Raw genomic sequence first — 71,201 nt, 5'->3', positions numbered from 1 at the left:
ATAAAAGTGAGCGTAAACGGTATTGCAATGCTAGGAAACAAGGCCTAGGGTTCATACTTTCACTAGTGCAAGTTCTCTCAACAATAATAACATAACTGGATCATATAACTATCCCTCAACATGCAACAAAGAGTCACTCCAAAGTCACTAATAGCGAGAACAAACGAAGAGATTATGGTAGGGTACGAAACCACCTCAAAGTTATCCTTTTTGCTCTATCTATTCAAGAGTCCGTAGTAACATAACACGAAGCTATTCTTTCCGTTCAATCTATCATAGAGTTCATACTAGAATAACACCTTAAGACACAAATCAACCAAAACCCTAATGTCACCTAGATACTCCAATGTCACCTCAAGACTCCGTGGGCATGATTATACGATATGCATCACACAATCTCAGATACATCTATTCAACCAACACAAAGTACTTCAAAGAGTGCCCCAAAGTTTCTACCGGAGAGTCAAGACGAAAACGTGTGCCAACCCCTATGCATAGGTTCATGGGCGGAACCCGCAAGTTGATCACCAAAACATACATCAAGTGGATCACGCGAATATCCCATTGTCACCACAGATAAGCACGACAAGACATACATCAAGTATTCTCAAATCCTTAAAGACTCAATCCGACAAGATAACTTCAAGGGAAAACTCAATTCATTACAAGAGAGTAGAGGGGGAGAAACATCATAAGATCCAACTATAATAGCAAAGCTCGCGATACATCAAGATCGTGCCATAGAGAGAACACGAGAGAGAGAGAGAGATCAAACACATAGCTACTAGTACATACCCTTAGCCCCGGGGGTGAACTATTCCCTCCTCGTCATGGATAGCGTCGGGATGATGAATATGGCCACCGGTGAGGGATTCCCCCTCCGGCAGGGTGCCGGAATGGGCTCTCGAGAGGTTTTTGGTGGCTACAGAGGCTTGCGGCGGCGGAACTCCCGATCTATTGTGTTCTCTGAAGGTTTTAGGGTATATGGACTTATATAGGCGAAAGAAGTCGGTCGGGGGAGCCACGAGGGGCCCACGATGGTGGAGGGTGCGCCCAGGGGGGTGGGCGCGCCCCCCTGCCTCGTGGCCTCCTCGAAGCTTCCCTGACTTCAGCTCCACGTCTCCTGGATCACGTTCGTTCCAAAAATCACGCTCCCGAAGGTTTCATTCCATTTGGACTCCGTTTGATATTCCTTTTCTTCGAAACACTAAAATAGGCAAGAAAACAGCAATTTGGGCTGGGCCTCCGGTTAATAGGTTAGTCCCAAAAATAATATAAAAGTGCTTAGTAAAGCCCATAAACATTCAAAACAGATAATATAATAGCATGAATGCTTCATAAATTATAGATACATTGGAGACGTATCAGCATCCCCAAGCTTAATTCCTGCTCGTCCTCGAGTAGGTAAATGATAAAAGAAATAGTTTATGAAGTGTGAATGCTAGTAGGTGCATAAGTTTGATCAATGATAATTCCAATCACCTTTTCTAGCATGATTATATGTCATAACAGTAGTTCATCTCATAAAACTTCTCAAGATCAAGTAACAAGCTATTCACATGTTAAAGCATAGACCATAAACTTTCTTGAAAACTAGCAAACTTCATTCTCAGTCATCAAACAATTACAATTCATCTTATTTTCAGGAAGGGTCTATGTTAGAGCTTTGATTTAGCAAACTCCACATACTCAACTATTATATAGTCTTCCATTATTGCTACCACTCAAAGCATATTCTCAGAACAAATAGCATCCATCAAACACAAAGAAAGATAGGGGCTTAGTGTTTCGCCTCCCAACTCACTTATCATATAGATAATTGTCAACAATAATAATTCATGATCAAATATATTTGCATGGCCATATATGCTTAGATCTTTCCCCAACACACGATGCTTGCCAACTAAAGAGTAGGTAGGAATGAGAAGGAATACTACTGACTCTTGCATAAAAGTAAAAGATAGGCCCTTGCAGAGGGAAGCAGGGATTTGCAGAGGTGCCAGAGCTCGATTTTGAAATAGAGATGAAATAATTTTGAGAGGTATGCTTTCATTGTCAACATAACAACCAAGAGTTCCCAATATCTTCCATACTACATACATTATAGGCGGTTCCCAAACAGAATGGTAAAGTTTTTACTTCCCCCTCCACCAACAATCATCAATCCATGGCTTGCCCGAAACAACGGGTGCCTCCAACTAACATCAATCCTGGGGGAGTTTTGTTTGCAATTATTTTTGATTTGATTTTGATCTTTTGATCATGGGACTGGGCATCCCAGTTACCAGCCATTTTTCTCGTGAATGATGAGCGGAGTCCACTCATCGTGAGAATAACCCACCTAGCATGGAAGATACTGACAGCCCCTAGTCGCTACATGAGCGATTCGGGCATACAAAACAGATTATTATTTGAAGTTTAGAGTTTGGCACATGCAAATTTACTTGGAACGGCAGGTAAATACCGCATATAGGTAGGTATGGTGGACACTCATGGAAGAAACTTGGTTCAAGGATTTGGATGCACAAGCAGTATTCCCGCTTAGTACAGATATTTTGGCTAGCAAAGGATTCTAAAAAGCAAGCACCACATGTTGGAGGATCTATAACAATATAACTTCTATACAAATATACCCAAGCATAACTCATTATGTTGTCTTCCTTGTCCCACTTCAACTAATTTGCTCAGGTTTGGAAATAATTAATGGGGCTCACAATCATAGAAGATGTCTAAGATAGTATATTTATATGTGAAATTTCTCTTCCTTCAATATTCTTTCATGAATTATTTAAGTGACCAATACAATGCTTGCTAACCTTCAATAAATTTACTACCTCTACTTCTTAGATGTGAAGTCATTACTCCCAACGGGTTAAGCATATGAAACATATATAATTTCAGATTTATGACATTCAACTCATTCAACCATTTACTCATAGGATATAAGTGAAGCACACGAGTAAATGACAAACTACTCCAAAAAGATATAAGTGAAGATCAATGAGTAGCTAAATAATTATGTAGCTATGTGAAGACTCACTCTCATAAATAAAATTTCAGATCTTAAGTACTTTATTCAAACAGCAAGCAAAACAAAATAAAATGACATTGCAAGGATAGCACAACTCATGTGAAGAAGCAAAAATTAGGCTCAACCGATACTAACTGATAGTTGTTGAAGAAAGGTGGGATGCCTAACGGGGCATCCCCAAGCTTAGATGCTTGAGACTTCTTGAAATATTATCTTGAGGTACCTTGGGCATCCCCAAGCTTGAACTTTTGTGTCTCCTTAATTCCTCCCATATCATGGTTTCTCTATTTCTCAAAAACTTCATCCACATAAAACTCAACAAGAACTCGTGAGATAAGTTAGTTTAAACCAATGCAAAACCTTATCATTCTCTACTGTAGCAAATCATTAAAATCATTATTCAACATTGCATACTAAATGTCTCTGCATATTTAATACTCCTATCCTCAAATAGAATCATTAAACAAGCAAACATATGCAAACAATGCAAACATAACAGCAATCTGCCAAAACAGAACAGTCTGTAAAGAATGCAAGAGTATCAATACTTCCCTAACTCCAAAAATTATTCCAATTTACCACACTTTAAACTATTTACCATAGATCAATATGCAAAAAGTTTCATCATTTTATCATTTTCTGACTTTTCTAGGGAATTTTTGCAACAGAGGTAAACTTTCTGTTTTGAAACAGCAACATGTATACTTGCAAAATAAGCATGGTAAAGGCTATCCTTGACTTCTTTATTGAAAATAAATATGCAAAACATTATTATAAATAACAGCAAGCAAATACTAACAAAATAAAATGATGCTCCACGCAAAACACATATCATGTGGTGAATAAAAATATAGCTCCAAGTAAAGTTACCGATGGACGAAGACGAAAGAGGGGATGCCATCCGGGGCATCCCCAAGCTTAGGCTCTTGGTTGTCCTTGAATATTACCTTGGGGTGCCTTGGGAATCCCCAAGCTTAGACTCTTTCCACTCCCTATTCCATAGTCCATCGAATCTTTACCCAAAACTTGAAAACTTCACAACACAAAACTCAACAGAAAACTCGTAAGCTCAATTAGTATAAGAAAATAAAACCACCACTTAGCTACTGTAATGAACTAATTCTAAATTCATATTGGTGTAATATCTACTGTATTCCAAATTCTCTATGGTTCATACCCTCCGATACTACTCATAGATTGATCAAAATAAGCAAAGAACACATAGAAAACAGAATCTGTCAAAAACAGAATAGTTTGTAGTAATCTGTATCAAATGTATACTCAACTCCAAGAATCCTACCAAATTAGGAAGTCCTAAGAAATTTGTGTACCAATCCAGAGCCAAATGAATCAGATCAAAATCACGTTTCTGTGAATTATCAAAACTAATTTACTGGGTGCAAAAGTTTCTGATTTTCAGCAGGATCAACACAACTATCACCATAAGCTATCCTAAAGGTCTTACTTGGCACTTTATTAAAACAAAATCTATAAAACATGATTACTACAGTAGCATAATCATGTGTACACACAAAAACAGTAGGGTAAATATTGGGTTGTGTCCCAACTTTTCTTTAATGCATTTTTAGCTAGGCATGATGATGTCAATGATGCTCACATAAAAGATAAGAATTGAAACATAACGGGAGCATCATGAAGCATATGACTAGCACATTTATGTCTAACCCACTTCCTATGCATAGGGATTTTGTGAGCAAACAACTTATGGGAACAATAATCAACTAGCATAGGAAGGCAAAACAAGCATAACTTCAAGATTTTAAGCACATAGAGAGGAAACTTGATATTATTGCAATTCCTAAAAGCATATGTTCCTCCCTCATAATAACTTTTAGTAGCATCATGAATGAATTCAACAATATAACCAGCACATAAAGCATTCTTTTCATGATCTACAAGCATAGAAAATTTACTACTCTCCACATAAGCAAAGTTCTTCTCATTCGGAATGGTGGGAGTATCCTAAGAGACTTGAATACTATAGATTGTTTCCACATTAAAAGAGTAATGTTCAGAAAAAGGGTAATCATAATCATGAAAAGTTTTATAAATATAATTGTCACTATTTTTTATAGCATAAGTTTCATCACAATAATCATCATAAGTAGCAACTTTGTTCTCATCATAATGGATTGAAACCTCTTTCAAGATAGTGGAATCATCACTAAATAAAGTCATGACCTCTCCAAATCCACTTTCATCAATATTATCATCATAGGTAAGAGGCATGCTATCATCATAACAACTTTGCATGTCAAAACTTGGGAGGCTAAAAATATCATCTTCATTAAACGTAGCATCCCCAAGCTTGGGAAAAACATTAATTGCAGCAAATATATTCTCAAATATGTCATCCTCATCAAACATAGCTTCCCCAATCTTGGGTCTTTTCATATCATAAGCATAATCACTCTCATCATTAATAGTATGGATAGCACCAATAGTATAGCAATTATCATCATCACAATGAGTAGTAGGAGCAACATCATTTGGGAGGGATATCCTTTTACCTTTGTTGCTCCTTCTTTTCTTTTTCTTCTTCACATTATGTGTGGGTTCATCCCTCTTTTTGAGCTCCTTATTGATGAGATTGGTTGAATAGAAAGCTCCTCCTCGTTACCTGATTCATCATAAGAAATAATAGGAGGATATTGGGAAGTCTCTTCCCTTACATTAGTATTCTCTTCATCTTCTATTTGCTTTCTTTTCTTTATGTAATTGGCAATATAAGGATTTTCAATGCAATTCACTACACAATACATATAAATCTCCTCTAGATCAATATCAAGGAATTTCTTAAGGTTAAATTCTGGAATAAGCTTAGTTGCACGTTTCAATTCTTCATAACCCAAAAGCAAACTAAGTTCATTATGATGCGCAAGGGAAATCAAGTCATCCCAATTTTTGGACACGATTCGATCATGAAACAATTTGCATCGGAGGTTTAAATGACCATGTTCATTGCAAAGTTCACAAGTACGGCGGAGATATTTTAAATTTTTAGCACTAACATTAAGCCTTTCTTGCAACCATTTAGTTTCTAAATGCTTATGCCTCTTGCAATATCTATTTTCCCTATTTGGTGTGTACTTGCAAACTCAATGTACTCCACAAAAATTGACATGCTTATAGGAGACATTTTCATCATAACTAGTGTAATCATCATTAAAAGTGAAATCATCATTAGTACTATGGATATTCAAAGAGATCATACTAACAACATTGCAATCATGCTCATCATTCAAAAATTTAGTACCAAGCATTTTAATGCATTCTTCTTCTAGCAATTGAGCACAATTTTCCTTTCCATCATTCTCACGAAAGATATTAAAAAGTTGAAGCGTATGAGATAAACTCAATTCCATTTTTTGTAGTTTTCTTTTATAAACTAAACTAGTGATAAAACAAGGAACAAAAATATTCGATAGCAAGATCTAAAGATATACCTTCAAGCACTCACCTCCCCGGCAACGGTGCCAGAAAAGAGCTTGATGTCTACTACACAACCTTCTTCTTGTAGATGTTGTTGGGCCTCCAAGTGCAGAGGTTTGTAGGACAGTAGCAAATTTCCCTCAAGTGGATGACCTAAGGTTTATCAATCAGTAGGAGGCGTAGGATGAAGATGGTCTCTCTCAAACAACCCTGCAACCAAATAACAAAGAGTCTCTTGTGTCCCCAACACACCCAATACAATGGTAAATTGTATAAGTGCACTAGTTCGGCGAAGAGATGGTGATACAAGTGCAATATGGATGGTAGATATAGGTTTTTGTAATCTGAAAATATAAAAACAGCAAGGTAACTAATGATAAAAGTGAGTGTAAATGGTATTGCGATGCTAGGAAACAAGGTCTAGGGTTCATACTTTCACTAGTGCAAGTTCTCTCAACAGTAATAACATAACTGGATCATATAACTATCCCTCAACATGCAACAAAGAGTCACTCCAAAGTCACTAATAGCAGAGAACAAACGAAGAGATTATGGTAGGGTACGAAACCACCTCAAAGTTATCCTTTCTGCTCTATCTATTCAAGAGTCCGTAGTAACATAACACAAAGCTATTATTTCCGTTCAATCTATCATAGAGTTCATACTAGAATAACACCTTAAGACACATCTCTTATTCTCGAGTTCATCATTTTGCTTCTCCCTTGTGGTCATATATTACTATCAAACAAGCTACTATCTCACTACAAACGCTTGCACAAGATTTAATATAAGACAAGCAAAGTTTGATATTTAAAAAATGATCATTAAACTTGCTCCCACCATGTGGACTTAAAATGTTAGCAGCCACCATCTGAATGGCAGAGCAAGTCCCTGATAAATTAAAATTTTGAGTTTACACGTGAACATGTATTTTACTATCCAAGTTATATCTCACATGTGTGAGATATACATTCACTCTTGTATTTCCATTTTCATTTCCCGTAGCTTAATGAATAGGCAGAGTGCCTGCCATTTTCGTCAAAAAAACATACCAGCCATATCCTTCCACAAGAAAATTAAGTTATGAATGAATATTAACTTCACATATGTTTCTTTCATTCAAACTTCCTTTTGACTGGAGTGGTATGCTAGGTATATTCCACTCAACCCTTATAAATGCTACAACAATCTCCCTTAATGTTTTCCCCTCTTATTTGCAGATAAAATAGCAAGAACATCGAGCGTAGTTCTAATATTGTTTGCATGTTTGTTGGTCTATAAGAAATATAATTCTGTAGTTTTGGGGAGTCGTCTTCCGTTCTCCTTTCATGAGCCTGTTGAGGTTTCCTTGAGCCTCTTGACAAGTCACACCGGATCTAGCTCATCTAGAGGTGATGCAGAGTTACCACGTGACGACGGTGATCTTCTCCGATGATATTTTGGCTTGTAGGCTTCGTAAATGGATAATTTGGCCCCTAATTTGGTTTGGTGTAAATGACAAGTGATTAGAGGGAATAATGTTTACAAGATGTATGGCCAGATATTAGTCTCATAGTCGAACAATAAATGTGGTCGACCCACCCCACCCTTTCCTCCCAATCGACAAAGCAAGAAGAGGTAAAGATCTCAACTAGTTTTAACTGCTATATTTATCTTATGTTTGAGTCATAGGGAAGATTGACAGTTAAGTAGGATTCGAACCATCTTGCAAAAAATCTAGTGGATAATTTTGAGTGGGACATATATAGTATCACCCTTCTTCAATGAAGGCGGAAGCGTTGGACCATAAAGAGCATAGACACTCTCTCTCCCATCAATGTTTTTTTAAGCAAGGCAAAAGATTTGCCCTTTTTGTTGATTAAGGAAGAAGGTTTTAGACAAATAGCCGCAAAGCGGGGAACAAAGAACTACTCTCGCAGCATTACAATACTCAAGTGCGTGGCACCTGCCATAGCCCAAAGATGGGCCTCCTCTTTGATCTTCGCGACGACCATCATCATTGTAGCGGTAAGGTTGCAAAAGACCCTTGTGTTACGCTCTTTCCAAATCTCCAAGACATAAGCATGAACAAGGAGGCGATCGCCTTTCTCTGGTTTCCGCGCTCAATCACATTTTTAATCCACCAATCTCGAACTGAAGCCTCAACTCTCCAGTTCCTCACCACATCACCATGTAGGCCAATCCACGCAGCAACCTCAACCCAAACACGCTGGGAGAACCTACATTGGAAGAGAAGATGCGCCGCCGCGTCCTGGACTTGCTTGCAAAGCGAGCAAAGGTTGCAGTTCGGCCAGCCACAGCGGAGGAATCGATCGGCCGTCCATACTCTGTTTTGAATTATCAACCAAGCAAAAAACTTGAATTTCGGAGGGGTCCAAACCTTCCAAATAGCAGCAGGCATGATGCTAGTCATGTGTCCTGCTAACTGCGCCAGATGGGCAGTCGACGTCGAGTATTTTCCTTGAGAGGTGAACTTCCAGTGGATAATATCTTGCACACTGTTGTTGAGAGTAACATAGGATAGTTTCTCCCAAAGTGTGGTGAACTCCTGTAGGTGCTCAAGGGTGATCCCATGATGGGTATCAATTTGATTAACCCAAAAATTGTTGAGGAGAGTAGTTTGGACTGAGCAAGATTTCTTTTTTGAGAGCTCAAAGATCCTAGGAGCAATATCTTTAGGTCTCATGCCTTGGAGACGGGGTGATTCCCAGAACTTCGCCTTACCTCCATCTCCATTGTGAACCGTGGTGGCCGCCGCAAAAAATGTCCCTATCATTGTCATTGCATGGCATTCTGATGTCTACTACACAACCTTCTTCTTGTAAAAGTTGTTGGGCCTCCAAGTGCAGAGGTTTGTAGGACAGTAGCAAATTTCCCTCAAGTGGATGACCTAAGATTTATCAATCCGTAGGAGGCGTAGGATGAAGATGGTATCTCTCAAACAACCCTGCAACCAAATAACAAAGAGTCTCTTGTGTCCCCAACACACCCAATACAATGGTAAATTGTATAGGTGCACTAGTTCGGCGAAGAGATGGTGATACAAGTGCAATATGGATGGTAGATATAGGTTTTTGTAATCTGAAAATATAAAAATAACAAGGTAACTAATGATAAAAGTGAGCGTAAACGGTAGTGCAATGCTAGGAAACAAGGCCTAGGGTTCATACTTTCACTAGTTCAAGTTCTCTCAACAATAATAACATAACTGGATCATATAACTATCCCTCAACATGCAACAAAGAGTCACTCCAAAGTCACTAATAGCGGAGAACAAACAAAGAGATTATAGTAGGGTACGAAACCACCTCAAAGTTATCCTTTCTGCTCTATCTATTCAAGAGTCCGTAGTAACATAACACGAAGCTATTCTTTCCGTTCAATCTATCATAGAGTTCATACTAGAATAACACCTTAAGACACAAATCAACCAAAACCCTAATGTCACCTAGATACTCCAATGTCACCTCAAGTATCCGTGGGCATGATTATACGATATGCATCACACAATCTGAGATTCATCTATTCAACCAACACATAGTACTTCAAAGAGTGCCCCAAAGTTTCTACCGGAGAATCAAGACGAAAACATGTGCCAACCCCTATGCATAGGTTCATGGACGGAACCCGCAAGTTGATCACCAAAACATGCATCAAGTGGATCACGTGAATATCCCATTGTCACCACAGATAAGCACGGCAAGACATACATCAAGTGTTCTCAAATCCTTAAAGACTCAATCCAACAAGATAACTTCAAGTGGAAAACTCAATTCATCACAAGAGAGTAGAGGGGGAGAAACATCATAAGATCCAACTATAATAGCAAAGCTCGCAATACATCAAGATCGTGCCATAGAGAGAACACGAGAGAGAGAGAGAGAGAGAGATCAAACACATAGCTACTGGTACATACCCTCAGCCCCGAGGGTGAACTATTCCCTTCTCATCATGGATAGTGCCGGGATGATGAAGATGGCCACCGGTGAGGGATTCCCCCTCCGGCAGGGTGCCGGAACAGGCTCCCGAGAGGTTTTTGGTGACTACAGAGGCTTGCGGCGGCGGAACTCCCGATCTATTGTGTTCTTCGAAGGTTTTAGGGTATATGGACTTATATAGGCGAAAGAAGTCGGTCGGGGGAGCCACGAGGGGCGCACGAGGGTGGAGGGCGCACCCCCTGCCTCGTGGCCTCCTTGAAGCTTCCCTGACTTCAGCTTCACGTCTCCTGGATCACGTTCGTTCCAAAAATCACGCTCCCGAAGGTTTCATTCCGTTTGGACTCCGTTTGATATTCCTTTTCTTCGAAACACTGAAATGGGCAAGGAAACAACAATTCTGGTTGGGCCTCCGGTTAATAGGTTAGTCCCAAAAATAATATAAAAGTGCTTAGTAAAGCCCATAAACATTCAAAACAGATAATATATAGCATGAATGCTTCATAAATTATAGATACGTTGGAGACGTATCACGTTCCTATCCCAACCCAAGTCTTGTGTGGGTCAGCCCATTCATACCAAAGCCATCGCAATCGAAGGGCAGTAGCAAACTTCTCTAGGTTGAGGATGCCCAAACCACCGAAGATCTTGGACTTACAGACAAGTTCCTAGTTGACCTTGCATTTTCCACCAGTCACCTTGTCACATCCCACCCATAGGTAGGCGTGCCGCAAACTATCAATCTTCCTCCTCACTTCCACTGGCAACTCCAGAGGCATAATATGATATATATATATAGCAATGGCGGTAAGCACAACCTTGACCAAAATGACGCGGCCCAGGGTAGCCACGTGCCTCGCGATCCAAGGCGGTAGATTCCCAACAACTTTATCTTCTAAGAACTGAAAGTGTATCCTCTTCAACCTTGTAAATGAAAGAGGCAGTCCCAAATATCTCACTAGGAAGGTGGAGCGAATTGTCGAGAAGGCTTGAAGAACGTCATCAAGATCAATGTTACCGCAACAAATTGGCGCAACAAGACTCTTGGCACAATTGGTGACTAATGCAATAACATCACCAAAAGAGGCAAGTGTTGAAGCCAAAAACTGAATTTTTTATTGGGGACACAAATATGGCAGCATCATCAGCATAAAGCGACGCACGAATGGGTCTACCTCTGAGCGGTTTAAGATGACCTTGGGAAGTCTCCGCGACAAGGATGTGGTGCAACCGGTCAATGGCAAGAACAAAAAGCAATGGGGAGAGAGGATCCCCTTGACGAAGGCCCCGTCCATGTTTATATAGGGTCGGATGCAGTACCATTCAACAACACACGCGAAGATGCCGACGAGAGAAGGGCGGTGATCCAATCTCGAAAACGGCTTGGGAAGCCTTTGTGGCGAAGCAAATCAATCAAGTAATCCCAACGCACAAAATCAAAGGCCTTCTTAATGCCGAGCTTGTTAAGGGAACACGGTAATTTCAAAAAAAATCCTACGCACACGCAAGATCCATCTAGGTGATGCATAGCAAAGAGAGGGGAGAGTGTTGTCTATGTACCCTCGTAGACCGTAAGCAGAAGCGTTATGACAACGTGGTTGATGTAGTCGTACGTCTTCATGATCCGACCGATCCTGGCACCGAAGATACGACACCTCCGCCATCTGCACACGTTCAGCTCGGTGACGTCCCACGAACTCTAGATCCAGCTGAGGTCGAGGGAGAGTGTCGTCAGCACGACGGTGTGATGACGGTGATGATGAAGCTACTAGCGCAGGGCTTCACCTAAGCACTGCAACGATATGACCGAGGTGAAAATCAGTGGAGGGGGGCACCGCACACGGCTAAACAATCAACTTGTGTGTCTATGGGGTGCCCCCTCCCCCGTATATAAAGGATTGGAGGAGGGGAGGGGTCGGCCCTCTCTATGGCACGCCCAAGGGGAGTCCTACTCCCACCAAGAGTAGGATTCCCCCCTTCCCTAGTTGAAGTAGGAGAGGAAGGAAGGAGGAGAGAGGGAGAAGGAAAGGGGGGCGACCCCCACCCAATTCAGATTGGGCTTGGGGGGCGCGCCCTCCACCTGGACGCCTCCTCCTCTCTCTCCCACTAAGGCCCAATAAGGCCCATACACTCCCCGGGGGGTTCCGGTAACCCCCTGGTACTCTGGTAAATTCCCGAACTCACCCGGAACCATTCCGATGTCCAAACATAGTCATCCAATATATTGATCTTTATGTCTCGACCATTTCGAGACTCCTCGTCATGTCCGTGATCATATCCTAGACTCTGAACTACCTTCGGTACATCAAAACACATAAACTCATAATACTGATCCTCACCGAACATTAAGCATGCGGACCCTACGGGTTCGAGAACTATGTAGACATGACTAAGACTCATCTCCGGTCAATAACTAATAGCGGAACCTGGATGCTCATATTGGTTCCTACATATTCTACGAAGATCTTTATCGGTCAAACCGCATAACAACATGCGTTGTTCCCTTTGTCATCGGTATGTTACTTGCCCGAGATTCGATCGTCGGTATCTTAATACCTAGTTCAATCTCGTTACCGGCAAGTCTCTTTACTCGTTCCGTAATGCATCATCCCGCAACTAACTCATTAGTTACATTGCTTGCAAGGCTTATAGTGATGTGCATTACTGAGAGGGCCTAGAGATACCTCTCCGACAATTGGAGTGACAAATCCTAATCTCAATCTATGCCAACTCAAGAAACACCATCGAAGACACCTGTAGAGCATCTTTATAGTCACCCAGTTACGTTGTGACGTTTGATAGCACACTAAGTGTTCTTCCGGTATTCGGGAGTTGCATAATCTCATAGTCATAGGAACATGTATAAGTTATGGAGAAAGCAATAGCGATAAACTAAACGATCATAGTGCTAAGCTAACGGATGGGTCTAGTCAATCACATCATTCTCTAATGATGTTATCCCGTTTATCAAATGACAACTCTTTGTCCATGCCTAGGAAACTTAACTATCTTTGATTAACGAGCTAGTCAAGTAGAGGCATACTAGTGACACTCTATTTGTCTATGTTCTCACATGTACTAATTTCCGGTTAATACAATTCTAGCATGAATAATAAACATTTATCATGATAAAAGGAAATATAAATAACAACTTTATTATTGCCTCTAGGGCATATTTCCTTCAGTCTCCCACTTGCACTAGAGTCAATAATCTAGATTACATTGTAATGATTCTAACACCCATGGAGTCTTGGTGCTGATCATGTTTTGCTCGTGAGAGAGGCTTAGTTAACGGGTCTGCAACATTCAGATCCGTATGTATCTTGCAAATCTCTATGTCTCCCTCCTTGACTTGGTCGCGGATGGAATTGAAGCATCTCTTGATGTGCTTGGTTCTCTTGTGAAATATGGATTCCTTTGCCAAGGCAATTGCACCAGTATTGTCACAAAAGATTTTCATTGGACCCGATGCACTAGGTATGACACCTAGATTGGATATGAACTCCTTCATCCAGACTCCTTCATTTGCTGCTTCCGAAGCAGCTATGTACTCCGCTTCACACGTAGATCCCACCACGACGCTCTGCTTGGAACTGCACCAACTGACAGATCCACCATTAACAAAAATATATATCCGATTTGTGACTTAGAGTCATCCGGATCAGTGTCAAAACTTGCATCGACATAACTGTTTACGACGAGCTCTTTGTCACCTCCATAAACGAGAAACATATCCTTAGTCCTTTTCAGGTATTTCAGGATGTTCTTGACCGTTGTCCAGAGATCCACTCCTGGATTACTTTGGTACCTCCCTGCTAAACAAATAGAAAGGCACACATCAGGTCTGGTACACAGCATTGCATACATGATAGAACCTATGGCTGAAGCATAGGGAATGACCTTCATTTTCTCTCTATCTTCTGCAGTGGTCGGGCATTGAGTCTGACTCAATTTCACAACTTGTAACACAGGCAAGAACCCCTTCTTTGCTTGATCCATTTTGAACTTCTTCAAAACTTTATCAAGGTATGTGCTTTGTGAAAGTCCAATTAAGCATCTTGATCTATCTCTATAGATCTTGATGCCCAATATATAAGCAGCTTCTCTAAGGTCTTTCATTTAAAAATTCTTATTCAAGTATCCTTTTATGCTATTCAGAAATTTAGTATTATTTTCGATCAACAATATGTCATCCACATATAATATCAGAAATGCTACAGAGCTCCCACTCACTTTCTTGTAAATACAGGCTTCTCCAAAAGTCTGTATAAAACCATATGCTTTGATCACACTATCAAAGTGTATATTCCAACTCCAAGAGGCTTGCACCAGTCCATAAATGGATCGCTGGAGCTTGCACACTTTGTTAGCACCTTTTGGATCGATAAATCCTTCTGGTTGCATCATATACAACTCTTCTTTAAGATATTCGTTAAGGAATGCAGTTTTGACATCCATTTGCCAAATTTTATAATCATAAAATGCGGTAATTGCTAACATGATTCAAATGGACTTAAGCATCACTGCGGGTGAGAAGGTCTCATCGTAGTCAACTCCTTGAACTTGTCGAAAACCTTTCGCGGCAAGTCGAGCTTTGTAGACAGTAACATTACCGCCAGCGTCAGTCTTCTTCTTGAAGATCCATTTATTTTCTATGGCTTGTCGATCATCGGGCAAGTCAACCAAAGTCAACACTTTGTTCTCATACATGGATCCCATCTCATATTTCATGGCCTCAAGCCATTTTGCGGAATTTGGGCTCATCATCGCTTCCTCATAGTTCGTAGGTTCATCATGGTCAAGTAACATGACCTCCAGAACAGGATTACCGTACCATTCTGGTGTGGATCTTACTTTGGTTGGCCTACGAGGTGGTAGTAACTTGATCAGAAGTTTCATGATCATCAACATTAGCTTCCTCACTTGCTGGTGTAGGAATCACTGGAACTGATTTCTGTGATGAACTACCTTCCAATAAGGGAGAAGGTACAATTACGTTGTCAAGTTCTACTTTCCTCCCACTCACTTCTTTCGAGAGAAACTCCTTCTCTAGAAAGGATCCATTCTTAGCAACGAATATCTTGCCTTCGGATCTGTGATAGAAGGTGTACCTAACAGTCTCCTTTGGGTATCCTATGAAGACACGTTTCTCTGATTTGGGTTCGAGCTTATTAGGTTGAAGCTTTTTCACATAAGCATCACAGCCCCAAACTTTAGGAAATGACAACTTGGGTTTCTTACCAAACCACAGTTCATAAGGTGTCATCTCGACGGATTTAGATGGTGCCCTATTTAATGTGAATGCAGTCGTCTCTAAAGCATAACCCCAAAATGATAGCGGTAAATCAGTGAGAGACATCATAGATCGCACCATATCAAGTAAAGTATGATTACGACGTTCAAACACACCATTACGTTGTGGTGTTCCGGGTGGCGTGAGTTGCGAAACTATTTTGCATTGTTTCAAATGAAGACCAAACTCTTAACTCAAATATTCTCCTCCACGATCAGATCACAGAAACTTTATTTTCTTGTTACGATGATTTTCCACTTCACTCTGAAATTCTTTGAACTTTTCAAATGTTTCAGACTTACGTTTCATCAAGTAGATATATCCATATCTTCTCAAATCATCTGTGAAGGTAGGAAAATAACGATACCTGCCGCGAGCATCAACACTCATCAGACCGCATACATCAGTATGTATTATTTCCAACAAGTCTGTTGCTCGCTCCATTGTTCCGGAGAATGGAGTCTTAGTCATCTTACCCATGAGGCATGGTTCGCAAGCATCAAGTAATTCATAATTAAGTGATTCCAAAAGCCCATTAGTATGGAGTTTCTTCATGCGCTTTACACCAATATGACCTAAAAGGCAGTGCCACAAATAAGTTGCACTATCATTATTAAACTTATATCTTTTGGCTTCAATACTATGAACATGTCTATCACTACTATCAAGTTTAGTAAAAACAGACCACTCATCAAGGGTGCATGACCATAAAAGATATTGTTCATATAAATAGAACAACCATATTCTCTGATTTAAATGAATAACCGTCTCGTATCAAACAAGATCCAGATATAATGTTCATGCTTAACGCTGGCACCAAATAACAATTATTCATGTCTAAAACTAATCCCGAAGGTAGATGTAGAGGTAGCATGCTGACCGCGATCACATCGACTTTGGAACCATTTCCCACGCACATCGTCACCTCGTACTTAGCCAATCTTCGCTCAATCCGTAGCCCATGTTTCGAGTTGCAAATATTAGCAACAGAACCAATATCAAATACCCAGGTGCTACTACGAGCATTAGTAAGGTACACATCAATAACATGTATATCAAATATACCTTTCACTTTGCCATCCTTCTTCTCCGCCAAATACTTGGGGCAATTCCGCTTACAGTGACCAGTCCCTTTGTAGTAGAAGCACTCAGTCTCAGGCATAGGTCCAGACTTGGGCTTCTTTACTTGAGCAGCAACTTGCTTGTTGTTCTTCTTGAAGTTCCCATTCTTCCCTTTACCCTTTTTCTTGAAACTGGTGGTCTTGTTGACCATCAACACTTGATGCTCCTTCTTGATTTCTACCTCCGCAACCTTTAGCATTGCGAAGAGCTCGGGAATCGGATTATCCATCCCTTGCATATTATAGTTCATCATGAAGCTCTTGTAGCTTGGTGGTAGTGATTGAAGAACTTTGTCAATGACACTATCATCAGGAGGATTAACTCCTAGTTGAGTCAAGTGGTTGTGGTACCCAGACATTCTGAGTATATGTTCACTGACAGAACTATTCTCCTCCATCTTGCAGCTATAGAACTTATTGGATACTTCATATCTCTCAATCCGGGCATTTGCTTGAAATATGAACTTCAAGTCTTGCAACATCTCATATGCTCCATGACGTTCAAAACGTCGTTGGAGTCCCGATTCTAAGCCGTAAAGCATGGCACACTGAACTATCGAGTAGTCATCAACTTTGCTCTGCCAGATGTTCATAACATCTGGTGTTTCTCCTGCATCGGGCTTTGCACCTAGCGGTGCTTCCAGGATGTAATTCTTCTGTGCAGCAATGAGGATAATCCTCAAGTTACGGACCCAGTCCGTGTAATTGCTACCATCATCTTTCAACTTAGCTTTCTCTAGGAACGCGTTAAAATTCAGCGGAACAACAGCATGGACCATTTATCTACAACAACATAGACATGCAAAATACTATCAGGTACTAAGTTCATGATAAATTAAAGTTCAATTAATCATATTACTTAAGAACTCCCACATAGATAGACATCCCTCTAATCATCTAAGTGATTACGTGATCCATATCAACTAAACCATGTCCGATCATCACATGAGATGGAGTAGTTTTCAATGGTGAACATCACTATATTGATCATATCTACTATACGATTCACGCTCGACCTTTGGGCCTGAGTGTTCCGAGGCCATATCTGCATGTGCTAGGCTTGTCAAATTTAACCTGAGTATTCTACGTGTGCAAAATTGGCTTGCACCCATTGTATGTGAACATAGAGCTTATCACACCCGATCATCACGTGGTGTCTCGGCACGACGAACTGTAGCAATGGTGCATACTCAGGGAGAACACTTATACCTTGAAATTTAGTGAGAGATTATCTTATAATGCTACCGCCGAACTAAGCAAAATAAGATGCATAAAGGATAAACATCACATGCAATCAATATAAGTGATATGATATGGCCATCATCATGTTGTGCCTTTGATCTCCATCTCCAAAGCACCGTCATGATCACCATCGTCACCGGCTTGACACCTTGATCTCCATCGAAGCATCGTTGTCGTCTCACCAACCATTGCTACTACGACTATCGCTACCGCTTAGTGATAAAGTAAAGCAATTACATGGCGATTGCATGTCATACAATAAAGCGACAACCATATGGCTCCTGCTAGTTGCCGATAACTATGTTACAAAACATGATCATCTCATACAACAATTTATATAATCACGTCATGACCATATCACATCACAACATGCCCTGCAAAAAAAATAGACGTCCTCTACTTTGTTGTTGCAAGTTTTACGTGGCTGCTACGGGCTTAGCAAGAACCGTTCTTACCTACGCATCAAAACCACAACGATTTTTCGTCAAGTTTGCTGTTTTAACCTTCAACAAGGATCGAGCGTAGTCACACTCGATTCAACTAAAGTTGGAGAAACAGACACCCACTAGCCACCTGTGTGCGAAGCACGTCGGTAGAACCAATCTCGCGCAAGCGTACGCGTAATGTCGGTCTGAGCCGCTTCATCCAACAATACCGTCGAATCAAAGTATGACATGTTGGTGAGCAGTATGACTATTATCGCCCATAACTCTTTGTGTTCTACTCGTGCATATAACATCTACGCATAGACCTGGCTCTGATACCACTGTTAGGGAACACAATAATTTCAAAAAAATTCCTAAGCACACGCAAGATCCATCTAGGTGATGCAATAGCAACGAGAGGGGAGAGTGTTGTCTATGTACCCTAGTAGACTGTAGGTAGAAGCATTATGACAACGTGGTTGATGTAGTCGTACGTCTTCATGATCCGACCGATCCTAGCACCGAAGATACAGCACCTCCGCGATCTGCACACATTCAGCTCGGTAACGTCCCATGAACTCTAGATCCAACTGAGGTCGAGGGAGAGTTTCATTAGCACGACGGCGTGATGACGGTGATGATGAAGCTACCGGCGCAGGGCTTCGCCTAAGCACTGCAACGATATGACCAAGGTGGAAATCTGTGGAGGGGGGCACCGCACATGGCTAAACAATCAACTTGTGTGTCTATGGGGTGCCCCTTCCCCATATATAAAGGAGTGGAGGAGGGGAGAGGTCGGCCCTCTCCATGGCGCGCCCAAGGGGAGTCCTACTCCCACCGGGAGTAGGATTCCCCCCTTCCCTAGTTGGAGTAGGAGAGGAAGGAAGGAGGAGAGAGGGAGAAGGAAAGGGGGGGCGCCCCCCCGCCCAATTTGGATTGGGCTTGGGGGGCGCGCCCTCCACCTGGTCGCCTCCTCCTCTCTCCCACTAAGGCCCAATAAGGCCCATACACTCCCCGGGGGGTTCCGGTAACCCCCCCCCCCGGTACTCTAGTAAATGCCCGAACTCACTCAGAACCATTCCAGTGTCCAAACATAGTCATCCAATATATCGATATTTATGTCTCGGCCATTTTGAGACTCCTCGGCATGTCCGTGATCATATTCGGGACTCTGAACTACCTTCGGTGCATCAACACACATAAACTCATAATACCGATCGTCACCGAATGTTAAGCGTGCGGAACCTACGGGTTCGAGAACTATGTAGACATGACCGAGACTCATCTCCGGTTAATAACCAACAGCGGAACCTGGATGCTCATATTGGTTCCTACATATTCTACGAAGATCTTTATCGGTCAAACCGCATAACAACATACGTGCTCATATTGGGTCTAGTCAATCACATCATTCTCTAATGATGTTATCCCGTTTATCAAATGACAACTCTTTGTCCATGCCTAGGAAACTTAACTATCTTTGATTAACGAGCTAGTCAAGTAGAGGCATACTAGTGACACTCTATTTGTCTATGTATTCACACATGTACTAAGTTTCTGGTTAATACAATTCTAGCATGAATATTATTACCTCTAGGGCATATTTCCATCAGATCTTTAATAACAAAGTTGGTGTATTCGTGTGTTGGAAGCGCCGAGCCAAGTTGCGCACATACATGAAAATGTCATGGATACTCCTCTTTTTTATTAACGAGCTCTGCGTGTTGGAGACAAGGGTCTGCATATGAGGAGCTAGCCGTGTGGCCATCATTTTTGCGATGATATTGGCAATGGCATGGATGAGACTAATTGGCCGAAAATCTAAGATGTCGTCGGCACCATCTTTTTTTAGGATGAGAGCAATGTTTGCTGAGTTTAACCAATGAAAGTTGGAGACTTGAAGGTTGGAGAAGTTGTTGATGACATCCATGATTTCTGGTTTGACAATTTCCCAACACTCTTTGAAGAAGGCTCTGGTAAATCCGTCAGGGCCCGGGTCTTTGTCACTTGGGAGGGTAAAGATGGCAGCCTTGACCTCCTCCACTCAGAAAGGCATCCCCAAATCTGCGAGGTTGCAATTCAAAGTGGGGATGAAGTCCCAATTGAGGTCCTTAGCACGGGGCGCTCCTTTTTTTGATGACATTGCCAAAGTGTTCTTGCATAATCACCTTCTTATCATCATGGTTTGTGACCCATCCATTGTCATGCTTTAGTCGATGAATAAATTTTTTTCTTCTTCTGTGATTGACACGAATGTGGAAGAAACGAATGTTGGCGTCACCCTCTTTTAGCAAAGTAACCCTAGAGCTCTGTCTCTTTCTGGCTCTCTCTAGAACAGCAAGGGCCACTATCTTTTTTTAGCTTACTCCGAAGATCTCTTTCCTCACTGCTCAAAGTTCGACTTTCTTGGGCCAAATCCAATCTAACGATGATCTCAAGAGCCATGTGGAGCTGGACTTTATAATTTGAGAAGATCTTTTTGCTCCAAGTGTGTAGGCATTGACTAGCTCTCTTTAGCTTGTGAAAGAGGATTTGGCATGGCTCATCATGGGGGACTCTCTCATCCCAAGCATCTTGAACAACCTTCTTGAAGTTAGGCATCTTGATCCATAAGTTTTCGAACCGGAAGCACTTCGGCCGAGAGGGCCCCGAATCACTAGCGAGGAGGAGAGGACAATGGTCGGACAGTGAAGATGACAACACGTGTAGGAGGTGTGAGCCGAATTGGATGTCCCAATCTTCATTACAAAAAAAGCTATCAAGTTTGCTCATGGTCAGATTGGCTCGTTCGTTGCTCCATGTGAATTTCCTATTCTGCAAGTGTATTTCCTTGTGCTCACAAGCATTGAGAGCGTTGTGGAACCGGATAATGCGGCTGCAATCAACATTGGAACGGTTCTTATCTCGGGCACGATAGACTTGGTTGAAATCTCCGGTGATAAGCCATCTCGTGCCATCAGTAGGTTTCTGCCCAACCATCTCAAGGAAAAACACATCCTTCAAATTGCTTCTAGTAGGGCCATAAACAGTTGTGAGCTGGAAGGAGGTGGCTGAGCCGATGATCGTCTCCATGGCCGAGAGGAAGAAGGTCCCAAAGCGCACATTATCAATCTTGATGAGGTCTTCATTCCACAAGAGAAGGATGCCCCTACGGGTGCCATTCGCAGGGCGCTCGGCGAAGCTTTTCAAACAGTGGCCGCCCAGAAAAGCAGCAACAAAAGGATTCACAACAGCAAGTTTGGTTTCCTGAATACATACAATGTTGCATGGGGTGAAGGCAATGGTTTCTTTTACAGCTGCATAGCGGTCTGGGAAGTTCAAACCACGTACATTCCAATTCAAAATGCATAAGTTGTTATCATCCATCAGATACTAGCATTACATCTATCATCGGGACCAAACAACATCAAGCCATTGCCGTGGCTTCCTCGCTTCCCATCGGCTGTTCTGGGACCGTGTATCCACCATGCTCAACTAGAGCGTCTTCAACGGCAGTGGCCAGGTTGCAGTCAAGCTTGAACAGAGCACGCAATGCCGCCACCGCAATGTCAGGTAGTTGACCATTGAACAATGCGACATACTTGTTGATCGCCTCCTCGGTGATCATCTCTCCTTCCTCGACAATGCCCAGCCTTTAGCAGAGTAGTTCTTTGCTAACTGCACAATGGGCATTGATCTATTCTTGGCGCGAAGCCGCGGGCTACTGCGTCCCATCTGGAAACTAGAGATTCCAGCAAGGGTCTTCCTTCTTCTCATCGGCCGCCTAAGCGGTGTGGATCTTGGCGTTGGTGATGGCAGTAGGGCCGGCTGACAAGGCACGAAGATGGGAGTGCACTGTTCTGGCTGCTAAAAATGTCTTGCTGGGAGCTTGGACGAGCAGACGCCTCCCCCATTGGCGAATTTGGGAGGGGAGGTGTCCTGGTCAAACTAGGCGATCCCTGAGGATAAGGCAAAGATTGCGATGCCGGTTGGTCCTGCCTAGCACAGGATGTTCTTCTCCTGGCAGTAGGCAGCCTCGACAGAGTGGAGGTGGGTGTCAAGAGTAGTGTCAGCGACCGCGGCATGAATATAGGTGTGCACGTCGAGCTATTAGAGGATGGGGTCGCGTCTGGGGTGTCCTGGTTAAAATACATGATTGCTTGTTAGTATGCTTGAGTATTTATATTTTCATGTCAAACTATAGGATATTGCTTTGAATCATTCAAGTCCAAGTGTCCATGCTACAAAGAAAAGAATATATGATGAATATGTTAGGTAGCATTCCACATCAAAAATTCTGTTTTTATCATTTACCTACTCGAGGATGAGCATGAATTAATCTTTGGGATGTTTGATACGTCTCCAACATATCTATAATTTTTTATTGTTCCATGCTATTATAGTATCAATCTTGGATGTTTTATATACATTTAGAAGCAACTTTATATCCTTTTTTCGGACTAGCAAACTCACGGAACAGCTGGAGAGGACGCCCAAGAAGCACCGGGAGGGATCTCGGGATAGAGGGTGGAGGGGGGCACCCACGACAGTTGAATGAGCTCGTGGCGACAAGCCTAGAGCAACGGGGAGGGACCGGATCTGGCCGCTCAGCAAAGCTTGGGTGCATCGCAGCCTCACCGGAGGTGGCAGCCGCCGTCGGGGGGGGGGGCAAGGGGGCGCGATGCAGAGTGAGGCGGGGAATGGGAGCGCGGGCAGGAGGGTTGGGGAGCGCGACAGGCCAAATCCGCCCCGCCGCCACCTTCCTGGGGCCTGGCGCCTCCATCATTCGGGGGGAGGGGGATGGAGAATGGAGAATTGCTAAAACATAAATTAAATGATTATCCATACCACTTAATCATTTAATTTGTTCATTTATTAGTATTGTCACCGTGGCAACACACGAGCATTTAACTAGTTACATTTGAAATAGAAATTTTGTTAAATATATATAGTATAGTCAAATAGCACCCTTTAAACTGAATTCAACGTTTCTCGCCCCAATTCTACGAATACCTTTCAAAAAAACTGCATTGTCGAGACACCATAAGTTGGTCCCTGTCGGTCTCAAAACCGGCGGATCTCGGGTAGGGGGTCCCGAACTGTGCGTCTAAGGCTAATGGTAATAGGAGGCGGGGGACACAATGTTTACCCAGGTTCGGGCCCTCTTGATGGAGGTAATACCCTACTTCCTGCTTGATTGATCTTGATGATATGAGTATTACAATAGTTGATCTACCACGAGATCGTAGAGGCTAAACCCTAGAAGCTAGCCTATGATTATGATTGTCCTTGTCCTATGGACTAAACCCTCCGGTTTATATAGACATCGGAGGGGGCTAGGGTTACACAGAGTCGGTTACAGAGAGGGAGATCTACATATCCGAATTGCCAAGTTTGCCTTCCATGCAAAGGAGAGTCCCACTCGGACACGAGACGAAGTCCTCAATCTTGTATCTTCATAGTCCAACAGTCCGGCACAAGTACATAGTCCGGCCATCCGAGGACCCCCTAATCCAGGACTCCCTCAGTAGCCCCTGAACCAGGCTTCAATGACGATGAGTCCGGCGCGCAGATTGTCTTCGGCATTGCAAGGCGGGTTCTTCTCTAAATCTAGAGTACTTGTTGTAATGATTAGTGTCCGCCTTCCCATTAATGTTGCACTCCTCGGCTTCTGTACTTTAATAATGGCAATCTCCACTTGTCGAGCGAATGCGAGAAGTCGGGGCATTTTTACATTTGCCACCCTGACCATGTTAGTAGATCGTCTATTAATGCGATGGGGATCCTCAGATCCAAATCACACCATCTTCCCCAAGCAAGGATTCATCAGAGCGCACCCGAAAAAGGTCATCTCATCATGGCCGGTCACCGCATCTCCTCCTCTCGCTCCCATAGTGCTAAGCTAGGTGATTGGGAGAAGTTTCTGTATCTCATGGCCTATTGGTAGAGTTGCAGACCCAGGGGTTCCTCCCGCCTGCATATATGGTCCCCGTCCGAGCCGGACTAGCCACTTACGATGGCGGGGAGCAAGCAGAGAGTTTCCCCAACCCATCCAGGGGGAGCGAGTATGCCTCATCCCTTTCTTGCTGAGGGGCCTCGGATTTCCAATCCATCCGTTCCTCCGCGGGCTCCTGGAGCACTACGGCCTCCTACTGCATAACATCACTCATGCTTCCCTACTGCACATCGCAGGTTATGTCGCCCTTTGCGAGCTATTTCTGGGCTGCGAAGCTCATTTCAAGCTATGGAAGAGGCTATTCTGCCTCGTCCCTCGCAATCAGGAGGGATCAGTATACCAAGTTGGTGGAGCCGAAGTATGGTGCATCTCCGGAACCGGATACCTATCCGGCACCCTGAAGAAGACATCCAAAGACCGGCCTTCAGAGTGGTTTTATATAGAGGACGTCCCCCTTCCGGACCTTATCCGGGTAGGCCTTCCCGAGTTTGCCAATGCCCCACTGAAGAAATGCCGTAGCTGGCATCCTCGGAGCCCCTAGGAGGAAGATAACAAAGAGGTCCTTTATCTGATGGGCCAGATAAAAACGCTGGCCAAATCAGGATTGACAATAATCGAGGTTATGTCAATATGCATAATGTGGGGGGTGCAGCCACTTCAGTATCGGGGGAAACCCATGTGGCACTTCAATGGAGAAGACGATGCCACCCGCTGCGGTCGTAAAGGTCCGGACTCCGCCACCGCTCTGGCTAAAATACTGTCCTATTTGTATAAAGGAGAAGAAGAGGAGTTTCTCCGCATTAAGCCGCGGGATGGATTTTCCATGTACAACCCCCCAAGATGGGTGAGCTGCTATGTTTTTCTTAACTCCATCCATTCCTGCATTCTTCATCACAAATATTTACCTCGCTAATCCATAGCAGGAACTACAAAAAGCTGTGAGTGAGGTGCACAGCCCGTCTCCACAGCCAGAGGACCCTGACCGGGCCCTCGACCCCAGACTCGAAGAAGATCCGGACATATTTGTGGAGCTCATCGACAGGACGTTTTACCAGTTAAGCTGTGATGGTGCCTTAGTGGCCATCATAGCTGATTATCCCGGCCTAATCCTTGCATCACGTGTAAGTAAAACCGGAGTCCTAACCTCCGAGATGGATCTCTTCTTTGTGCCTTACCCACCACACATGTATTGTGTTTTACAGGGAAGGCCGTCAGGGCGCCATGCCGAACCTGTGGTGACTCATCAACAGGGGGCACTGAAGCCAGGTAGGCTTAAAAGGAAGGCGGTCAGGACTGAGACGCCATCGCAGAGTTATGATTAAAAACCTGCTCCGTGATTGTCATTTTTAAAATATAATAATGTTCATGGTCTCTGGCAGAAAAAACGCTCGCCGGACTGTGTCTAGAGAGCCTGCCGGCCACGCCTCCACCAGTCAGACTCCAGAGCTGGACTCAGGGGCGAAGGCTAATGCGGGGACAACGCCGGATGGTCCTCCTATAGAGGATGCAGATAGAATGTATGCTACGAATTCTGAAGTGGAGAGCGCCATGAATCACAGGCGTCGACGGGCCGTACTCCGCGACCCTAATTTCTTCGAAGAGGCGTTCAATGCCTTCAATTCAGGGGATGCGTACATCCGAGCTGCTCAAGGTGGCCTCGCTAGAGCCACGGACCAATATGTAAAGGATATACGGGTAAGAAAATCTGATAATTATGTATATCAGTAGCCCTTGAGACTTGAAACAGTTGACACAACTGATTTAAGGATCATTGTATGCATAGGTTCTTATGGAGAAGAATACCCAGTTGTCTCAAGAGCTGGAGGAGTGCAAAGCCCAGCTACGGGCCGCAGTTGCCAGAATGGAGGAGTCCAAGAAGGCCTCATCTGGTAATACTTGTCTTGATCGAAAAGAATGTAATGACATGTACCAGTTAGTATTCGGCAAGCATTCAAATCTAATAATAGATTCTGCAGACAATCCCGGAGGTAATCTGAAGATCATACCGGGGGATGAGAAACATGCTCAACGACAGCTAGAGGCTGGTGAGCGCGTGCTTACATGGGTTATTTGAGAGAGAAATGATCTCCAGGATGCCCCTACCCAGCTGGGCGTTGAACTGGGAGATGTTCGGGCCCAGCTTGCAGACTCCATGAAGGAGAACAAGAGGCTTCGATGCGGCATTTTTAGTATGTGCTCAATTGAACCTTTATACAGTTCGGCGAAGAAACGGGCTAACAGACTTATGTCTGTAGGTATGCTGATAGGTCGCCCCGAAGAGGAGATGCCCGGATCCGCAGGCGATCTTCTGCAAGAGCTTTCACAACTACACGAGCGAGCTCGGCAGGTGATGCAGGTATTGCCCAGGCCTTGTGGCCATCCACCTCCCTGCTAGGAGGCATGGAGGAGCTTGTAGAGATGCTCAAGGGAGCGCGACGGCGCTTCCGATTATGGAAGATATCGGCCTTCCGACAAGGTGCGAGGGAAGCCTGGGCCATGGTGAAAATGCGGTACACCAAGGTTGACCCGAATCACATGGCCGAGGTCGGACCTATAGGGCCAAATGGGAAAGAGATCCCCGTTAGTCTGGTATATGACCAGGTAGGTTTAGCCACAAAGTATTCCCAATAGGATTGTAGGCTAGACAACCTATTGGATGGTATAGAAGAAGAATTTAGTCACTCTAAGTGACTGTGTACTTCAAATGACATATTTCGTCTCTAGCCGGATTGTAAATCATTTGTCATGGTGGACCTTTTCGCTTCAACCTCTGGACCCGACAGTCCGGAGTGTATCCGAATACCCACTCAGTTATGTAAAAACCGGGGTACACGTGGAAACCAAGCGTAGGGGTCATAAGTGCTTGAACAGACAAGTACCCAACTAGCTATGTTATCTTATATGGATAGTAAGAAACATCTTCCAGGGAGAATAGTTCCCTTAAGGGTTCCTTTCCCTGGGCATGCATGCATTAATGTGCATGTTCGAACTGCGAAAAGAGACGCAGGATATAAACATCTGGGGGCATGTATTGTAATAGATAAGAAACATCTTTTGTTCACCGACAGAATATTCCCTTAAGAATGCTAGCTTTCGGCTTCACCCAGTCTGAGGTACACATCCGGCTGATCCGGCAGTAACAATAGCAGAGGTGCTCCCCTTATGCCCTAGCCGAACTAACGGGAACGTAGGGCATAAACACAGGAGCCTGGCAACCCAGCTTGGCCAAAACTTAAGTCATATCGATGCATATAATGGCGAAAAAAGGTACATATGGAGAAGCGACACATATGTAATGGGCATAAAGCCTGGGAGATAATTATATTAAGCTTCTGTATAAGAAGCCCCCAGGTATAATGAGCGCGCAGGGCGCATCAAGATTGTGTAGTCAAGACACACTTTAAGCTTTTAAGGCCATAAAGAAAAAGGAAGAAAGAAAGAAAGAAAGCATATATAACTTAAAAAGGCAGAGGTAAGGAGACGAACACAGAGTCCGGCACTAGGCGTAGAATCTTCAGAGTCTGGCCGCGTTCCATGGGTTTGGCTTGAGTCAATTATCAGATGCATCACGCAGACGGTACGCTCCTCCGGTGAGAACTTTATCAATGATGAAGGGACCCTCCCATTTGGGCTTGAGCTTGTCCTTTTTCTTCTCCAGTAGGCGTAGAACGAGTTCGCCAATGTTATAAGTTTTGGCCCGTACTTCTCTGCTTTGATACCTTCGAGCCTGTTGCTGATAGAATGCGGAGCGGGCTTTTGCGACATCACGCTCCTCCTCCTGGGCATCTAAACTGTCCTGCCGATCAAGCTCGGCTTCTCCCTCTTCGTACATGCGCACTCGAGGTGAGTCATGAATGATGTCGCAGGGCAATACCGCCTCTGCGCCGTACACCATAAAAAATGGTGTGTATCCGGTAGTGCGATTCGGCATGGTCCACAGCCCCCATAGTACGGAGTCGAGCTCCTCAACCCAGTGCGTATCTGATTCCTTCAAGGATTGCACTAGTCTGGGTTTGATGCCGCTCATAATAAGACCATTTGCTCATTTGACTTGACCGTTTGTTTGGAGGTGATAGACGGAGGCGTAATCGAGCTTGATGCCCATGTTGCCGCACCAAGTTTTCACCTCGTCGGCTGTGAAGTTGGATCCATTATCGGTGATGATGCTATGGGGGACACCATGGTGTACGACCCCTGATATGAAGTCTATCACTGGTCCGGATTCGGCCGTTTTAACTGGTTTGGCTTCTATCCATTTGGTGAATTTATCCACCATGACCAACAAATATATTTTCTTATGGCTTCCTCCTTTAAGGGGTCCAACCATATCGAGGCTCCAGACCGCAAAGGGCCAAGTTATGGGGATTGTTTGGAGAGCGGTAGGTGGCATATGGCTTTGATTTGCAAAAGGCTGGCAACCGACGCAATGTTGGACGAGGTCCTGTGCGTCTGCTCGGGCTGTCGGCCAGTAGAAACCTGTACAGAAGGCCTTGCTTACAAGGGCCTGAGCTGCGTCGTGGTGGCCGCCGAGTCTAGCATGAATTTCAGCCAAAATCCGTCGTCCTTCCTCTTCGGAGATGCACCTTTGGGGTACTCCGGTAGCGCTTTTCTTATAAAGATCTCCCTTGTGAACCTTGTAGGCTTTAGAGCGCCGCACAATGCAACGTGCCTCATTTTGGTCCTCAGGGAGTTCTTGCCTATTTAGGTAGGCTAATAAGAGTTCTGTCCACGGGGCGATGACAGCCATAATCATGTGGGTCGAAGGTGTTATTTCGGTGGCGGAGCCTCCGATTACGTCAGAGTGTTCAGGATCTGGGGTTGTGGTCGGATCCGGACTATTATTGCCGGTCTCCCCTTCCCACATGACGGATGGCTTGAACAGCCTTTCCAAGAAGATATTAGGTGGGACGGGGTCGCGCTTAGCACCGATGCGGGCGAGGATATCCGCCGCTTGATTGTTTTCTCGGACCACATGGTGGAATTCGAGCCCCTCGAACCGAGCTGACATTTTGAGGACGACATTGTGGTAAGCCGCCATTTTTGGGTCCTTAGCGTCAAAGTCTCCATTTATTTGAGATATTGTGAGGTTCGAATCCCCACGCACTTCTAGGCGTTGAATGCCCATGGAGACTGCCATCCGAAGACCATGCAACAAAGCCTCGTACTCGGCTACATTGTTGGAGTCTGTGTATAATATTTGGAGTACGTATTGGACTGTGTCTCCGGTGGGGGATGTCAGGACAATGCTTGCTCCCAGACCAGTCGGCATCTTAGAGCCGTCAAAGTGCATGATCCAATTGGAGTACGCGTCGTACTCTTTAGGGAGTTCGGCTTCTGTCCATTCGGCGACGAAGTCAGCCAGTACTTGCGACTTAATGGCTCGCCGTGGTTTGTATATTATGTCAAACGGGAGGAGCCCAATAGCCCACTTAGCAATCCGGCCCGTGGCATCGCGGTTATTTATTATATCGTTGAGTGGTACTTTAGAGGCCACCGTGATTGAACACTCTTGAAAGTAGTGTCATAGTTTTCGGGATGCCATGAAGACCGCGTATGCTATCTTCTGATAATGTGGGTACCATGACTTGCATGGAGTGAGGACAGTGGATACGTAGTATACCAGCTTTTGAAGCGGGAACTTATGTCTGTCCATCTCTCGATCGACGACGAGCACTGCGCTTACAACCTGGTGTGTTGCAGCTATATATAACAGCATGGGTTCGCGATATTTGGCGCGGCCAGGATTGGATTGCTGGCCAAGAGGGCCTTTATTTCTTCCAGTCCGGCCGTAGCCGCATCCGTCCACTCAAAGTGTTCGGCGCGTCGAAGAAGGCGATAAAGAGGTAGTGCCTTTTCTCCCAATCGGAAGATAAAGCGGCTTAGGGCAACCACACATCCAGTTAATTTCTTAATTTGCTTGAGGTCTGTTGGGGTAGCCAACTGTGACAGAGCTCGGATTTTAGCCGGATTTGCTTCAATTCCTCTATTGGAAACGATGACGGCCAAGAGCTTTCCGGCAGGCATGCCGAAAACGCATTTTTCCGGATTGAGCTTGATGTCATATGTTCGGAGATTGTCGAACGTAAGCCTCAAGTCGTCTATTAAAGATTCGACGTGTCTGGTTTTGATGACCACATCGTCTATGTATGCCTCCACTGTCTTGCCGATTTGTTTTTCCAGGCATGTCTGAATCATGCGTTGATAGGTTGCACTGGCCCTTTTGAGCCCGAAAGGCATGGTGTTAAAATAGAAGGGGGCTTATGGTGTGATGAATGTCGTTGCGGCTTGATCGGACTCCGCCATCTTGATTTGATGGTATCCAGAGTATGCGTCGAGGAAGCACAATGAGTCGTGTCCTGCGGTAGCGTCGATGATTTGATCGATGCGGGGGAGGGGGAAGGGATCCTTGGGGAAAGCCTTATTGAGGTCCTTGAAATCGACACATAGGCGCCAGGATTTGTCCTTCTTTGGTACCATCACCAGGTTTGCTAGCCAGTCCGGATGTTTTATTTCTCTGATGAATCCTGCCTCGAGTAACTTGGCTAGCTCCTCCCCCATGGCTTGTCGCTTAGGTTCTGAAAATCGCCGAAGAGTCTGCTTGACCGGTTTGTATCCCTTTAGTATGTTTAGGCTATGCTCGGCCAGCCTATGTGGGATACCTGGCATGTCTGAAGGATGCCAAGCGAAGATGTCCCAATTCTCGCGCAAGAACTCTCGCAGTGGGCGTCTATTGTGGGGTTCAGCTGTGCCCCGATGGATGATGTTTTTGTAGGGTCCGTTGGGTGGACCTGGAATTTTACTATTTCATCCGCTGGTTTGAAAGAGGTGGACTTGGGTCGTTTGTCGGGTATCACGTCGTCCCTGTCCACTGTGGAGCACAGCACAGTTAGTTCTTCGGCCGCGAGGGCTTCGGATAATGCCTCAAGGGCCAGTGCGGTGATTTTATTTCCGGTGTGGAGTGCTACATCCGGATCACTAGCTAGAGTGATGATTCCATTGGGCCCGGGCACCTTGAGCTTCATGTACCCGTAACGGGGTATAGCTTGGAAGCTCGTGAATGCATCCCGCCCTAAAAGGGCGTGGTATCCGCTACTGAACGGGGCCACTTGGAATGTGATTTCTTCGGACCTATAATTCTCCAGCGTGCCGAATACCACATCTAGTGTGATTTTTCCCGCACATCGTGCCTCCCGACTAGGGATGATTCCTCTGAAGGTCGTGCTGCTTTGCTCAATGCGGCTCTTGTCTATTTCCATTTTGTTGAGAGTTTCCTCATAAATGAGGTTTAATCCACCGCCGCCGTCCATGAGTACTTTAGTAAGCCGGAAGCCGTCCACAATTGGACTAAGGACCAAAGCGGCTGCTGCTCGGACTGTTCGGAATGGAGGTTCGTCACTGGCATGGAAGGTTATGGCCATGTCGTTCCATGGATTTATTGCGACGACGTGGCAGACTTCAGCGAGGCTGCGGAGTGCTCGCTTGCGCTTATTATTTGAGGCGAAAGTCTCGAAGACTGTCAATACTGTATTGTTATTTTCCGCGGGATGATGCTCTGTGGTATTGTTGATGAGGAGATTCTCGCCGCTCTTGGCCACCTGCCGGAGTATCCAACATGCTCTAAGGCTGTGTGTTGGTATGGTATCCGGTGTACTGTGAATTTTGCATGGCTCATTGAGCCATCCCTCCAAAACGGTTCCCCACCCTGTAGTGGGCTTTGGTTTCTTTGTAATTGGATCAGGTGACTCGCGAGAGTGCACCCTTTTAGTTCGGACAAGGGGTTTAGTGAGAGCCGGAGGATCCCAGAATTTTGTTTGGGTTTTCCGGGCGCTTCCCATCGCAGAGTACTTCTATACTATGGCCGCCAAGTCAGCGAAGTGTGCTATGTCACGGCGAATTATGGCATTGAGGATTCCCTTGTCCGTGCAATTTTTGCAAAAGAATGAGATTGCGTCTTCCTCGTAACAGTCCTTGACCTTGCTCATTACAAGGAGGAATCTGGCCCAGAAATGATGTACTGTCTCTTGGGGCTCTTGTCTAATGTGGGAAAGATCACTTGTATCTGGGTGGGTGGGATGATTTAAGTCCAAACCCTGACCTGATCTGAGACCCAAGGGCAGAGGAGCTTCCGAGCTTGGCAGTTCAGGCTCTGGGATGTTGCCCAATTTTTCTGGCCCGCTGTCCGATTCTAGGTTCGGAGCTTGTGCCATGTCCTCCCATAGACGGGTATCCGGCTCGGAGAACTCGGGAATCCGGACATAGTTCGTCCTCAAAATAGAGGAAGAATTGTTGCATTGCTCCTCCACCACCGCTATCTGATGGGTGACCGGCGGAGAGTTAATCTTCCTTTGGTCGGGTTTAAGCCCGATCCGATCATAGTCTGTAGCGACTCCCAGGGCGGCGATGCGATCCAAGAGCTCGTTCAGGGAGGAGAGCTCCATTGAATCCATCTGATCGGTGAATTCCGAGTTGACGTGGAGGCTGTTTTTGATGACCTGAGAAGTCATCGTCGGCGCGGCGGCCGAACGGGCGGTCATGACGAAGCTGCCTAGTCGGAGAGTTTGGCCTACAACCAGGGCTCCCCCAGAGGTGACGTTGTCCTTGACAACAAGGCGAGACATCAAGCCTTACCGTGACGGTACAGTGGAACTCTCAATGAAAGCACCAATGTCGATGTCAAAACCGGCGGATCTCGGGCAGGGGGTCCCGAACTGTGCGTCTAAGGCTAATGGTGACAGGAGGCGGGGGACACAATATTTACCCAAGTTTGGGCCCTCTCGATGGAGGTAATACCCTACTTCCTACTTGATTGATCTTGATGATATGAGTATTACAAGAGTTGATCTACCACGAGATCGTAGAGGCTAAACCCTAGAAGCTAGCCTATGATTATGATTGTCCTTGTCCTACGGACTAAACCCTCTGGTTTATATAGACACCGGAGGGGGCTAGGGTTACACAGAGTCGGTTACAGAGAGGGATATCTACATATCTGAATTGCCAAGCTTGCCTTCCACGCAAAGGAGAGTCCCACCCAGACACATGACGAAGTCTTCAATCTTGTATCTTCATAGTCCAACAGTCCGTCACAAGTACATAGTCCGGCCGTCCGAGGACCCCCTAATCTAAGACTCCCTCAGTCCCCTAATTCCATGTCAAAATTAACACCTGGATAGAAAACAAGACGTTTCATTTAGGCAGAAAATAAAGCTAAAATTAGCAAGGTGTCCGAACAGTGATAACTTTTATTTAGGGGTATCCGAACAGTGATAGCTAAAATTACAAAAAAAAAGTGATAACTTTTTTTGAGACAATCACACGAAGCTCTTATTATGACGTCACAATGTTTACAGGGACGAACAAAAGATTTCTGAGGTGTCCTAACCAGACATGGCGACCCACCCCAAGAGCATGCTTTTCTGGATTTATGCTTCCGAAGGTGTAACTGGGATGGATCAAGTCCTATCTAAAGTAACCGTTAAAGTAACTCAACAGATGAACGATATTCTGCTAGCCCCATACACCAATGAAGAGGTGAAGACAACCCTTTTTCAGATGTTTCCGACGAAGGCGCCGGGACCGGACGGCTTCCTTGCTCACTTCTATCAGCGTCATTGGGATATTTTTGGAGAAGAGGTGACCCGGGCTATGCTCAGAATAGACAGAGGGGAGGAAAGTGCGGCATGCATAAATGATACGGTTCTGGTACTTATTCCGAAGGTTTTGAATCCAACTCAACTTGCACAGTTTTGTCCTATCAGCCTTTGTAATGTTATTTATAAAATTGCTTCTAAGGTCGTTGCAAATAGGCTCAAGCAAATTCTTCCAGATATTATCTCTCGTGAGCAGTCAGCTTTTGTTCCCGACAGGCTAATTACAGATAATATAATATGTGTCTATGAGTGTCTACATTTCATGAAGCGGATCAAGGCCAAGTCCAACAGTTTCTGTGCACTGAAACTTGATATGATGAAAGCCTATGACAGGCTTGAATGGGACTATCTGCAGGCATGATGGAGAAATTGGGTTTTGCACAACCATGGGTTGACACAGTTATGAGTATGGTTCGGTCCGTATCTTTTTCATTCATGTTCAATGGAGAGAAGCTTGAGCATTTTATACCATCCAGAGGTATTCGGCAGGGAGATTCCATTTCCCCTTACCTTTTCTTAATTGCAGCAAAGGGCCTTTCGTGCCTGTTAAAATCCAGTTCTGAGTCATCGGATGTTGAGGGAATCAAGGTGACTCCTACAGCTCCGGTTGTGAATCATCTCCTTTTCGCCAATGATAGCCTGCTGCTTTTTAAGTCAAGTAATGGGGGTGCAATGGCGGTTTCAATCCTGTTGGAGAAATATTGCAATACATCGGGTCAGAGAATCAATCATGAGAAGTCATCTATCTTTTTTAGCAAGGGGTGCCCACAATAGAGAAGGGATAGTATCAAAAATATTCTGCATGTCCATAATGAGTCGCTAAGTGATAGATACTTAGGTATGCCCACGGATGTTGGACAATCCAAGATGGGAAAATTTAAATACCTAAGGGACAGAATATGAGAAAAGATAAGAGGATGGATGCAGAAGCTACTATCCGTTGCAGGAAAGGAGGTGTTAATAAAGTCGGTGGCCCAAGCTATACCAGTTTACTCAATGGCATGCTTCTGGCTACCGAGAGGACTGTGTGAGAACATAACCTCGATCATACGTCAGTTTTGGTGGGGGGGGGGGGGTAAGCAAGGGAAGCGGAAACCAACCTGGGTTTCTTGGGATGTGTTGACACACCCTAAACACTTGGGAGGCTTGGGTTTTCGAGATATGGAGATATTTAATCTGGCTTTGTTGGCTAGACAATCATGGAGGCTTCTGCAAGATCCCTCCTCTCTTAGTGTGCGACTTTTGAAAGCTGCTTACAACCCCCAGAGCTCGATCCTCAAAGCGGAGTTGGGCAATCATCCATCACAAATATGGAGAGCTCTCATCGATGGACGGGATATTTTGAAGCAAGGGCTCATTCGTAGAATTGGCAATGGGGCTACGACGGACATCTGGGAGACCAACTGGATCCCCAGAACAGGCCTGATGAGGCCCATCACCTCGCTGGTTGCAAACCCTCCCACCCGGGTTGCTGAGTTAATTCATGTCACCACGGCCACCTGGAGAGAGCAGCTCATCCGTTCTGTCTTTGTATCTTTTGATGCAGATGCAATTCTAGCCATCCAACTATGCACGCGCAATATCGACGATTTTTGGGCCTGGAGCGGGGAACGCCGGGGTACTTTCTCAGTCAAATCAGCCTACCACATGGTGCTGAACACCAAATATCAGAGGGAGAATTGGATAGAAGAAAATGCTGGGATCTCAGAGTTGGCTTCGGAAGGAAAAGCATGGAAGTCGTTGTGGCATACAAAGGTCCCATCGAAGTAGAAATTTTTTGCATGGCGTTTAGCCCAGCATTCAGTACCTACAGCCGACATTTTGCACCACCGTCACATGTCACAGTCTCCCGTATGTGCTCTGTGTGGAACCCTGGACTCGTGGAGGCATGCACTGTTGGACTGTACCATGTCGAGGTGCATTTGGGCACTATCGGATGAACACTCGGTGGAACAGATCAGTTTGAACACCGATGCAAATGCCAGACACTGGTTCTTCGCGATGCATGAGGCACTGTCACAACCAGAGTTTGTAAGACTGATCATAACACTCTGGGCTGTTTGGAGAGCGAGGAGGAAGGCAATATATGAAGATATTTTTACCAGCCCTATGTCCACTCACCAATTTATCAATGCTTATTTGGGTGATCTTCATGACATTGCAGCCCCAGTAAGGAATGCTCCTGTCCAGCCTGTTGTGAGGCCAACACAATGGCAATGCAAATCAATGTTGACGCAACAACTAGATGTACGCAGAGGAGGGGGGCGGTTGCTGCTCTTTGCCGGGACTATGATGGAAATTTCTTGGGGGCATCGGTGGTCAACTACGAAGGGATTGGGGATGCTGCAACACTAGAGGCGTTGGTTGTCAGGGAGGCTTTAGCGCTCGCTTAGGATTTGAATGAACAAAGGATACATGTAGCTTCTGAGTGCAAGGTGGTTGTGGACGACATCAAGCATCAAAGTATGACAAGTTACGGAGCGATTATACATGAAATCATAGAGTCCAGTAATACCTTTAGTATTTGTAATTTCGTCCAAAAAACAGTGATAACTAACAACGCGACTTTATCACCCTGTACTGTAAAATGCACTCTGGCCCACACGCATCCCCATCACCGTCGTCGTCCGCAACGAATAACGGCTGATGCAAGGTCGGATCATCGTGCAACCGCGAGCGGCCGCGTGCTCCGTGGAGGATCGAAATTTCCACGTCCAGTCGACGCGCCTGTCGCCCCCAGCCTTAACACCCTCACTCGACTCTCACGCGTTACGATCGCGCCAGCTTAGTCGGCGCTCCTCCCCTACCTCCCCTTCTTGCTCATCCGCACCGCCGCGATGCCTCCCCTGCTCCTCCTCGCCGTCCTGCTCCTCTTCGCCGCGGCCAACGACTACCCATCCACCTGCGGCAACGCCACTTGCGGGGACCTGACCATCGCCTACCCGTTCTGGCTCAACTCGTCCTCGGCCTCCAGCTGCAGCTACCGCGGCCTCGGCCTTGCCTGCGAGGACAACACCACCCAGATCCTCCCCGCCCAGTCCCACCACCGGTACAGAGTATCGGGCATGGACTACGACATGCGCTCGGTCTTCCTCGTCGACGACGTCGAGGCCGAAGCCTTCAACACGGCCAGCTGCCCGTACCTCCACTTCAACTTCACCATCGACGCCGGCTCGGCACTGCAGCTCACGCCCTCGGACTCCAACGTCACCTTCTTCTACAACTGCAAGAAGAACGCCTCGTGGCCCTCCGTCGCGGAATTGATCGGTTGTCCAGATTACAACAAGAGTTCGTACGTGTCAACCGGCGATGATGGTTACACGGGTGAGGCCTACGAGTACGGGTGCGAGGCGGCGGGTGCCAGGCCCGCATCTACCATCGAGCAGTAGCTCGCGACACAGACATCGATGTCGCCGCGAAGGCTGCCGCCACTGCCGCCGTGTAGTGTGCGGCAGAGCCGACTCGTAGGTGGTTCACCCGGCGCTCGTGCTGGGGTCCGACGTGGTGTAAAGCGAGCAGGCGACCGGAGCTCCCCTGTTTCCGTCTCATGCACAAGTGGTGTTTGTTGAAATGACAAAGAGAGAGAAAGGGAGTAAGAAGAAGGTTGATGATGACGTGTGGGTCCCACGTGTCATAACGGTTAACTTGACGGTCAAAATAAACAGAGTTGACTTTGATGCAGGTCCCACATGTCATAAACAGGTTTAAAATCATAAAAATGGTCATCAACTCAAGTTGGTAGTTTTTGGTCACAAAATTAGTATTAATCTAGAGTTTTCGGTCACTTTTCAAAATGTGGTAGTTCTGTGGGATGAATACGTGAAATGTGGTAGTTTTTGTCAATTACTCGATCTAAAATGTATAGTGCGTCGTTTTGGCCATATAATTTTGGATGTTGGTTAGCATAGGAAGTACCCAATTAGTTTATCAAGTTCACTGGAATACACTAAAGAAGGGATAAGGCAATCTTCTACCTAATTTAGCTTTTTTGGACACCAATAAAACAAAGTGACCGCCTTGGGATTGATTATTCGTTGTGTCAGTGGTCAAAAGGAGAAGTGGCAACAAGATAATAAGTCATTAATGTGTGCTAGAATTTGTTTTTCCCGTTGCAACCCACGGACACAATTACTAGTTATTCTTACGAACAACCGTTGTCAACAGCGATAACTAACAACGCGTCTTTATCATCCTGTACCGTAAAATGCATTCCGACACTTCCCGCAGAAGAAAAAACATTGCATTCCGACCCACGACCATCCCTATCACCGGCGCGCGGTGCGGGCCCGTCATCGTCCGCAATGATTAAAGGGTGATGCAAGGTCGAATCATCGTGCAACCGCGAGCTGCCGTCGAGGCTCGAAATTTCCACGTCCAGACTAGTCGTCTCCCCCAGCCCTCACTTGACGCTCACGCGCTACTCCTGCCAGTCCCAGTCCTCACCTCCCCTTGCCCATCCACACCGCCGCCATGCCTCCCCTGCTCCTCCTCCTCCTCGTCCCGCTCCTCTTCGCCGCGGCCAACGGCTACCCATCCACCTGCGGCAACGCCACCTGCGGGAACCTGACCATCGCCTACCCGTTCTGGCTCAACTCGTCCTCGGCCTCCAGCTGCGGCTACCGCGGCCTCGGCCTTGCCTGCGAGGGCAACACCACCCTGACCCTTCCCGCCCAGTCCCACCACCGGTACAGAGTCGCGGACATCGACTACGACATGCGCTCGGTCTTCCTCGTCGACGACGCCGAGGCCCCCTTCAACACGACCGGCTGCCAGCACCTCCACTTCAACTTCACCACCGACGGCGGGCTGCAGCTCACGCAGTCGGACTCCAACATCACCTTCTTCTACAACTGCAAGAAGAACGCCTCATGGCCCTTCGCCGAGGAATTGATCGGCTGTCCGGACTACAACAAGAGTTCGTACGTGTCAACCGCCGATGATGGTTACACGGGTGAGGCCTACGAGTACGGGTGCGAGGCGGCGGTGGTGGCGCCGGTGCTGGACTCTCATAAGAAGGGCATGATGGATGTGCCTCGGGAGAGAAGATACGCTGAGGTGCTCAAGGGCGGGTTCGAGCTGAGGTACAGCCCGCACTCCGTGCAGTGCGGCGCATGCGAGCGCTCCGGCGGATGGTGCGGCTACCGGCAAAACCTGGCGCACGGCGGGGTGGGGTTCGTCTGCTACTGCGATGGCGGGCCCACGGCGGATCAGTGCGGTAGCGGTACGTACGTATGACTTTTCTATCGCTCACTAGTCATTACTTTTGTTTGAACGAGTCCGTGATGTGGGCGCGTGGACGTGATGACTGATGATCGAGCTCTTTGCACTTGCGCCACACATCTTGTGGTGTGGCGCAAACAAGAGGGCACTTACGGAGACGTACCAGTCTCCCTGCTGATTGATGCATCACCGGTACACGCCAGGCTATACACGGCCATATTCGTCAGAACCAAAAGCGTGCAGGATCTCAGAGCTAAAACAGTAATAAAAAAAATTGAAGCAAACAGTCTGGTTTGTGTACATGTAGCTTTTTTTTTGAAACAAGCGTGTACGTGTAGCTTTGTCCGACGCCCATTCTGTCCAGCGCCTTGCCTTTTACTGTACTGATCCCCGGAGATTGGGTAGCTGCGTACCCGAACCCCGGGAAGTTATGCTCAACGCACCAACCACACCAGGCGCGCAGAACCCGGCCTCGAGCCAATCAGAGAAGAAACTGGCCATGTCTCTCCACTACCGCCGCATCATCGTCCTCCTCCTCGTCCTCTTCGCCGCAGCTTCCCGTGGCGATCCAGCCGGTGGCGCATACGACCGCCCGACGTGCCAGCTCGAGCCTTCCACCTGCGGCCATGTCAGCGTCCGGTACCCGTTCCATCTTTACAACGGAACAGATGAGGCAGTGCCGGAGCACTCGTCGCACTGCGGCTACCCCGACCTGGCCATCATCTGCGACGACGACAAGCCCGTCATACGCCTCGGGGGCCACGACTACACGGTCTCGGACATCGACTACACCAACCTCACCTTCTCCCTCGTCGACGCCGATGTCGGCGGCAACGGCACTTGCCCCATGGACCATGGTCGATCACAACGTCACCGTCCCGAAGCAGTTCCATCTGCCCACCTCCACCGTCGCTTACCTCTTCTTCTTCGTCAACTGCACCTTCCTGTAAGAGGCCGATTTCGCTCCCAAACCATTACGCAAGCCGCCGAGCATCCAGCCAGTCACCTGCGGGAGCTCTGGGCAAGAGCCTGCCATGTCCTTCGTACTGCCGGAACGCGAGATCCCTCCCAAGGACTGGTGGCAGGCATGCCGGTCAGTCTACACAGCCCCGGTGCTCAAGGACGCCCTCCCGGCCGACGCAAAGGACCCTGGATGGAGAGAGGGCGGGTACGCGAAGGCTCTCCGCGGCGGCTTCCAGGTGAGCACGGACCGGAGCTCCGGTCCGTGCAGCCTGTGCGAGCAATCCAGCGGCAAGTGCGGCTACAACCGCACCGGCGAGTTCTCAGGCTGCTTCTGCGCCAATGGCGTCCTGGTGGGCAACGACGGCCGCAATGAGATATCTGACACCACCGCGCCACTCCCCGCCGGTAAGCCGTTCTGATGGAACTGTCGCAACTCTTCTGGACAACTAAAAATCCGGACACACTCTGGCTAACTTCGCTTGGCAATTTTGAACTAAAACGCCGTCACCTATTTCGAGTATTACTTTGGAGCCAATTACACCATTGATGCTTAAACTTGGCTAGAAAAATCACTTTAGTGCTAAAACTTATGGCGTACATTGAACGAGTGCCAGAACTTGGCTCGGACGTTCATATACGGTGCAAATCCTGGTTATATACGCACGCGGTGCTGACATGGCACTGTATATAACTACCCTGCCAACGTGGCAGTGATTCGGTCCCACTTGTCAGCTAGCAGTACGAATTATTAATATAGTTGCCTGTGTGGCATCGGCTGGGTCCCACCTGTCAGACAAAGAATACAAACAACAGGAAAAAGTAAACATACTATATACACCGTCAAGGTTCGAACTTGTGAACTCGGCTCAGTAAACATACTATATACACCGTCAAGGTTCGAACTTGTGAACTCGGCGTTACGAGCGAGCGCCAATAGCCAACCAGCCAAGTAAATTTCATTAACTAACAAAATGCGCATCCTTCTTATCTTTTCAGAATCAAACGGGCTACTTCCATTGCCGCCCATTTTGTACCCGTTATTTTCTTATAGAAATTTGTAAAATATATGTAAATTATGATCGTGTGTTACAAATACTATATACGTAAATAAAATATATTACATAATAAATATTCATATTAATTTAAAAATTATTCTGTCACATATGAAATATGCATATAATTAAATTATGAATTAAAAAACTTTAACAATTTACATGTTTAATAAAAATATTAAAGTATTTTTTATTTTTTTATCTATCTAAATAAATTACCATATGAGTTTAAAAATATTCACTGTTTTAATAATATAATAATGTACTCCCTCCGTTCCTAAATATAAGTCTTTGTAGAGATTCCACTATGGACTACATACGAAGCAAAATGAATGAATCTACACTTAAATGCATCTACATACACCCGTATGTGATTCATAGTGGAATCTCTCCAAAGACTTATATTTAGGAACGGAGGGAGTAGTGCACAAAAGTGTTCAACCTTTAAGAATTTTTATGTTGCTTTAAAAAGTGTTCACATGTTTTTATAAAGTTAATGTGTTTTTATAAAGAACAATATTTTGTTTAATTAAAAATAAATATGAGCCTAGTGTGCGCACAAATTGCGGATCGTCAATTAAATTTTGTTACCTTTTAATAATTCATATTTTTTATGTTAAATGAATATGTTTTCAAATAATATGTGATTATTTTAATGTATGCTAGTTCCTTATTCTTTGGATAACAATTTCAATGTAGGTTGTTTGGTTGAAAGGATATAAAACATATGTATGCACTGATATTAAAATATCAAAATTTATTGGTCATGTAGCTCTTAGAAAAAGAGTTATTTGTCTTGCTGGGTAGCCACGCGCACTGGGAAAGTTTTGTTATGGTTCGAACGGCCGCTACTTACTTTTCCTTTGGATTAAACATATGAAGGCTCTGCGTACAGTTATGATAACTAAGGTTGTTTGCCCAGTCGGCTAGACTTGAGTGCATGTAAGGCCAAGGTTGCTGGTTCGAAACAGGAGAACACAGTATTTTTTTTTTCTTGTTAATATTATATACGCTCTTTGACTCACAGGTGTGACCCAATCACTGCCACGTGGGCAAAGTATAGATGTACAAAGCCATGTCAGCGCCGCGCGCGTATACGAGTGAGATTTGCACCGTATGTGCACGCCCCAACCAAGTTTTAGCACCCGTTCAATGTATGCCGCAAGTTTTAGCACTAAAGTGATTTTTCATGTCAAGTTTAAGTACCGGTGGTGTAATTGACTCATTACTTTGCATTTCATAACTGAATCCATAGGCTCAAAGCTGGCTTTTTTATCGAATCATGCACAGAGCTGCATGCGATAATTAGATAGGAGTAGAAAGAAAAGTCCACGCCAGGTCTATATACGGCCACATTCGTCATAACCAAACGCGTGCATAATCAGAGTTTAAACAGTCAGATTTGTCTGTCTCCTGACTCTCGTCTCGCCATTCGCCAATGGCTCGCCTACCACCACACTTGCTCGTCCTCCTCTTCCTCGCCGTCCATGTCTTCGTCGCCTGCCATGGCTCCCCTCTTCCGCCATCTAGTGCCTACAATGATTCTGTGTGCTGGGAGTCGTTCAGGTGTGGCGGCGTTGACATAAGATATCCATTCTATCTGTCAAACGCGACTCAAGCAACACCCGATTACACATCCCAGTACGCATGCGGGTACACCGATTTGAAGATCTTCTGCCAAGGCGAGGGGGCAACCGCGATCCCAATCCTTCAGCTCGGCCAAGACGCGTTACACAACTACACCGTTCGGAACATCATCTACGAAAATCACGCCATCATTCTCAGGGACACTGAAGCCCTCATTAGCGGCGGCAAGTGCCCCACGGTCGCCCACAACGTGACATTCGACAGGGAGTGGCTGAACTACACCGAGTCCTTGGAGGAGCTCACCTTCTTCTTCGGCTGCCACTCCCCGGAGAGCGATCACCCGGCTCCGCTAGAGAAGTTCGAGATCGACTGCAAAGGGTTCAATCCGCCTCCAGGCAGTGGAGACGGTGTTTCCTTCGTCTTCACCTCCGAGGAAGGCAACGTTTCTCGGGAGCACGAACTGGTTGAGTACTGCAGGCAGAAGGTCATCGCGCCGGTACTCCAGGAATATGCTCTGAGAAGTGATCCGCCCGTGTTGTTGCCGAAGGATTACGGTGCCGTGCTTGGGCAGGGCTTCGAGTTGGAATGGAAGCAGAGCAAGGATCAGCAATGCGACCTGTGCGAGAAATCTTATGAACGCTGCGCGTACAGCGAGAAGAAGGAATTCCTTGCTTGCTTGTGCTCCGGCGGGTACTGCGGCAGCAGCAGCGGCGCCACCGCTGCGTATCCGAATCCAAACCCTCCATCAGGTAAATCCTTCACAACTGGTCCTTCAATTTTATTCCATCTGAAAGCAAACGGCCAATAGCATCCCTCGCTTGCCAATTGACGTTTCGCCGGAAGACAAACCTAATTGTCTACATCAATTAAAGTTGTGCAAAACTTATCTTGTCTACAAACACAACGTTTTTTTAGTTGTTAAATAAGCTGTGATACGTCAGTAACAGGAGGCTAGCAGTGGCTCTTGAGCCTTTGAAGCTGTGGTTCGGCCCCCTAAAAAAACTGTGGTTCGACTGGTTTGTTTTGGAGTTTTGAACCTGGGCTCGTTTATGATTTCCGTCGGGGACACCCTTTTCAGAAAGAAAATTTGTCTCAAAAAAATGAAAGAAAATAAAAACTGTAAAAAAACACCAATTAAAAGCTCATTTGCCGCATCCTGCTCTCGGCACTTATTTTCAAATCTTGTTTTAGCATGCTAAGGTTAGTCGGAGTGTGTCGCTTATATGTATGCACTTGGCAAATCCAAAATACGTAGATAATTTTCATTGGGAATGGAAGGAAATGTCAGTCTCAGGAAATTATTATGTGGGTGTAAATCAGTCAAATTATCCCTCGCAAAAAAAAAAATCAGTCAAATTATACACGCGCACTAGTCTCAACTCTCAACAGAACAAACTCGAGAGATAGAGATGGTAGACGACTGACTAGTCTGGCGCAGAGATACGGATGACCGGCAAGATCATGCCCATTCTTCCCCAAGAGCCCTCGCAACATGTGAACGAAGGCATGGGGGTAGGCAGCAAACCACCAGTTTAAACTTTAAAGATCAAAGCAAAGAATGGAACACTACTGCTGACTTAGCTAGCTAGCCAAGCAGACATGCCTCTCTTGCTAAGCCACCACCACCTGCTGCTGCTTCTCCTCTTGGTTGCCGTTGCCGCCTCCCATGGCGATTCATCTGATGATGGTGCTTACGACACCTCCATGTGCCTGAATCAAAATTACACCTGCGGAGGCGTGAACATCACCTACCCGTTCTATCTCGCCGGGGAGACAAAAGATGTCAAGGGCAACGCCAACTCCTACTGCGGCTACCCTGGCCTGGGGATCCTCTGCGACGACGAGAAGCCCATCCTGCAGCTCAACGGCGCCGCCAACTACACGGTGACGAGCTTCGACGACGCGCTCGCAACGCTCTCTCTAGCCGATCCGGAAGTCGAAGACGGCAAGCCCTGCCCGAGACCAAGAATCAACCGCAACATCACTTTTCAAGAGGGATCGCTGCTGTTCTTTCCTGACAGCGCGGTCGATTACCTTATCTTCTTCATCGGCTGCAACTTCAACTTTACCTTCTACAAACCGAGTAGCATCTACCCGATCAGCTGCGAAAGCTTTGACGATGGTCCTGGTCCTGGGCTATCGTTTGTGCTTCCGGATGATGCAGTGCCCGCCGGCAACTGGGTGCAAGCGTGCAACCAAGTCATACAATTGCCTGTGCACAAATACGGCGAGATCAACCTTACTGACCCTGGATGGACAAACGGGAGTAGATATGCCAGTGTTCTTCGTCAGGAATTCCAGCTGGGATGGAACGAGAGCGCGAAGCCCCCAGCATGTACCCAGTGCGAGGGATCCAATTCCAGGGCAAGGTGTGGTCACAGCCGGACCGGGGATTTCATCGGCTGCTTGTGCCCTGACGGCCGAGTACACTCCGATAATAATTGCAATAAAGCCCGTAAGTTCTTTGAATATGAAGCTTTCTCTTTCTAAGAAGGGTCTGTCTAGGACACATCTAGATGTGACATAGTATCAGATATGGTATCAACATGGTATCAGATACTAGGTTAGCCCCTTCCCCCCGCACGCCGCAACTCCGTGCGCCCCTTCCCTAGTCCGGCCGCCCCCGTCTCCGGCCATCTCCGACCATCTCCGGCCGTCACCCGTCCGGCCTGGACGACGCCCCGGTCCCCAGGCGCTGGACTCCTCGTCCCCGCTCCTCCCAGCGCCGCTCTACTTCAGGCCCGGCCGCCCCCGACCTCTCCTCCTCGCCTACGCTGGCCGCGCACCATCCGCGCCCCACGCCGCGCGCCTCCTCCTCAACGGCGCCACCCCGCTCCTCCTCTGCTTCGGTCGCGTGCGAGGCTGCTTCTCCTCTGCTTCGGTCGCGTGCGGGAGGCCCTGGCCCTCGAGCGCTGCCGCCCCATCTTCAGATCGGGCCTCGCTCGATCCAGATCGGGCCTCTCCGATCTCGCGAGCGCTGCCTGTTCCTGCCCCGGATCGGGCCCTGCTTGATCCCCCGCTCGCTCTCTGGCCTCGCGAGCGGTTGTGCCTGCTCCAGATCGGGCCTACAGTAGCAGTTGACTCCAAAAAAAAAGAGAGAAAGAAAGGCAGCGACTTCCTCATGTCTTCTTCGGGTTATATTGTTGTTCCTCGGTGCTCAGTGATCTTCGATGGCACCAACTATGCTGAGTTTGTGGGTTTCATGCGCATCCATATGCGGGGTCTCCTTCTGTGGGGTGTTATCTCTGGCGAGGTTCCCTGTCCGCCCTGCCCGGTTGCTCCAGTGGCTCCTGTTCCACCGGTTCCGCCGGTGCTTGCTGATGATGCTTCTCAGGCTGATCGGGATGCAGCCAAGGCTCTTAATGATGCGGCAGTTGATGCTTATGATCAACAGGTATCTGCATATTCGGATGCTCTTTCTGTCTACCGGGATGATCTGTCTGCTTATACTCAGTGGTGCAATGATGATGCTCGAGCTGCTGCAGTTCTTACTGCAAGTATCCTACCTCAGTTTGCTTCGGAGTTCATGGGCCTCGGCACTGTTGCAGCGATGTGGTCCTATCTTTGTCAGCGCTATCAGCCCTCTAGTGATGCTCTATACCTCTCTGTGGTGTGTCAGGAGCATGCTCTTCAGTAGGGTGACTCGTCTGTGGATGAGTTCTATTCCCAGTGCTCTGCCATCTGGCGTCAGCTTGACTCACTGAGGACAGTTGTTTGTGGCACTTGTTGTTGTTGCCAGACTACGAGGTCTGACTTGGAGTTTCAAAGGGTCCATGAGTTCTTATCCCGTCTCCGCTCTGAGTTTGAACCTCGCCGTGCTCACTTGCTTGCTCGTGGTCGTGTTCCTATCTCAGAGATACTTGCGGAGCTTCGTGCCGAGGAGACCCGTCTTCGCTCTGCTGAGCTGCTTCTGGTTCCGTCAGTTTTGGTTTCCCGGGCTCCTGTGTCGTCTGCTCGCCTCACTGCTCCGCCGCTCCTGCCCACTCCTTCAGGGGGGGGGGTGAGCCGTCCTCCTTATGCTGAGAAGGGCACGTCGCGCCGTGACACCGTCTGTGGTTACTGCTCCCGGCCAGGTCACCCAGAGTCTGATTGTCGCCAGCAGAAGCGAGACCAGAGGCGCTCCTCCTCCAGCGGGCCTCCTGTGTCTTCCTCGGCTCCGTCACTCACTGACCATGACATTGTTCGCCTCAAGCGTCTTCTTGCTTCCTCAGGCTCCTCGTCAACTGGCTCTGCTGCTGCTGTGACTGCATCCTCCTCATCATCATCACAGGCACCTACACAGTCAGGTACATCTTCGTGGGTTCTGGATTCTGGAGCCTCCTTTCATATGACTTCTGATTCTTCCGCTTGTCTTCTCTCCGACCTCTTGATTCGCCTGTTAATGTTTTTACTGCTGATGGCACATCTCTTCCTGTTGCTAGTCATGGTATTCTTTCCACTCCATCCTTTTCTGTTCCAAGTGTTTCACATGTTCCTCGCCTTACCATGAATCTTTTTTCCGCTGCCCAACTTACTGATTCTGGTTGTCGGGTCATTCTTGACACCGACTCTTGTTCCATTCAGGATCATCGCGTCAAGGCTTTGGTTGGTGCTGGCCCTCGGCGCCGTGAGTCAGAGGGCCTTTGGGAGGTTGACTGGCTTTGTGTTCCTTCCGCTGCCATCACTTCTGCCAGCTCTCATGCTCTTGCCGCCTCTTCGTCTGCGTCCTTCCAGCAGTGGCATCATCGCCTTGGTCACATCTGTGGCTCTCGCTTGTCTTCTTTAGTTCGTCAGGGCCTCTTAGGGTCTGTATCTGGAGATGTCTCCTTACATTGTAATGGTTGCAGACTTGGCAAACAGACTCAGTTACCTTATCCTACCAGTGAGTCTGTATCTCAGCGTCCTTTTGACTTAGTTCATTCTGATGTCTGGGGTCCTGCTCCCTTTGATTCGAAAGGTGATCATCGCTATTATGTTTTGTTTATTGATGATTTCTCTCGCTACACTTGGCTCTACTTCATGAAATCTCGTAGCGAGGTTCTCCCTATATACAAACGTTTTGCTGCCATGGTTCGCACCCAGTTTGCCACGCCCATTCGCACTTTTCGTGCTGACTCCGCTGGAGAGTATATCTCTCAGCTGTTGCGTGGTTTTCTCGCGGAACAGGGTACTCTTGCCCAGTTCTCGTGTCCTGGTGCTCATGCTCAGAATGGCGTTGCCGAACGAAAGCATCGTCATTTGCTTGAGACGACTCGTGCGTTGATGATTGTTGCTTCCCTCCCACCCCATTTTTGGGCTGAGGCTGTTTCTGCATCCACCTTTCTCATCAACATTCAGCCCTCGTCTGCTCTGCAGGGTGGTATTCCTATGGAGTGTCTCACTGGTCGCTCTCCTGACTACTCTGCTCTTCGTATGTTTGGCTGCGTGTGCTATGTGCTTCTTGCCCCCCGAGAACGCACCAAACTGGCTGCTCAGTCGGTTGAGTGTGTTTTCCTTGGCTACAGTGATGAGCACAAGGGATATCGATGTTGGGATCCTGTGATTCGTCGCTTGCGCATCTCGCGTGATGTGACTTTTGACGAGTCTCGTTCTTACTACCCACGTTCTTCCTCCTCGAGTTTCTCGGTGGACGACCTTTCTTTCCTTCTCCTTCCGATACACCCTGCTATGTGCCTCATATGTCACCTCTTCCTCTGGCACCTCTCCTCCCTTCTCCCTCACCACCGACCCCATCCTCTCCATCCTCCTCCTCTACCTCTCCACCATCATCTCCAGTCCGACGCCCTCTCTCACCGTTTCCTCTCCACTATACTCGTCGCCCTCCTACTGAGGATGTCTCCCCTGATGAGCCTTCCACCTCTGGTGCTTCTCCCTTCACATCTCCCCCGGTTCATAATCTCCGTGCTCGGCCTCGCCCCCCGCCTGATCGCTACTCCCCTGATCGGTACGGTCTCTCTGCCATTGCTGATCCCACTTCCTATCGGACTGCAATGACTCAGCCTGAGTGGCAGCTAGCGATGGCCGAAGAGCTTGCTGCCCTTGAGCGCTCTGGCACTTGGGATCTGGTTCCCCTCCCTTTCGGAGTTCGTCCCATCACCTGCAAGTGGGTCTACAAGGTTAAGACTCGCTCCGATGGTTCTCTTGAATGCTACAAAGCTTGTCTTGTAGCCCGTGGTTTCCAACAGGAGCAGGGACGCGATTATGATGAGACATTCACTCCTGTGGCCCACATGACCACTATTCGCACTCTTCTTGCAGTGGCTTCTTTTCGTCAGTGGTCTATCTCTCAACTTGATGTCCAGAACGCCTTTCTCAATGGTGAGTTGCGTGAGGAGGTTTATATGCAGCCACCACCGGGGTACTATGCTCCTGATGGTATGGTCTGTAGGCTTCGCCGCTCCCTCTACGGTCTTAAACAGGCCCCTCGTGCCTGGTTTGAGCGCTTCGCCTCTGTGGTTACTGCCGCTGGTTTCTGCCCAGTGACCATGACCCTGCGCTATTTGTCCACACGTCTTCTCGTGGTCGGACTCTTCTCCTTCTCTATGTTGATGACATGATCATTACTGGTGACGACTCTGAGTACATTGCCTTTGTTAAGGCTCGTCTTCGCGACCAGTTCCTCATGACTGATCTTGGTCCTCTTCGCTATTTTCTTGGGATTGAGATCTCCTCGACCTCTGATGGCTTCTACATCTCCCAAGAAAAATATATTCAGGATCTTCTTGCTCGCGCTGCTCTTGGTGATGAGCGCACAGTTGTGACTCCTATGGAGCTCAACTTTCAGCTTCGTGCCTTTGATGGTGACCCTCTTCCTAATCCCACTCGCTATCGCCACCTCGTTGGCAGCCTTGTCTATCTGGCTGTTACACGCCCTGACATCTCCTATCCTGTCCACATCCTGAGTCAGTTTGTTTCAGCCCCCACCTCTGTCCACTATAGTCACCTCCTCCGTGTTCTACGATATCTTCGTGGCACGATCTCTCAGCGCCTTTTCTTTCCCCGCTCCAGCTCTCTTGAGCTCCAGGCCTACTCTGATGCTACCTGGGCTAGTGATCCCTCTGATCGACGCTCGCTGTCTGCTTACTGTGTCTTCCTTGGTGGCTCTCTTATTGCCTGGAAGACAAAGAAGCAGACTGCAGTTTCTCGCTCGAGTACAGAGGCTGAGTTGCGAGCCATGGCTATGTTGACGGCTGAGGTGATCTGGTTACGGTGGTTACTTGAGGATTTTGGTGTGTCTGCTACTACCTCAACTCCTCTCCTGTCTGACAGCACAGGTGCTATCAGTATTGCGCGTGACCCGGTGAAGCATGAGCTTACCAAGCACATCGGTGTGGATGCCCACTTTGTGCGTGCTGCTGTGCAGGATCAGACTCTTGCTCTTCACTATGTGCCCTCGGAGTTACAGTTGACTGACTTCTTCACGAAGGCCCAAACTCGGGCACAGCATGGGTTTTTCCTCTCCAAACTCAGTGTTGTTGATCCACCATGAGTTTGAGGGGGGGTGTTAGATGTGTATAGTTCATTGTGTACATCCCCATTGTATAAGGGGTCTTTCTGCACTTTACCAACATCTGTATATGTACTGGCCATTTGTCCTCAGTAAAGCTCAGTTGCCATTTCTCCAACAGATCATATATATCAAAAAATATATAAACATCTAAAACATCAAATATATATAGTATGCAAATTTATTTTGTGATATATCTAATGGAACTAATTTGGTGTTGTAGATATTGCTATATTTTTCAATGGACTTGATCAAACTTAAAATGTTGGAGTTAAGATAAACCTAGAACTTTTAAGTATTTTGAAATGGAGGAAATATATTTCATTGATCAAACTGATTATAAATAGTACACATGTGGTTACCGATGGACCTCCTCAACCTCTCTCCAACGGACATGGCACCAGCCTCGGCTACAGAGGTACCAATGGTGGCATTTACAGCCTCCTCCTCGGCATCAGCCTCGGGAAGGGTGTGTTTTGGGAGCTCCCAAAAATCTTTTGGGATTTAGACATGTGTTTGGGATGGGTTAGATGGGCTCAACTCCCCAAAATTGCAGTTTTTTGGGGGAGTTCACGAAATTATTGGGGATGGATTAGAGTTGATCGTATTGTCTTTGGGCATCGTTTTTGGATGATTAGTACTGAGAAAAAAATCAAAAGTGCATCATCACCATTTTCTCATGTGCAAAAATAATTACTGCCTCCGATCCGAATTAATTGACGCAGCCTCTGTACAACCTTTATACAATATTGAATAAAGGCTGAGTCAATTAATGTGGATCGGAGGGAGTAAATCATTTTCTCACTTGGCAATATTCACTTACACATTGACATTAGTATCTGCACTGAAATGCAGAGGACATGTGGTATGTGGACAATTAACAGTTACACCATTTTGATCTCAAGAAAATCCATCACCATTGATCCTAAAATTGTTAAGAGACTTCACCATAGGTCCAGACTTTATGGCTAGGAAGTAAGATCAACTTCAAGTGACAAATTTTCTTTTCTTTTGGAAACTAAAGAAATGACTGTTACATAGAAATGTTAAAACTATCTCTGTCAAAGTTTGTACATAGAAATGATGATCATTTTTATTCTTGGGAAATGAGGACTAGTTGTTCCTGCAATAAAATTACTAATAATGTTACCTTCCTTTCAAATTCGTATGGTAAACTAATTGTTGTATCAGTTGTGAAGTGTGAAGTTTATATTTTGTAAATAAATGCATCTTCCATCTACTCATAGGAACTCATGTTCAAATTTTGCAGGTCGTCAATACTCGAAGAAAAGAATGACAATATGTAAGAAATATCTCTCAACCACATGATAAATTGTTTTGCATATTGCATCTGTAACAAACCCTGCTTCATATGTATGTACTAAGCAACCGTGTCCAGTTTATCTGAAAAGTGGCACTAGTTCATGACATGCAGACTAATTCAGAGTTTATGATGCAAATATAATATACCTAGACTTTTAGAATATACACTACAGTAGGTTTGTCAACAATGGCCTTCAATAACTCGAGGTTCTCTGTACTGCGTGACACTAGATATTGTGTTCTTCTATAGTTGCACTGATTTTATGCCTCTACTGTGATGCAGTAAACAGAATGCAAATAAACCAGGTTTTAACTAGAAGATCGTCTAAGTTGCTTCCCCTTTTGATGGCTTTCTCCCTCCAAATGCAGATACAATAGCAGGCAGCTCAATGTGCCTACTCTTCTTTGCATTCTGGTTGGGCTACAAGAAGTACAAATCCAAAGGGAAATCAAAGGAGACAGCAAGGATTGAGTCCTTCCTACAAAAGAATGGAACGGTCCATCCGAAAAGGTACACTTATGCACAAGTGAAAAGAATGACGAGATCTTTTGCTGAAAAGCTAGGTCAAGGTGGATTTGGTGCTGTTTACAGAGGCGACCTCTCTGATGGTCATCAGATTGCAGTCAAGATGCTAAAGGACTTCAAGACTGATGGCGAGGATTTCATCAATGAGTTAGCTAGCATTAGCAGAACTTCTCATGTCAACGTTGTTACTCTCTTAGGATTTTGCTTGGAAGGATCCAAAAGGGCACTAATTTATGACTACATGCCTAATGGTTCGCTTGAAAGGTATGCTTTCAAAGATGGCTCTCAAGGTGGAAATACTTTAGGTTGGGAGAAATTATTTGAAATAGCAGTGGGAATCGCTCGAGGACTCGAATATCTGCACAGAGGATGCAATACTCGCATTGTGCATTTTGATATCAAGCCCCACAACATTCTGTTGGATCAAAACTTCTGTCCAAAGATCTCTGATTTTGGACTGGCCAAGCTGTGCCTCAATAAAGAAAGTGTCATTTCCATTGGTGGTGCAAGAGGAACAATCGGCTATATTGCCCCGGAGGTTTATTCGAAGCAATTTGGAGCAGTAAGTAGCAAGTCTGATGTGTACAGCTATGGAATGATGGTTCTTGAGATGGTTGGGGCAAGGGACAAGAATATCAGTCCAAATACTGAATCTAGCAGCCAATATTTCCCGCAATGGATTTATGAACACTTGGACGAATATTGTATTAGTGCTTCTGAGATTAATGGAGAGATCACCGAGGTTGTAAGGAAGATGATAGTGGTTGGGCTGTGGTGCATTCAGTTAAGTTCTGCAGATCGTCCAACAATGACTAGAGTCGTCGAGATGCTTGAAGGGAGCACAACCGGCCTCGAATTGCCACCAAAAGTGCTCTTGAGTTGATAGGGTTTATATTGTTCTCGCACACTTGATCCAGTGTTGCATAATCTGTAAAACAGTTTGAATACTTCATATGTCCGCTGCGATTGGGACAAACAGAGCAGCTTCCATATGTCCGCTGGTCTCCTGATTATTCCATGCACAGGAGATAACACGACAATCCTGTCATTTGCAGCATCCCTATTCTTTATCCTAAAATAACCACACCATTCCTTCCACGTATGCTTGCTGGATGTATGTCGTATATATAAGCACACGCCACAAAAGACATTCGCCATCGTTAACAATGCCCGGGAAGCCCTGCACTCTCACGATCTTGCTCTTGGCGGCGTCCGCCCTCGCCGCGGCGGCGGCGGCGGAGTCCGCCAACATCGCCGTCTACTGGGGTCAGAACGCCACCGAGGGCACGCTCAGGGACACATGCGGCACCGGGCTCTACGCGTACGTCAACCTCGCGTTCCTCTCCATCTTCGGCGCCGGCCGTGCTCCGGTCCTCAACCTCGCTGACCACTGCGACCCCCCTTCGGGGACTTGCGCGTCTCTCGCCGCTGACATCGCGTCATGCCAGTCCGCCGGCGTGAAGGTGCTGCTCAGCATGGGCGGCGGCGCGCTCGGGTACAACCTGTCCTCGCCCTCCGACGCGCAGGACGTGGCAACCTACCTATGGGACAACTTCCTCGGCGGCACCGTCGCCGGCGCCGCCGCGCCCCGCCCGCTCGGCGACGCGGTGCTGGACGGTGTCGACTTCGACATAGAGGCCCCGTCTCTGTACTACGACGACCTCGCCAGGAGCCTGACGTCGCTGTACAAGGGCGACACCGGCGGCAAGAAGTACATGCTCACCGCGGCGCCGCAGTGCCCGTTCCCGGACACGTCTCTCAAGACCGCGCTCGCCACGGGGCTGTTCGACCGCGTGTGGGTGCAGTTCTACAACAACCCGCCGTGCCAGTTCGCGCACGGAGACGCGGGCACGCTGCAGAGCGCGTGGGGGCAGTGGACGGCGGCTCTGCCGTCGGCGAGCGTATACCTCGGCCTGCCGGCGTCGCGGGATGCCGCCAGCAGCGGGTTCGTCGACGCGGACACGCTCGTGTCGCAGGTGCTGCCGCTGGTGGAAGGCGCGCCCAATTACGGCGGGGTCATGCTGTGGAGCCGCTCCTACGACAAGGACTCCGGCTTTAGCGTCAAGCTGCAGAGCAACTTGCAAAACCGGAACAAAAACACAGGTAGTACCTTCTGCTTTCAGGCTTACACCGATCTGATAACAATTTTTTCAATTGAGAATTGTTTTGCCGTCGTTTATTCTAAATTTTATGAGCTAATGTTTTGTTTGACAAAATTACAGGGAACGGCGCATCGTCAGATTACAAAAGGAGAATATGTAAGTTGTTACTTTTTTTTTCTGACTATGTTTCCTTACCCCATAGAGTGACAGTACATACATAGACTAGCAAAAGAGTTTGCAAGTTGGTGATTTCCTTGCCATTTCATTTCAATGCATTGCATTTTAAACCCCCTGTTGTTTATACAGATATAATAGTAGGAGTCATTGGTGGCATCTTCCTGCTGCTCCTGCTTCTTACCACTTGTTTCATCTGCCATAAGAAATACCGTGGCTTGTCGCCTCCTGTGGAGGGATCGACCACCCCTCCAAGCAAAGAGCCATCTGAGCCAAAACTGGGAGCTCATCATCCAAAAAGATACACTTATTCTGAAGTGGAAAGGATGACAAAGACCTTTGCTCACAGGCTCGGCCAAGGCAGCCATGGCGATGTCTACAGAGGCAACCTCCGCGATGCGCGGCAGATCACAGTGAAGGTGCTGAAGAACTGCAAAGGCGGCAGCAAGGACTTCGTGAAGGAGGTCGAGAGCATCGGCGCAATATCTCACGCCAACGTCGCTCCTCTGCTAGGGTTTTGCTTGCAGGGTTCAACGAGGGCCCTGATATACGAGTACATGCCCAACGGCTCCCTGGAAAGCTATGCTCTCAGCAGCGACGATTCCGTAGATGAGAACTACTCGCTATGGCTGTACTGGGAGAAACTGTTCGACATCACCATCGGCGTGGCGCGAGGTCTTGACCATCTCCACGGCGATGAGAGTGCTAACGGCATGCACATCAGCATCAAACCCCGGAACATTCTGCTGGATCAGGAGCTATGCCCCAAGATATCTGATGTTGGTGTGGCAAACCTATGCGAAACATCTACTCGTGGTGCGAGGGAGAGAGATGACTACGACGCACCTGAGGTGGTGTCCAGGAGATTCGGACCGGTCACTAGCAAGTCCGACGTGTACAGCTACGGCGTGATGGTCCTGGAGATGGTCAGGGCAAAGAGACACGTCAAGGTTGGTGCTGACACGACCAGCAAGTATTTCGCCCAGTGGCTCTACGAGCACCTGGATGAGTTCTGCAACAGCGTTTCGGACGTCAACGGCGACACCAGAGAGCTTGTGAGGAAGATGATCATAGTCGGGCTGTGGTGCTCTCAGACCGCGCCGGCGAGTCGGCCGTCGATGAGCGCAGTCGTCGAGATGCTGGAGAGAAGCAGCGCGGAGCTGGAATTGCCGAGAAGAACCTCATGAAGCGTAAAAGACATAGGTGTACTTGTAAATGCTGTTCAGGGGACTGCGGCTGCTTCTGGATTTTTGTCGTGTAATAAATTTCAGGAGAGCACATGAGCATTTCGCTTCGTTGTTGTCAGAATAGGACTTGTTTCAGTGTCAGATAACTTGATCTTGCAACCATATGTTGAAAACAAACAAACAGTAAGACACGATCACCACACGCACATTTGATGGCATGACACACAAAGCACTGCTAATAGCTAGCATGTCAGAAACGGAGACGGCCAAGACGAACACAGCATAATAGCACGGCGCTAACACAACCACGCCGCGCGTGTATTCCTAGCTAGCCTAGCACATAGGAACCCGCACGCGACACGCAGCCGCGACCTCCTTGCTGGTCTGGGAGTTGATGTATTTGCCCAGGTAGGGGTCCCTGGCGTACGTGCACAGGCACCGCCTCTGCTCCCGGAGCCTGGCGCAGCACGCGCTGGACGGGGGCGCGCTCCAGAGGATCACCGGGGCGCACGGCCGCAGCGCCCATGGGTCGCACTCCGAGCGCGCTGCCATGGACGCCCCGCGCACCACCGCACCGGACGCGGCGAGCATGGCTACGAGGAACAGCACCGCGCAGGGCTTCATGGCTTCTTTGCAGTGGACTCTGTCTGGTTTTGGGAGCACAAGAGAGGGTTGGCATACTATTTGTAGCAAGAGAACAGCTCACCCGGCACCCGCGCCATGCTCTATCTGGAACCGTGCTGCTAAAACTTACTAAAAGCTTTTGCATTGCACGGTTGCGTAAACGGTAGAGCACGGGCATTCCCATGAGTGCTTGGGACTCCGGCACTGCTCCGGAGCTCGGGTAGCGCGAAGCACGCTGCTGCTGCTGCGTAGCAAGACATGTCCAAGGTTTGCTGTGCAGATTACGTTTGCTAATTGAAGTGGGGTGACCGCGGAGCACACCGATAAAAGTGTCTGGTCTATAAACACTCAACCAAGCGTTGATAACACAGGTGTTGAACAGATTTTCCGACGTTGAGCAATGGCGAAATGGCGATAGTTGTTTCTGGGGTAAGGAGGCTAAGAAGCAACACGGCTGCCGGCTGGGACGAGCACCGTGAGAAATGCGGAGTAAGAAAGACGGCATCTTCATCACCGGGTCACAAAAGCTCTCCACTTGAGTAGGAGACAGCGAGTGCAGTCGCGAGTTCACATTGATGTTGACAGAATATCAAGATGCAGTTCCGGCAAGCTTCTGGCATAAACTACTGGCAAACAGCTAAACTTGCTTCTAGTCTGGGCTCTGACGAAGAAAACATCTGGTTCAAGGAAACCCTTGCCCTGCATCCGTTTATTCCCCTCCCTCAATGGCTCATCCTCCTATAGGCCAAGCTATCCTTTCCTTGTCAACATGGGCTTACCCTTTAGAGCTCATACTAGCATTTAGGTGCCTATAAAGACGCAATTTATGCAAGATCAGACATAACAAATCAATCAGGTGGACATCCCAAACGCGTGAAGCCATGCCGCCACATTTTCCCAGCAATCCTGACCACGGGCCACACGTCGTGAGGCCGTTCCACAGGCACAAATCGATCCACCGGATCCTGGGCGGAGGGAAAGGTACGCCGTTCTTGTTCTGTTTCTAGGCAATTACTCTGCATTACCATAGTTTTCTCTCCAAGTCGTGGGAGTAGTTACGAACACCGGTGTTGGGCTTTGATTGCAGCTGCGGACATTCTGCTGTGGAAGAACAGGAAAGTGTCTGCTGGGGTTCTCGCTGGGGCCACGTTGACATGGTTCCTGTTCGACGTGGTTGAATACAATGCAGTTCCGCTCCTTTGCCAGATCGCCATCTTCGCTATGCTTGCCATCTTCATTGCCTCAAATGCTGCGCCGCTCTTCGACAGGCATGGCTTCTTTTCTTTCCACAGAGAGGAGATATCCCAGTATTTATTTTTCGAGTAATTGCCCCAGTATTTAGCTTTAAAGAATTTCAAAAGGTCGGCTGACCAATTTAAAATCGCAGGGCCCCGCCAAAGATACCACAAGTCGTCGTCTCTGAACACGCCTTCAGAGAAATGGCCATGACCATTCACCACAAACTGGAATATGCTGCATCTCTTCTTTATGATATCGCATGTGGAAAGGATCTGAAGAAATTTCTCATGGTACGAAATTCTCTTATTTGCTATCTTCGTCAAGAAAAGACAAACCATGTGACAAGTCTTGTTCCAGACCGATATTATGGATTAATACAGAAACACTTAAGAGATCTGAATCAACCAGATTAGACATGACACGACACTCAAAACAACGTTTAGCCAATATAATTCACAACGTTATTTTGCTATTGCTCAACTTAAACTTGTACTGACATTCAAATTGTTTCTATTGTTATAAGGTGGTAGGATCCCTGCTGTTATTGTCAGTGATTGGAGGTTCTTGCAGCTTCACAAGCCTACTCTACCTTGGTAAGTAGAACAGAAATAGTAACGTTCAACAAAACCAAATACAGAAGGTAGAACTAACTAGTAACTACAGAAAGGATGCTAGGAGAACACATAAACTAATGCAGTCTCACAGAAAAATGTAAAACTGAAATTTCTAAATAGTATAACAAGTAGTATGTGTTTCTTACTTTCACAGGATTCTTGTGTGCCCACACTTTGCCAGTGTTGTACCAACATTACGAGACAGAAGTGGACCATCTCGTTGCAAGGGGTGGCCAAGACATCAAGAAGTTCTATGAGAAGGTTGATTCCAATTTGCTCAACAAAATACCAAGAGGCCCTGTCAAGACGAAATTCAGATAAAATAAACTCCATGAAGCTGTCAGGACATAATAATAATTCCTACCAAGATACTGGAGTAGATTTCAAGAAAAATGAACCTGCTATAAGAAAATATGATTGCACAAACCAAGTCCCAGATAAGCGAAGTTGATGAAACACCAGTTGAGTTCAGACCTGACTGCTAGCATCCAGATGTACGGTACCTATTAATGTATACAAGCATACTCCATCAGCGAAGCAATCTATGTGAGAATACCTCTGATGCTATAATCTCAAAAACAGTATCCACTGTGACACCGATGAGTCTGTACATGTATGACACATGAAGTGTCCAATAACAGCATACCCAAAAAGACAAACAGAAAGATTACATGGCTTTCAAGAAAAAAAAACTGGGCTATCATCGCCTTCTGACATCTGTAGTACTAATGGAATGTGTTTTTGCTTTTACTAATACAAACATAACAGTTATTATTTGCATGGCAAAACTATGAAATCAAACACTGCCATGACTATTTGCAAAGCTTCGCCCGAGAGACAAACATCTTGAATCTGGTGTAGGATAGGACCAAGTGTTCGAGACGTCAGAGCCCTTGTTTTTTTCTTAATTCAGTAGATGAAATGTCTATGCGGAACTTCTCCTCTGGTATAGAGATAAACATGTCCTTCAACTCTGTTGGAATATTTAATTCTTCAAGGACCTTCAAAACAAATAGTGAAGTACGTGAGCAGACAAAGAATTTCAGTGCATGTAAAACAAAACATCAAGGCCATTTCATACCTTGAATACTCCTTCAATCTCTCGACCACCAACCAGAAATGTTGTGCCAGTGCTTTTACATTCAAGAAGAATCTCCAGCATTCTGTTGTAGTCACCTCCATAATACTTAGGCTGCCATGAGTAAACTTCATTTAGTTTGAAAAATAAAACACTCAATTGTCGAACATCCATTCTAAGATAGCATTCAATAACTGAATTCGAGAATTATATGACTCAGCCAAATATATCCTGAATAACAAATCATTTTATGTTTATAACTTACAATAATGGCATCTAAATCAGCTGCACATGAAATTTCACTTTTTACAATTATACTAAATGCTGCAGTGATGCTAGGTGCCTAGCTGAAAAGATTTGCTTGCGTAGGAAAAGGCTTCCTTTTGGAATTGGATATATCATTTTACTAACATGTTTGGTAGGGGTGTGTCCATTCGTAGAAACCAATGCAGAAATGCAATCTGGGCTTAACACAGCTCAATACTGTAAATGCTGAGTTGAGCAGTTTTTTTTTCACTTATAACCATGTCAGTAGACGCTGAGTTTTTCTTTCACATGACTAAATGGCATATCACACTTCATATTCAGAAGTAAGCATTAAGCTGATAAGAAACAAAAAGAATGCCACAAAGCATTTCATTATTAATTATGTATACAAAAAATCTGAGGAACCGGCAGGAGCACTGCCTTTTCATTTAGAAGAATGCCACAAAGCATTTGATTATTAATTATATCTAATGAAAAAGGGAACAGTTGTTAAGCTAATCTCAGAAAACAAACTAACTGCTCTGTGATTTACGGTCAGCTCCAGCAAACTTACATTTACAAGCCTAGCTGCAGTGTCTGCACCAATTATAAAAGCACTGCCTGGGAAAAGTTCTGCTTTCTTATAAAAGTATGGTTGGTTAGATATGATCACATTCTTCCCTGCATCAGAAAGAATCAAAGACTCCCATAATCACTCATTAATTGGATGAGTTTTCCCTTGCAGACAAACATAGTTTTATCTTGCCACACAAAGCCAAAGGAACAGAGGTAGTAGATGGTGATTGGTGAAACAGAGTAAGAAACATGTCTGGACACATCTGGGTCCCAGAATCACTGTTAAACGATATATCAGCAAAGATGACTACATATGAGTGAATGCAAAATTATATATCTCTGTAAAATCAAACTAAAGCACATTCATTAGATTCATAGTAATCAAATAAGAGCACTAGGAATATAGCAAAATAGCAGGCCGCGTGATAAATAGTTCGAAAGAAAATCCAAGTATGACTGTAGTACTTTGCACTACAGCAGTTAGTCATATGCATACCTGCTTTTCTGAATTGCTCAACACGGTGCTTAATTTCTGCAATAGACAGGGGGGGTTTGTCGGCATTTATTGCTGATATCTCAAAGCACGGAAACCCATCATCACACATGCTGCAAGAGGGCATTCATGAAATTTTTTTTACTGTTTGTGATCTTCAACAAGCGAAAGGTTTTAATAAAACGATGTAGATATTTGCTACACAAACAGCTATATTGAAATGCTATTACATTATCAGTTTTCCATTAAGTCATCGATGTAAAAAAACACTCCAGCTTAACAGAGTACATTTTACACCACATTACTCCGCACCCATTTTTATATATTTTTACCTTGATAAATTTTAGGATGACAAAATTCAATTGTACAAATAGTTAATTTCATTTTATCTCACCTTCCAATTTAGCAGAGAAAATTTTAACCACATTACTTTGTATAATTTTAATATATTTCGCCTTGCTAATTTTTAGAATGACATAATCCAGCTGTGCAAATGTTTGATTTGATTACATCTCACCTTGATGCAACTTCTAACAACCTAAGGTGGCCATCATGCAAGGGATTGAATGAACCAGGTAGAATTAGTTTCCTGTCGAAGTTCTTTTCCGTTGGATCTACAAATGACGAATAATAATATGATTAAGAATGAAAATGAAACAATTCTAGTACGAAAAAGAGAGCAATTTTGAGTGTCCGGGTATACCAGCAAAGTGGTAAACTTTCATGCAGACTTGACCATCAATAACTTGCTGGAGCTCTTGGTCTTCATCAAATTGTTCCACACTTTCTTTTGGAATTTCAGGTTCTTGAACGTCTGACTGAATGGTTGCAGAAACTCTGCATGCATCTGCAATTGCCTGGAGAGCAGTAGATTTTTATAAGGGAGAGCTAACTGGGAATATCGTTTAAGGAAAAGTACTGTTAGTCCTGACACGATGATCACACTCTCAGGATTGGTTGCTCCTATTCGCTAATCTGATGCCCAATCAACTGTTACCAGTGAGAACTAGTATATATAACAAACCTTAAGCACAAAACAGCTTGAGACCTTGTCTTCTTCCTCTCTGCTCCGTAAACCCTACACAAAAATGCTATAGTCTCAAAAAAGTACTGTAAATGCCAGGATGCAAAAATTGCCCAGAAACAAAGCATAATCATGACATTGACTCCAGGAGAAATGCTTTGTTAAGAGTAAAGAGTTTTGGTAGTACCTTCGACAATGTTACATGTGATGTCCTGAGGCAATTTTGTGTGCGCGTTGACACATAAAACCTATTTGAACATGAGTTTCAAATATCATATAGTGCAGAAAGACGCAGACTTAACAAACTTAGATGCCCTGCCACCCCAAAAGCTGGGAATTTTGTGTAAACATCATGTATGCAGGCTCCTATGCCATAGAAACTAGAGAAAGAAAGCTCTAAATGACATAGGCACATTAAAAAAATTGTAAGCAAGAAGTTCGTTCGTCTCAATAACAGGTTAGCTTATGTATGATTATATCACATGTTATGTCGACATGCTAGTATAATCACTTCCCTAATTTGATGAGCACTTAATGTTTTAAACTTGTACTCGGTTAACTAACTAAATCTAATAACTTCTCGCAAAAAAAAACTAACTCTAATGACTGATAAGCTTTGGGTTAGGTACTGTAAACATTTTTATTTTTTTGAGATGAGGTACTGTAAACATTACCTAAAAGTAGAACCACTCAAGGGATAACTTTAAAAGCTTTGGTGGTTTCCTTCTTCCTCAAATTATTGCTACTGTAAAGGGGAGTTAGCGAGGCAATACCTGTGGTCACCATGTTTTGGGCGTGAGCTAGCGAGCGACCCAGTAAATCCAACACCCATTACTTGTAGACCTGCGAGTATTCTCACCCAATTACTTAAACTCATAGCAAACACAGATTATGTTGTGTGCAAACTGTAAGCTCATGTGCAGAATGATCTACAGATCCAGCGTTCTGAAGTTAAGAGGCAGAGACCTGGTCCAGAAAGCTTCAGGGCACGGTTGAACGCGGCCAGTGCCATGTCCTCTGCGGCCTGCTTGCTTGTGAATTGCAGGGGCAACTGGAAACCAAAGCATGGTCAGTCAGTCAGTCTGATGAGTGCCTAGCAAAGTCCGAAGGAGTTCGAGTTCGAGAGTATGCGGGTGCGTTTACCTTGCCGAGCAGCTGCGCCATGGAGGCCCTGGAGTAGGGCACGACGACCTCGAGGACGCTGCCAGAAGCGCCGGGCACGGACAGGAGCCAGCCGAGCGCCTGCGGCGGTCGAGGTTGTCGAACGGTTGGAATCTGGCGAGTACAAATTTACAGTAGAGCTGCCGCGGGGGAGCAGAGGAAGAGGGCGGTACCTGGGAGGCGCCGCCGGCGAGATAGATGACGGCTTGGGCTCGAGACGAGTGGATGGCCTCCACGACGGCGCGGACCCAGGCCTCCATCGCGATTCGGTCGGTCTTGTTCTCTCTGGGGATGCCGTTGCTATACCAAGAGACGACGGGGCAATTCGTCCGGTCAGTGTGGGTCTGTGGCACGGCAGCGAACCGTGGAGCCGTACCAACCGGCATCAAAGATCGAGTCCTTGGTAGTAAATCTCACCAGGGCTCTTTTTTTGAAACGTCTCACCAGGTCAGTAATAAATTTTGAATCCGAATATCCAGCGAACGTCAGATTTTTAGGCATGTCAAAACGAACATTATTTCATGACAAATCGAACGTCAGTTTAGTTAGCGAATCCACTTCAGTTCATTTGTGTGCCAGACTCGCGTCAGTATAAATTGTCATGAAAAATGTTTGATTTGTCATGCCTAAAATCTGACGTCATATCTTTAGCATTTTCGTAAAAAATTTGGATTTCAAATGGCCTTTTCTTGCAGCCCCTAGAAAAAACATCCCCAATGTGTGACATGACATATGGATCATCTATCTCACTCAAGACCACGGCGAAGAACCGAGTGCGACTATGCGAGGTGGTTGTGGCGGTGGCAGCGACAACAACTACGATGGCGACGACAATGGCGGCGCCGACGACAACAGCGATGGTGGTGACATTGATGGTAGCGGTGGTGTCTTGATGACGTGGCGTGGGCCCGTGGTGTTGGGTGTTTTTTTGGTGATCACAAGAAATCATTGAGATCTTGAGATGGTGAAGGCTTCAATGAAGACATATGACTATTGTCAGCGACTGGCGGGATGTCGATCACCTTTTTCCTTTCTTCTTCGCCCTCCCTTTCTTTGCTCCCTCCTGGCTCCTAAGTCGATCCGCCTAGTCTCTGATTGGTTCCTCCACCCAGTCTCCTCTCTGTCGCCCGATACAACCCTCGACTCACCCACTCAGATCCCCTTCATACCTTTCCAGCCGGATTTGAAGCCCAATCCATCGCCTCCGTTCATCACCACATCGTCACCCCTACTCACCCGCCTCGCCCTCTCGATTTAAGATCCCGATGGTAATCGTATGGGGTGTCACATGAAGCTAGCTATCTAGATGGGATTCACGTGAGGCAAGTAAGACAGTGTCTCGGCTAAGGGGCCTCTCACCATGTCAACTCCCGGCTTGGTGGGCTGGACTGGGGAACCCCTTGTCGGTCCCGACCTGGGCCGCATTGGACGGTGAATGGCGTATAATCGAAAGGTTTCAGAAGACTTGACATACTCGACAAGATGCTGGATTCGTGGAGGACTCTGCCTCCCAGTAGATAGTCGACTAGAATATTGTAACTCTAGGACCCCCCCCCCCCCACCCTATACCTATATAAACCAAGGGGTCTGGCTTGTAAAACACACATTACAAATCTCTTGGTAGATACACGTACCATGTACTTACTCCAACGCAAAACACAAGCATGCCATAGGAATTATCTCCTCGGAGAGCCCAAACCCGGGTAAGATCCATATGTCTCCGTTACCCTCATTCCAAGACACCTAACTTAGGATCCCATACTTTGAGATCTGCCGGATTTAGCTGAAGGCACCGGTCTGCAACACATCTTCATGGCTAGCTAGCATGTGTGTTTTGTGGACTGAGCAGACCACCTCTCCGTTCTGCTCAAGGTGTTCACCTCGCGCTGTCTAGCGTGTACATAACCCCGTGTAACACCAAACCCTTGTTCCCTTCACTTTATCTATCAACAGAGGAAGATACGTAAACTTTGCGTATGCGTGAAAAAAGTAGTTCTTCAGGAGGGGAGACCTTAGTTTTTTAGTGTTATTTTGCGGACCGTTGTTGCTCGGCTCCGGATCAAGTTTTTTGCTAGAATTCTCGTCCAACTTTATTAATTCAACAAAATATTCATAGGTGCATCGTTTGGATCATGAGGGTTCCTCAACCAAATATGATGACCTATGTCCAGATTACATGCGAACTTGGCGAGATTATGAGCTTCAAAATTGAAGTTCATATGATCGAAGATAAATTTACAATAATGAAAACCAACACTGCGCTCATTAATTTCCTATAGAATTGCACCATGTCTTCCACTGCCTCTCTACTCGATATCCTTCACCACTCCCTCACAGTCGGTAGCCACACAAAAGTGTTGAGCTTGATCCCATATCATACGCAAGTGCCATAGCTTTTATTGCCCAAAATGCTTTGTGTTCTAACTCAAGAGGTAAATGACAAGCTTTTCCATAAACCATTTTATATGGAGACATACCCATAGGATTTTTGTAAGCTGTTCTATAAGCCCAAAGTGCATCTTCTAATTTATTAGACCAATTCTTCCGGGACCTATTAACAGTCTTTTGTAAGATTAGTTTTATTTCTCTATTGCTAAGTTCAACTTGACCGCTAGACTGAGGATGATAAGGTGACGCAATTCTGTGATTAACATCATATTTAGCAAGCATCTTACGGAAAGCACCATGAATGAAGTGTGAACCACCATCAGTCATTAAATATCTAGGGACTCCAAACCTTGGAAAGATAACTTAAGCATTTTAATAGAGGTGTTGTGATCAGCACTACTGGTTGGAATAGCTTCTACCCATTTAGTAACATAATCAACAGCAACCAAAATATGTGTATACCCATTAAAGGAAGGAAAAGGTCTCATAAAGTCAAATCCCCAAACATCAAATGGTTCAACAGCAAGTGAATAATTCATAGGCATTTCTTGACACTTACCGATATTACCTATTCTTTGCACTACAAAAAAAATACACTTCCATGATGATACGTGTTTGTCACAGTAGGTCACGTTCTCTGTCATGCATGTACATCCATGACAATTTTATAACAGAATCAAGATAGTCATAACCGTGTTGTCGTAGAAGTGTTCCATGACATTACCAAAATTATCATCATGGAAGTGTCCACTTCCATGACGATAAATTGCGTGTCATAGAAGTGCTTTCATCAAGGGTGACCGACACGTAGCATCCACCATAACGGCTCACCGTTAAGCTATCGGGTCCGGTTTTGGATCCGATAACCAGTTAAAAGGCCGGAGCAATGGTAATTTTCTACGTGTAAAATTCTCATTGGCCGGAGGAAACACGTGTCTGCTCCTCGATGGGCCAAATGTCGCCCGTCCATTAGAGGAGACATGCCTATGATACTTCGACACGTGGTAGGACCCAACAGAGGCCCATATAGGTTAAAAAGGCCAGCCCAGTCATAGGCCCGTAGTACTTACTCAGGTACTAGTGGGCCAGCCCAATAACGACCTGTTTAATAAAGGCCCATTTACGGCCCGAAGCCAGATCTGGCCCATTAGTTATTCGCCGAATATTTCAGCCCAATTACAGCCCAGTGACTTTCAGCCTGTTAGAGGCCCGATGTAGACATGGGCTCATTTCAGCCCGGTGTGTCTTTCGGCCTTGGAATGGCACGTGCTGCCCATGGGCCATATATGGTCTGGCGCGACATCCGACCCACTAACGACCCGTGATAAAGGTGGAAACAGTTTAGCCTGACGTGACTTTGGGCCTGTCGTATAATTCGGCCCGTTGATGCCTGTACTAAGCTTTCGGTCTCTTAAATGCCCATGATATCAATGGGCCAACTAAGTCCTGAGATATGTTTCGGCCTGGTAACGTCCCGTCATATAACTGGGCCAAAAAAGGCCTGATCTACATTTCAGCCTGCTGAAGGCCCGTCGACGACTAGTGAAAATTGAGGCCCAACATGCATTTCGGCCTGCTAAAGGCCCATGGTTTCTTCTGGGTTGTAACATGCCAGTAGAATATTCAGCCTGTTAATGGCCCAACGCTACCTGGGCCAAACTAAGCGCTGGGTCCATAAAAGGCCCAACTAAAATTTGGGCCGAATATAGGCCGAAGTAAGTTGTGGGCCTGGCGCAAAGTGTGAAGGCCCTAATCATTCGGGCCCAAGAAAGATGCAGGCCGGCCCAATTGTGGCCCACTAAAAACCAGGCCCGTTAGAGGTGAATGTTTCGGACCGATCAACTACATCAGATTTTTTTCAAATAGCGAATGATGGCAGTAACTAGTAGGAATTAAGAACAAACCTACTCTATAAAATAAAGAAATTATGGCATAGTAACTTAGAATAAACCTACACTATACAATAAAGGATTTATGGTATATTACATCCACTGGGCATCGAAGTTCGCCACGAGTGATCATAAAGCGCAACGAAGAAGCAGATTACAAAAACTAGGCACCATTGCAGCGTAACAAAATAATACTGAACCGAGACCACTTCTAAGACAGTTCAAGAAACGTTAACCTTGCACGGGAACTGTTGCGCAAGCTGCTGAGCAAGGATGTGAGACCGTCCTAGCATGTCGGTCATAGCTTCCAGGTGTAGCTATTTAGCAATGAGGTTCTCATTGGTGTTCTCCGCAATCTTTCTTAGAGATAGGACTTCAAGTCGAAGTTGAGTTGCAGAATGCCTTTCTGCTAGAACTTGGGACTGAAGAAGTTGAACTGATTCAGACAACAAATTCTGTGAGCTTGTCTGACTGCTAGTCTCAAGTAACTTGAACACTGCATCAAGGCAAGACTTTGGGGTTGTCTCGCTATCTTCAAGATGTTTTGCCTTCTTTGCTACAATATATGTTGGGTTTGTCTCACAGTCTTCAGCAGACTTGTGTATGCCATCAGGCATATCACCTTGAAACAAGCAGAGAGATGACAGGTTTTGCACGTGTATAAACAAAGATGATAACTGTGTTGTCAATTCCATCCAATTTCAAATTAGAAAATAAAGAGTAAGTTCAAAATATCAATAGCATAATTTGGCATTGTTCATAATGCGGGGAGCTTCACCACACTATTGGATTACCATGTCAACATAACAAGCATAGATGAAGGGCAAAGGCAATCCTTGTATCTATTTTGGTTAATGTGCATGGCATGTTGTTCATATCATCAACCACATTAGTGAGATAAATAGGAGATGACAAGGTGCAAACGTGGGCTGCTTCACCACACACTGGATTATAGATCCACAAAAACAAGCCTACATATAGGGAGTATTGAGTAATGTGCATGGTATGAATAAGGAATTTGGTTTTACAAGTAAAACTTGGAACTTACGGTTCTTGCGAACATGCATTTTGATAGAAATAGCAAACTAAACAACAGTAAACGATAGGGAGTATGAGCAAATTAAACAGCAGTTGAGGATAAAGGCTTTAGAAGGACTGACTTACATTAACAGTTAACACCGGCTTTATAATGCCCTTCTCCATGTCAAGGGAAGGATAGCTCAAGAATTTCAGCACATAATCTTCTTCATAAGCATTGCCTCTACTCTACATTTTGTAGAGAGTAATTATAGATATGATAATACTGGAAGGGACAGAGGATAATGAAGATAAGATGCAGATTGATGCTACATAATCAACTACCAATCCTTGGAAGTACAAGCGTTACAGGACAAAATGTACTGACAAGAGCAATGGGCTACATTTCTGCACTGGCATTGTCTGTATTCTACTTTTTGGTAAGATTAAATATAGATATGATCTTTTTTAGTAAATGGTGGGTGAGGGAGATAAGATGCAGAATGCTACACAATGAACCAATCCCTCTTCCCATAATAGAAGAGTGTTTTGAACACTGGTGTACTGTACAAAACGTTCTTATATTATGGGACGGAGGGAGTAGCTGTTAATGTAAGTACAATGATAGACGACGTTCAGTCCTTACAAGAGGAATGCAGAGCTAAACCTCTTCAAAAGCATTGGGTTGATTCTAAATTTATGTAAGAGTCCATACGGATCTTATAATGTCCACCAAATGGACGACAACGAGGCTAACATGTGCAGTAATGCTACATAATCAAACAGTTATGAAAGTAAGTATGGTCATACAGGGCAAGAGGTACTCACAAGAGCAATGCAGTGTGCAGTATAGTTGCGAGATTTTGTGGTTCCTTGAGAATGAATGTTCTTCTGCTAACAGTTTTCATACAAGTGAGACGTTAAGGCAAATGCAAAAATGTAGTTCAAATTGTGATGTGATATCATAGACAGTACCTTACGCTGCAGACTAGTCCAGTGTGTAACAAGATTATTCCAGTCACTGTCGGATAAATGTAGCACCGGAGACTTTACAGAAATTTCGTTTAGAGGCTTGCCATCAAAGTGCGATTGCCTCAGGTAGGAACGATACTTCATCAATGAGTGATTGAAAAGTGCAACCAACCCTTGCTCGTCTTGGCAATCCAGTTTGGTCCTTGACTATTTAAAAGAATGAAATCTTGTGTCTTCTGTCAGTAGAAATATATGCAGTAATTACCATGAATAACATTAGTACATTACTTACGTGTAAGTTGCAGAGGAAGACTGGAAATTGTATAGTGTTTGCGGTATGTATTTCCATGAAGGAAAGATGCGCACAAAGTTCCTGACAACAATATAAGCTTTGTCTTCTAAACTGGGAAGAAATGGAACAAGGGTCCTATTTGCTGGAATTGGGGCTCTCTCTAGTTCGAAAAGTGATTTGGCAACTGGATTTGGTGTACTCTTTGCTGGAATGGGGGTTTTGCGTCATAGAGCTGGTTCTATGTCAACTGGCATCATCATACTGTTTGCTGCAGTTGGGGTCTGCTGAGTTGGGGCATTAGAAATGACCAGTGTAGTAGGGCTAGAGTCTGCTAGAGTTGGGGTGTTTTGTGGGTCAGGTGATATTGCAACTACACCTAATGGGCTATTTGATTTATCAGGTGTCACTACCTTTTCCAAATACTTTGCTTGTGCTCCTCCGTGATCAGCAATTGCCCTCTTCCTTTTGAACGTCTGATACACAAGAACAAGATTTGAATGGGTAAATATGGTATGATGACAGATGGAATATGTACTGAAAATTGATAGGTAGGGCGTATTCACATACATGATGTGTAAACTAGGCTAATGGCAGTGCAACAAAGTAGAAGCAATGCAAAGCATCAGTTGCAAGGTATGTGCGACCAATATAACCTTGGAAAGTTAGAGCAAGCACCTTGATGGGTGAATAAGATAGGGCATCTGCCTCTGACTCCTCCACTAGGGAGCTACGTTGACTTAGGTCTCCCTCTAGCTCAGAATCACTATTAGGATCATATTATGAGCATGAATCTGTAGGTGGGGAGCGTTTGCATTGCATTGCATCTAGACTTGATTTCAGTCCCTTAATGCCAAGTTTAACAACCATGGCATTGTTCTTCTTTATTCTTTTCATGCGCGCAAGCTCATAATCATTATGATGTTGTTCAGAATCTGAGATTAATGAAAACATAAAAAGTAGTAAGATTATCTATGGAATGCATTGCGGATTCAACTCGAAGAGTGTCTCCCTGTAAACCCCTGCATATGCAAATTTCACCCCCCCAACCGTGCTGACCAGACCACACACAGAAATACAAACCCTTTATGTCTCTATAATAGGCAGACACACATTTCAAAACTGAAGTAGGAACATTATAATCATATCAAATTTGTATTTGAACAAATAAACTAAGGAATTATGAGTGGCATAATGTTTAGCTTCAAGGGTGGAGTGTTGGTAGTGCGACACAAAGCAAGTAGGCAGATTGTATTCCATGTAAATGATTGAAGCCTATGTAAAAGCTGGAAACGACACTTTCTTTCTATACACAGTGTTCGTTGCCCACACATGATGGAAGAGATCACACAAAGAAATACTATTCACTCATGTCTATGGTTCCGGTATTTTGAAACAGGGTGGTCCACCCTAAAAGAATATTGACAACAAATATGACAAGGCAAGCATAGATGTAGTGAATCAATCATTTACTTGTGAGCTTACTAGGACAAGTATGCAGAATTGTAACTGCAGTAAGAGACCGTCCAAAATCCAAATCAAGAAGTTTTTCTAGCACTTATTGTTTGCAACTAATCGACGTGAATAATTAGATATCATATCAAATAAGAAAGAAAGACAAGTAAAATTGTCAACAAACCTGGCTTGCAGTAGTAATCTGGGTCAATGTCACTACGACCAACAATCCAAAATGACTAGTGTCCGTTCCTAGGGCCGGAATTTTGAAACACTCTGAACTTTACAGGTACTAAAGACTACTGAAATACATCTGAACCATTAAGTGTAGGTAGCACTCAGCACACAACAAACCCTAATGACAGTCCTGCCTAATGAGTAATGAATCAATTAGAAAATGGGTGATGAGGAGTGGCTGTTGAGTGTTGAGG

General features: G+C 45.8%; 4 protein-coding genes across 7 annotated transcripts; 3 read left to right on the top strand and 1 right to left on the bottom strand.

The window, feature by feature from the left end:
- The first annotated feature begins 38,424 nt into the window (after window positions 1-38,424).
- LOC123070520 (LEAF RUST 10 DISEASE-RESISTANCE LOCUS RECEPTOR-LIKE PROTEIN KINASE-like 2.1) lies at window positions 38,425-53,344 on the top strand. Of its 3 annotated transcripts, none has more exons than XM_044493765.1 (3): window positions 38,425-39,306; window positions 51,664-51,696; window positions 52,086-53,344. In XM_044493765.1, the coding sequence occupies exons 1-3, from the start codon at window positions 38,556-38,558 to the stop codon at window positions 53,123-53,125; spliced, it is 1,824 nt and encodes a 607-aa protein (XP_044349700.1). In that variant the 5' UTR covers window positions 38,425-38,555; the 3' UTR covers window positions 53,126-53,344. The 3 variants fall into 3 exon arrangements, with proteins under 3 accessions (XP_044349700.1, XP_044349697.1, XP_044349698.1); XM_044493762.1 differs by lacking the exon at window positions 38,425-39,306 and adding an exon at window positions 41,737-43,656; XM_044493763.1 differs by lacking the exon at window positions 38,425-39,306 and adding an exon at window positions 43,688-45,362.
- A 10-nt stretch (window positions 53,345-53,354) lies between these two features.
- LOC123070522 (acidic endochitinase) lies at window positions 53,355-54,904 on the top strand. The gene is made up of 2 exons (XM_044493767.1): window positions 53,355-54,500; window positions 54,651-54,904. The coding sequence occupies exons 1-2, from the start codon at window positions 53,355-53,357 to the stop codon at window positions 54,654-54,656; spliced, it is 1,152 nt and encodes a 383-aa protein (XP_044349702.1). The 3' UTR covers window positions 54,657-54,904.
- A 1,943-nt stretch (window positions 54,905-56,847) lies between these two features.
- LOC123070523 (reticulon-like protein B9) lies at window positions 56,848-58,737 on the top strand. The gene is made up of 5 exons (XM_044493768.1): window positions 56,848-57,310; window positions 57,417-57,597; window positions 57,717-57,858; window positions 58,092-58,161; window positions 58,337-58,737. The coding sequence occupies exons 1-5, from the start codon at window positions 57,211-57,213 to the stop codon at window positions 58,501-58,503; spliced, it is 660 nt and encodes a 219-aa protein (XP_044349703.1). The 5' UTR covers window positions 56,848-57,210; the 3' UTR covers window positions 58,504-58,737.
- LOC123070521 (uncharacterized) lies at window positions 58,018-63,153 on the bottom strand. 2 transcript variants are annotated; one of them, XR_006433799.1, is made up of 14 exons: window positions 62,934-63,153; window positions 62,743-62,841; window positions 62,566-62,650; window positions 62,373-62,442; window positions 61,787-61,847; window positions 61,600-61,653; window positions 61,279-61,432; window positions 61,093-61,189; window positions 60,579-60,688; window positions 60,081-60,187; window positions 59,264-59,374; window positions 59,026-59,183; window positions 58,581-58,685; window positions 58,018-58,480 (listed from the first exon to the last, which is right to left on the bottom strand). XR_006433799.1 is itself a non-coding variant. In XM_044493766.1 (12 exons), the coding sequence occupies exons 1-12, from the start codon at window positions 63,144-63,146 to the stop codon at window positions 59,067-59,069; spliced, it is 1,278 nt and encodes a 425-aa protein (XP_044349701.1). In that variant the 5' UTR covers window positions 63,147-63,153; the 3' UTR covers window positions 58,791-59,066. The 2 variants fall into 2 exon arrangements, 1 of the variants encoding a protein (XP_044349701.1); XM_044493766.1 differs by lacking the exons at window positions 58,018-58,480; window positions 58,581-58,685 and having other exon boundaries at window positions 58,791-59,183.
- Between the last annotated feature and the right edge of the window lie 8,048 nt (window positions 63,154-71,201).

This window comes from Triticum aestivum, chromosome 3B (genome assembly GCF_018294505.1).
Source record: "Triticum aestivum cultivar Chinese Spring chromosome 3B, IWGSC CS RefSeq v2.1, whole genome shotgun sequence".
Classification (NCBI taxonomy): domain Eukaryota; kingdom Viridiplantae; phylum Streptophyta; class Magnoliopsida; order Poales; family Poaceae; genus Triticum; species Triticum aestivum.
Note: the sequence above shows the minus strand (reverse complement) of the source record. Positions and strands in the feature narration are given on the sequence as shown.

What these genes read in the sequence shown, in the direction of transcription:
- LOC123070520 (XM_044493762.1), top strand. Translation starts at nt 42,759, where the DNA reads ATGGCTCGCCTACCACCACACTTGCTCGTCCTCCTCTTCCTCGCCGTC. An exon ending in GAATCCAAACCCTCCATCAG is followed by an intron (nt 43,657 to 51,663) that starts GTAAATCCTTCA and finishes CAAATTTTGCAG; the next exon opens with GTCGTCAATACTCGAAGAAA. An exon ending in GAAGAAAAGAATGACAATAT is followed by an intron (nt 51,697 to 52,085) that starts GTAAGAAATATC and finishes CTCCAAATGCAG; the next exon opens with ATACAATAGCAGGCAGCTCA.
- LOC123070522 (XM_044493767.1), top strand. Translation starts at nt 53,355, where the DNA reads ATGTATGTCGTATATATAAGCACACGCCACAAAAGACATTCGCCATCG.
- LOC123070523 (XM_044493768.1), top strand. Translation starts at nt 57,211, where the DNA reads ATGCCGCCACATTTTCCCAGCAATCCTGACCACGGGCCACACGTCGTG. An exon ending in GCTGCGCCGCTCTTCGACAG is followed by an intron (nt 57,598 to 57,716) that starts GCATGGCTTCTT and finishes TTAAAATCGCAG; the next exon opens with GGCCCCGCCAAAGATACCAC. An exon ending in CACAAGCCTACTCTACCTTG is followed by an intron (nt 58,162 to 58,336) that starts GTAAGTAGAACA and finishes TTACTTTCACAG; the next exon opens with GATTCTTGTGTGCCCACACT.
- LOC123070521 (XM_044493766.1), bottom strand. Translation starts at nt 63,146, where the DNA reads ATGCCGGTTGGTACGGCTCCACGGTTCGCTGCCGTGCCACAGACCCAC. An exon ending in CCAAAACATGGTGACCACAG is followed by an intron (nt 61,848 to 62,372) that starts GTATTGCCTCGC and finishes ATGTTCAAATAG; the next exon opens with GTTTTATGTGTCAACGCGCA. An exon ending in GAAAGTTTACCACTTTGCTG is followed by an intron (nt 61,190 to 61,278) that starts GTATACCCGGAC and finishes CGTCATTTGTAG; the next exon opens with ATCCAACGGAAAAGAACTTC.